This window comes from Dipteris shenzhenensis, chromosome 13 (genome assembly GCF_047967505.1).
Source record: "Dipteris shenzhenensis isolate YYH24624 ecotype China chromosome 13, Dip_SZ_1.0, whole genome shotgun sequence".
Classification (NCBI taxonomy): Eukaryota; Viridiplantae; Streptophyta; class Polypodiopsida; order Gleicheniales; family Dipteridaceae; genus Dipteris; species Dipteris shenzhenensis.
In genome coordinates, this window is record NC_141608.1 from 24122577 (window position 1) to 24194665 (window position 72089).

General features: G+C 42.8%; 1 protein-coding gene across 1 annotated transcript; it reads right to left on the bottom strand.

Annotated features, from left to right (window-relative positions):
* Positions 1 to 19641: 19641 nt before the first annotated feature.
* LOC147895194 (regulatory protein RecX family protein) lies at positions 19642 to 56742 on the bottom strand. The gene is made up of 5 exons (XM_087383795.1): positions 56583 to 56742; positions 55445 to 56215; positions 55272 to 55364; positions 36713 to 36800; positions 19642 to 20404 (listed from the first exon to the last, which is right to left on the bottom strand). Exons 1-5 carry the CDS (start codon positions 56690 to 56692, stop codon positions 20105 to 20107), a joined length of 1362 nt encoding a protein of 453 aa, XP_087239921.1. The 5' UTR covers positions 56693 to 56742; the 3' UTR covers positions 19642 to 20104.
* Positions 56743 to 72089: the final 15347 nt, after the last annotated feature.

Below are 72089 nucleotides of genomic sequence, written 5' to 3' on the forward strand. Positions count from 1 at the left end.
ATGAAATATAGTAGACAAATACTAGCAAAATTTAGGAAAATGGTATAGTATAAGACATTAGTGCATGAAATGATTTACTTTTGAAATAGTTTATGTTTGTGTGTATGATTTTCTTACTTTTAGCATATGTATTTATTTATAAGCATGTAACTATAGCTTCTAACTATACCTAAAGAAAGAGTCAATGGGCCAGTTGGAGGTTCGATTAGGCCAACCTGGAACATCTCATATGCGGTTAAAATTCATACTTTATATTACTAAAACTCTACAAACTAATATTTAAGAGTGATGAGGGAATATTTGGCATTTGCATCTCACTTGAAGTCTAGCCAATTATGGAGCTCGCAATTTTTGGCTCATAGCAAATCGCAAAATTATGTTGCATATGTGTGGAAAGATAGTGGTATACATAGGTTCATTATCCTTATGTTTTATAGACTATTTGGTGAAACAAATTAGATATTAATATATTACATACGTTTTAATTTGTAGATTTTATTAGAACTCAAACACCATAGTACATATATATATAGAAAAAAAAATATTGAGGATTGAGGATATTAGGTTAACAAATTCTCCTAGCTTAGAAAGTAGTAGTAAAACAATTTCTCATAGCTTAGAAAGTAGTAGTAAAACTATTTATAAGTACTTGTGTAAGTGATGCTAGCTACTACACCAGTGTGTGTAAAATACTGACATCTACCAATAGAGCATGATGTTGTGAATGATCGTGGTGCAGATAGATGCTTACTCGAGAGAGATAGAAGAACGTGGAAAAAGGCAATTTGCCGTCCCACGCCTATTTCAAGAGGTAGATTTCCACATTCACAATCATCCAATTACATCAAGAGGGGAAAAGACAATTGGATGATTTCTCTCTCTATCTCTATCTAGCAACCTTGCCTGGAGTATTCTAAGTCAGTGTTCCAAATAGCCACATCGATTTTGGACATAGAACTACAAATGACTCAAGATAATGTGATGTGTCCTAGATCCTAAATGATATGGTAGTATCCAGCACATGATTACTAATGTGAATATACATAGAACTTATATAAGTTTTTGTATGTTTCTCTTACAGCCTTTATTGGAAGCATGGCTCTAGCAAAACGAGGAAGAAATCCAACAAAGGCTCGCAATTACGTTACGATGTCACCTAACAAGAATTGGAAATGCAAATTTATCATGAAGAGTACTCAGGCTCTGGCACAAGCATGCAAAAGCACTTCTTGGCTGATAGCAAACAACAAACAAACTGGAAAATGCAAGGGGCTAGGAGTTGAGAGAGTTATAGCCACTCTAGGTGGCCAAATGCCTAAAAGTACGGAGAACCAGGTAGATGATATAGTCACACGTCACCAATCCCAGCCTCAAGAATGTATGCCTCATGATTTACTGACACCTCTAGCTAGTCAATCTATAGATGTGCCACCTCAAAGTAGTGGTGTGGCCTCATTCACACAGATGGCAAGCCGCTCTATATGAAGTATATGGATAGTGGACAATGTAGTGACATTTCTCATTCGCAATCGCATGCGCGTCCGCATCAAAGATCTTTGGAAGAGTCATTTAGACAACAACATATAGAGAAAGTGCAACAAGATGTTTTTGAGGCCATTTGTTGCACCGGTTGCCCAATAAGCATGGTTCAAAACCTGCATTGGAAGAGAGCTATGGCATTTATAGCAAAGGAGGGTCCAAGCTTTACGTTGCCCAGTTACAATGCTATCTACAACAACTACCTAGATGCATACTATTAGAGGATCAAACTAGAGATGGAGCAAGTAGTATATATACGATGGTATTGAGAGAATAGGATGTACCATTGTTAGTGAAGAATGGAAAAATGTCACCAAGAGGCCTCTTATGAATATCATGGTAGTGACATTTAAGGGGGAGGCTTTTCCTCAATCCATCGACACAAGTGGTAATGCCAAGACAGGTGAATACATTGCTGAACAATTGGAGGCTGAAATCTTAGTGTTGGGTAGCATAACATTGTTCAGATAATCATCAACAATGTGAAGAACTATAGGAAAGCTGGAAAAATTATAAATAAAAAATATCCTACCATTTTGGGCATCGCCGTGCTCTTGCCATTGCCTTGACCTTGTGCTTGAGGATTGGTATAAATCAGCAGAGACTGTGTTTCAAAGCCACTAAAGATGAAGGAAAAAGTTGGTGTTATACTTCCTCAACCACGAGAAATTGTGGGGCACATTGAGAAACCACCAACCTGCAAAACATCCAACTAGAGTTTTTGAAACTTGACGAAACACGTTTTAGAACAAGCTATATAATGTTGGACCATTTGCTCAAGCTATAGGGAGTTGTAACGGGGACATTATTTAGTGTAGAAGTTAGCAAGTGGATAGTTGAGTCAACCACACAAAACGCTCGCATTGAATTCACATAGATGAAGAAAATGGCTCACACTACGAGCTTTTGGAAGAGAATAGCTGATTCGGCTGAAGCAATGAGCCCGGTATGGTTTGCCATTCGAAAATTAGACGTAAAAGGTCCAAGTTTGGGCAATTCTTACATGGCATGGTGGACTACTAAGCAAGACCTCTTAAAGGAAAATAGAAGATCCATAGGTGACAACATTGGCTATAGCACCGTTTGTCATGCCACTTTGCAAAAGATGCTTCAAAAGCGATGGAATCATGCTCACAATGACCTCCACTATGCTAGCCGTATTCTAGATCCCCAATGGTGGGAGTATCATTCGAAAACATTGGAACACGTAATACAACCTTCGCATAATCTCTTGGGATGATTTTTTGAGGATGGATCTGAATATGCTACTGCTCTCAAGGAATTATCCACTTTTTGAAATAGGGGAGGGTTGTTTGCATACACAAGAATATGAGACCTTGGGAAGGAGATGCTTGCATGGAGATGGTGGGAAGAGTCTGGAGCTTTGACACCTCATTTGCAAATGTTGGCATTGAAAGTGCTATCCCAACCTTGTAGCAATTCATCAAGTGAACGAAATCGGAGTAATTACAAGTTTGTTCATTCAGTCACAAGAAATCACTTGAAGACAGAAAGAGCAAAGAAATGGGTATATGTTTATACAAATGGTAGAGTTTTGGATGACATTAAGGAAGAGAGCATTGATGGAGATTTAGCCAACTGGGTACATTGTGATCTCCCAAGTGCATTGCATGATCCTCCCATTGTTCAGCCGAAGCAAGCTAAGAGCAAGCTCTAGTGATGAGGAGGATGAGGATGAGGAAACTTTGTGATCACTCATGAGAAATCATTCCTAGGCTTGAAATAATATATACACTATTGATCGTGCTTACATTCTCACTTATCAGACATTGTGCTAATTGATTGACATCATACCAATTTTGTTAATTGATGTCATACCTATTGGAAATTGTGCTAAAGCATTTTTTTGTTTGACATCCACATCAATTCTGTTAATTGACTTCAAATTTATTGGAAATGATGCTAGAGCATTTAGATGGTATTATAATTGTGCTTATGTTCTGTTAAAATAAAATTAACGTACATTGACGTCATCAATTTTATTGATGGCAATCATACCAATTGTAAGTACTACTATAGTATTTAGATGCTATTACAATTGTTTTACTTCAATGTTCAAACTTGGAACAAACTATCCAACTGCTTGCAACCTTAATGTACTTGTGTAAATGATGCTAGCAGTTGCACTAGTGTGTGTAAAATACCGACATCCATCAATAGAGCATGATGTTGCGCAGGATCATAGTGCAGATAGATGCTTACTAAGGAGAGAGAAGGACGTTGGAAAAGGTTATTTGACATCCCACACTTGTTTTAACAGGTAGATTACCACATTTATAATCATTGAACCACGTTGGGAGGGGGCAAGACAGTTGGATGATTTCTCTCTCTCAAGGTCTAGCAAGCTTGCATGGAGTACTCACATGTTGGAAGTTAGGTTAAAAATGCATTTGAAAGGGATAAATTATTTTTGATAATTATGAAAGCAATTCAATTAATTGAACTTCTTAATTTTATAGCTCTCAATGGCTCCAGAGAGGAATGGAGGTTCAATAGTAGCACGCAACTACGTTACAATGATAGCAAAAAATTGTTGGAGATGTGATATTTGCCATCAAGAATTTTGAGGCTCACCAGCAAGGATGTTATGGCACTTCATGGGAGATGTTAATAGGACAATGCCATGGTGCAGAGGCACTGGTGCACAAAGAGTGGCTGCCATCTTATAAGCACCTGCTAGTATTGACATTGACATAACAATGCAGCCTACAAATGCGAGTGAAGTTGTCGCAAACGTGGAGAATAATGTTATGATGCTAGATGGTGGATGGTGGAGATGTAATGTCTCTCATCAGACATACATTGGTTCTCTCTTAAGAAGGAGGTTGCATTTCTTGGGTGACAAGCGTGGAAGAATGTCAAAATGCAAGGGACTAAGAGATTAGGGCCCTGCAAACCCTTGTTGCTACCATTTTGGTATTTATTGTCCAACATTACTGTTTTGAGGCATTTTAAATCACCTTTTTTATTTTGAATTGACGTATCGTGAAATTGATTTTGCAAAGGGTGAATATGGTGAAACTAACATTGAATTTTTATTTCACTTCAAATTATGCTCATAATAATTACTTTAGCAATTGCACTTATTCCTAGTTTTGCAAGTTGACTGGAGGATGTTACAAAATTATCATTTGCAAATTATGATCTCTTATTAAAGTTCCTCCAGTTGACCCTATTTAAGTGGACTAGACGTTGCATTATTTTTAATTCCACTTCAAAGTATGAAAATAATAATTCATCCACATTAATTACTTCAATAATTTTTAACAATCCACATTAATTAATTCAATAGTTTTCTACAAACATTGCATTTTTAACAATTCAACATGGAGCACTTCAGCCTTTTCAAATAATAATTTGACTTGGAAATTGCGTGTTCGCCATTTAGAAATATTATTGTTACAAAAAATAAGCTGGCACTATCCATACAAAATGAGCCTATCAAAAAAATAGGCCGTAACATGGAAATATTCATACAATATCAAGTATATGGCAATATCGATAGAAAATTTGCTTGGAAAAAACTAAACCAATAGATGGCTACATGTATACAAGATGCTATCAAGACTTTTCTCTAGCTGACTCGTGCGCTAGCAGGGCGCTAGCAGGTGGTACGTGGGTGCCCTGAGCCCCCAATAGAATATGCAGCCTGTGGTGATATAGCACCACGAAATAGCCACAAACAATCATCACCCCAAGCACCATGCTAGCGATAAGCATGAGTATAGCGATGATGATCACCATGGAGATGATCGACTCCTAAAACAAAGTATTACATTTATGAGAATAAGATCCATTTCCATTATCATCATAAACAAATTTCTTCAGAATTGAAAATACACCATTGTAATAGGAATATTAATTCAATACACCTTTGAAACAAACCTTCAAAACAATTATTGCAAATACATAACACTTGTCCAAAAATTAATTTTATATTATTAATATGTTTGTATACAAAATTCTTCCTCCTTATCATTTAAATTGTACATAGCCTCGGATCGGGAGAGTATGTTGTGCCGATGCCGAGCATGTCATACAACTCACGTGCCACAAGGGCATTGCATGTTGCACATGCACTTCTCACCTTTAAAGTATTCAAAAGACACACAAGGTGAAAGTGATGATCACAAGGGAGGGCATAGTATCCTATGGCCCTATCAAAATGATCTTGGCAGATTGGGCAACATGGCTCGTCCACGATGTATTGTAATGTTCTAGGTATCATTGATGGTTTGGGCACAACAAGGCCAACAAAATCATGGCTGATTGCCGAGACTATGCCTCCATCTTCGATATGTTGCAATGTGGCTTGTGCATCACGTGCTTGTTGAGAATAATTACTTGCTATTATGCACATCTCCACGTATGCATTGTCGATATCAAGCTGCTGGTCAGTTTGGGATAATAATGCATGCAATCTTTCATTGTTGCTTCTCACCCACTCAAGTTCTTGCAGCACACTTCAATGCTCCATAGTTGCATCTCTTACAGTGGTAGCCATAAATGTGACATCTCGCTCGACACATGCTCCCTATCTAGCTCCCTCTTCGATATTCATATAGAGTTCTTCACTTGTGACACAGGCTACACATTCAATAAAGTCACATACAAACTTATCAATTGATGTTGGGTTAGAATTCTTCAAAAAAACCCAAAAGTAAATAATTGACGTATTTAAATATTATATTCATCTGATACTGGACTGCCGATGCTTTGTGGAGGTTCGACTACCACCGGTCTGGTGCTTGGCGTATGTGGCTCCTCGCGTACTCAAGTGACTGAGGCAAAGTCCACTTTATGACCAAGCACAAACTTTGCATATCTAGCACCTTTGCAAAGTATTTGGGAATTTAAGAGCAAACTTTTCTAGCAAAAATCATCTCGTAGATGCATTGTGCATTCTCTTTCATGATTTCATTATAACATTACGTAAGGGACCATCGCCTGTGTCTTGGGGAATTTTTGCTACAATCCCATATAGCCTCGAAATCATCATCCAAGATGAGGAGATTTATTCAGCCACGTCCATCATGAACTTCATGGCTTGAGTACTACATGTTTGTTCGCCTGTGTGGATGGTCGAGAGGGTGTTCTTTGATGATGATGCCATTGTTTTGATGAAATGCTAAACCCTAAACATAATAGCAAAGATACAAATTTAGGACATGATACATACATACATTCAAACACATCTGCTTCTCATCCTCTTGTAGAAGATTGTTTTCTCAACATTTCAAAACATAAACCCTAAACAACAAATGACGTTATCCAACATCCATTTTAAAACAGTGCAAATTTTAATTTAGGAATATTTAAAAAGTACAGGACTTGCAAATGGAAATATGATGATATGTCAAAACTACAATTTCATAGATAAGTTTTCATATCATCCGTTGGACACATTGCATCATTTTCATCAACACGGTGTGCGTGAAGTTTAGTTAGCAGTGATTCCATTGTCATCCATTCCCGAGGCTCATTCTAGCACAAGTGGAGTTTACAATCCCACAACAGCTTGATTACATGCCCTAAGTATACTTCATCACTTGATAGTGTGGACCTATACCCCACAAGGAAGTTGGCTATTTCGGAAAGTAACCAATCGACAGCATAGCAATCTAACATGTTTGACCATGCACCATTTGGTTGAGGTACAACATCATTTCTTGCGTAAATCTTTGGTGCAAACCAAGGAAATCTTGAACTTTGAGCTCTTGGAAAATGATGACCTGTCAGAATTATCTTTGTCTTTCCAATATTTCTTTCATTGTATGCCTCCAATTTCTCAAAAAAATTTTCCTTGTCCATGGCATCCAATAAATCCTTGGACTGTGTCCCTTTCATATAAAAGATCTTCCCTCAAACCTTCTACAACTTGTGTGTGAGAGAGTCACCGGTCACTTCGAGTGCATATTTATGCAAGCAGAGGAATTTTTCTTTGTATTTATCCATAGAGAGATCATGCTTTGCTCGAAGTTCCACCCAAGTGATAGGTTCACTTGGTTTTCCTCTAATCTGTGATACCACTTGTAATGCTCCGTACTTTGAAATCAAGATCAAATCTATACAGAGAAGTAGAAAAACTAAAATATGGTAGAAAGAGACTTTGTATTGAATCAAAATTGTTTACAATAAATTCTGAAGACACAATACTCCATGTACAGAGCTCGAACCACCACCCCCCAGCTATTCTCACTCACATTAGATTTCTCAATATCACTCACATCAAGGCATTCCAATGAATTTCACTCTCATTCAATATGATACAAAAATTGATGGAAGATGAATCTCACTCACACTCGCACTCTCATGCTCAATCTTAGAGCTTCTTGGATATGCCGTCTTGCTTTTCTCTGCGTATTTTGGGTTTCAACTTAATAGATTGCCAAATTTGATCTCAACTTCTTCAACAAAATTTTAGATCTTGATATGAGCTTTTGAACAAAGAAAAAGAGTGCGTGAATCAAAGTTTTGTATTAGAATTTATGATACAAATAGTGACTATTGTTTTTGTAGTGAGAAGCTATGACCTACTTTTTCCCACTCTTAGCTACTTTCTTCACTTTAACCTGCTTTCCATGCACTTCATGCCTATCCTACCACTTCCTTGGATCATTCTAACCATAGTAATATACTTTATCTCTTTTCAAACAAAACACTCCTTATCAAGGCTCATCTAGACCTCCTTTAGAACCTGCAAAGCTGGATGCTCCTTAAAACCTACAAAGCCTCCTTCCTCTGCTTTGTCGATGGTTGGATTCATCCCACCCATTTGAGCTTTCATCATTGATCCTTTGACAAAATTGAATTTTGTTTTGTTTGGACATTCAAATGTTTGATGCCCTTGTTCTCTATTTTTGAAACACAATCCAAGCCTTCGTGCTCCTTTAATAAAAGTAGGGTCATTCTCTCAAGGAGCATCTTGTTGACCTCTCTGGTTTCCACTAGCTTTATTAGCCTCTTAGGGGGTTCACCTCCAAAAATTTTAGTGTACCATGTGCATTCAAAAAGAGGGGTATTTTAACTCCAATTTTGGGAAAATTTTAACAAGATTACAATAACATGAGGGGTTTTAAAATTCAAGTTCAAAAAAAAATATGTAATTAGTTCGTAAGTAAAGAGGCGTGATTTTATTGGGGAAATTTTTTTAATTGAGGTGTCTTTGATTTCTAAAAATTTTACCATCTTGCTTTTCATTACGCCCTTAAAATTTATTAGTACTAGAAAGATCTGGCCTATTTGGGGAAAATTTGTACTTTGAGCTCTTGGAAAACGATGACCTGTTGGAATTATCTTTTCCTTTGTAGACTTTCTTTCGTTATATGCCTCCAATTTCTTGAAATTTTGTGCCTTGGCCACAACATCGAGGAGATCCTAGGACCTTGTCCCTTTTATCATGTACAAAATGTCTTCCCTTAGACCGCAGAGCAGCTCCACCTTCCAGACCCATGTTGCAAGCCGGAAGAACTTACTGTAGACTGCAGAGTAGCTCTATGCTACAAGTCACAGCTTCTTCAAAGAAGTTTCATCAAAGCCAGGTCCAACAACTCCATCAAAGCCTCGTAGCACAACTAGTAGCTCCGCTGAGCCTAGCCTTCCAAAATTTGATTTTGCTTGCCAAAACTCTACAGCACATGCAGCAGCTCCACCATAGTGCGGTCAAGCAAACGTCGATTGCCAAGATGCAAGAACAAAGGTGAAAGACAATGCATCACAAGCAAATCATCACCAAACGTAAGGCATGGAGACTAGGTAGGGCGAGAGGAAGCTGGTGAAGAGGAGCAATAGGAGGAGTAGAGGGAAGGAAGGGCTTGAGAAAGGAGGCACTGCCATCACCTTTCTCAGGGCAATGAATCCCGACATAATCAAAACCCTATACATAAAGGACTCGCCTCCCCACCCCTCTCCTTTAGGACTCACCTCCCCACGCCTCTCCTTCCTATACTAACTAAGTGAAGCTAACTAATAATTAAGCACACATCCCCTCCCCACACTCCTCTAGTTCAAACTAAGTGCTAATTTAGTTCTCTCCCATGGTCATTTTAGACTAACTAATCAATCACCCCTCCCCTCCCCACACTCTAGTCTCTCCTAGTTATCTCTCTGCCCTCATTAACTTGGTTTAGCCTCTCCCCATGTTTTAATATTCTTTAAACTTGTACATCCATTAATCCCTAACCTTGTGCATTCATTATAAAAGGAAATAAAATGATAATAATAGTATTTCCCGTCTAAGTACTGTCTACAACATAATATTTCATTTAAAAGACCTTTCACAAGCCCCCTAGATAGATATCCCAATACCGAATGCTTAGTCTTGCCTTTGGCCTTTGGCGTACCAAAAAATTCTTTCTCATCCCGGCCAACATTTCTGCTGCTCTTGGTACGCACTCACTCTTGTTGGTTGGGTGTGCTAAGTTCAAACCTCTCTCGGATCGATGCCTCATGACTGACTATCATCTCAAGGCCCTGCCTTGTGGCCTGCTTCCTCCTCCTCCTCCTCCCCCTCCTCCTCTTCTTCTTCTTCTTCCTCCAGTTACGCATCAAGATTCACGTTGTTGGCTGCATGCTAGCTTGAAATTTCATACACCATTTTACCTTGTGCCTTACATGGCGTGTTGAGTTCCATCCCTTGCCTTGTGTGATGACCCCTGCCTTGTGGCCCCACATAACAAAAATGTTTCTCTTCAATGTGTACGAGTAGCCTGACCTGTCTACTACCAGTTGGAGACCCACTCTGTTGGGTCTCAAATCTTTAATTTCAAGAAATAAAAAGTCTACTACTAGTCAGAGATCTGCTCTACTAGGTCTCAAATCTTTAATTTCAAGAAATAAAATTTCAACCCTAGGCAGCACTTGGCTTGGTTCACTCAATCTTGGTTACGGGACAATAAAGGTGAAGTATTGAAATGGTGAAACTCTAATTTAAATATATGGTCTTTCAGTATTTGTATGCCATTCATGTTTCAATTAATGGGAATTTTTTACTACACTAATTTTTGCTTTACCACCTAGGCCAAGAGGAGAAGATGAAGGCCCTCTCTCTCTCTCTCTCTCTCTCTCTCTCTCTCTCTCTCTCTCTCTCTCTCTCTCTCTCTCTCTCTCTCTCTCTCTCTCTCTCTCTCTCTCTCTCTCTCTCTCTCTACACACACACATGCATACGCACATGCACACACATGCACACCCACACGTGCACACGCACACACATACACACACACACACACACACACTTTTTGTGTGAAATACACACACCCACACACACAAAATGACCCTTACACCTAAATTTTAAAAAAAATAAAATCACTGGAAACATACAAAAATCTACCCAAATTTCCAAAACTAGTTATTACAAAACCAAAATATTTGTACTTCAAAATTTTGAAAGTATTCCATTGCTTTAATAAAGTACATGCAGTAGGGAATTGAGGTTGGAAAGATTGCCCAGTTTTGAATGGATGGTTGTGATCCACTTTTTGAACCTGGCTCTACGTCCCAATCTCAGGGGGGGTGGCTCAAGAAAGCAAATTCTCATCAGGGAGAAAGACCTAAAGGGTGGAGAGTTGGGGGGAGGGAGACAGAGAGAAGGTAACAGAAGAGGAGGAGAGAGGAGGAGAAAGAGGGGGGGATAGGCCCAGAGAGGGAGTTAGCAAAGAGGTTGAGGGAGGTGAGGTTTGAGAAGGACGGGGTGAGGGGGTTGGAGAGGTTGAAGTTGGTGAGGAGGAGGGAGGAGATCCAGTGGTGGAGGGGGTGCCAAGGGGTCCCAATCGAGAAATAGACAGATGAGATGTTAAATTATTTGCTAATGAAAGTACAAAATATATTAAAGTTCATTGCATATATCAAAGCATTTTGCATGCGTTTCATTTACTTGTTTCAATCACCTAAAATATATAGGAATCTAGCCAAACTTCCAAAACAAAAACAAATTAATTATACTTTAAGATTCAAATTACTGAAAGTTCAAAGTACATGCATATATCTTAAATAATTTACTAATGAAAGTATAAAAATTACTAAAGTTCATTGCATTTATAAAAGTATATTGCATTTGTTTCATTTAAAATTAACAAATTTTGGGTATCTAATGAAAGACAAAGGGTACAGAACACATGGGCATATAAAAGACAAAACATAAAGCACTAAGCTTAGACATTCTCTTTAAGTATTCATTCCACCTAACAAAGCTATGTCTCAACCAGTTGTGAATAGGTAATGCTACTTGCTACCTTAGTCATAAATACACTACATTATAAAGGTTGTATTACAATAACGAACTTTCATAACATTACATTAGCCTATTTATAAAACACTAAATAATAACTAACACCACATCAATGCATTTGCATGCGACTTCCTTTTTCTTTGACTCTCTCTAGCATGCATGCACAATCATAGGCACTAAAACCTCTCTCTCTCTCTCTCTCTCTCTCTCTCTCTCTCTCTCTCTCTCTCTCTCTCTCTCTCTCTCTCTCTCTCTCTCTCTCTCTCTCATGGATGTTGCAAGTACTGGTAAGTGGACCCTGACCTTGGAGCTTGGACTACCTGATGGATTCGACACTTTGTACCAATTGTATACATATTTTATGTGCACCCATAAAATTGAAAATTTATTATCCACCCTTATTTGAGCATCCCATACTGGATTGATAGGGATAATAATGTCCATAAAGAAGATCGCCGATTGCATGTCCAAGCTCGTGCGATACGACAAGTATGTAGAAGCTCAGCGCCTCTCATGCATTGAGCTTCTTTGGAAGTTTAATCATACAGTCGCACAAGGATTACCACGATCTTCAACTACCTTCAGAAATGCCTAGCGTAGGAAGAGGTTTTAACATTCGTTCGATGGAAAGAGTTGCCTGAGTGCTGTCGAAAAGCACAAGGAGGGCCCCATAAGATAAGAAACATTACAAACTTCTCGGTGCAGTTGGATATGGGATTGTGACTCCACCCGAAAGCCCATATGACCCTAATTGTTTAATCTAGTACCCCCTCACTGCAGTATGGTTGCTCATTTGTTTCCTTTCTCCCATAGTGACGAAGGAACCACAAACAGTCAAGTCATTATAGACTCAGAATAAGCAATAGAATGAGGGCATTAGGCAGGTAGTTTTCATTCTCAAGACATAAAATCCTGACGTCTTATGTGGGCTAACCCTTCATACGAATACCTATAGCTTTTCCTGGTAGATGAATACAATAGCAATAGTAGAGTGGAGTGCCATCTGATGGTGCGGTGAGGCTACGGGCCAACTATTTATGCGAAATGTGTTCCCTAGTCCCACTGTGCTACTCTTTTAGTCCGAGATATGTGTATTGCTCTGATAGTTGACTACTCGCATGTATGATAGCGCACACACTCACTATGTTTCACCACAACCAGTACATAGCTTAGTCCACAGGAAGTATCTGCTGTGTGTGTGCGAAAGTAATGAGGATCATAACCCATATCTGCTCCTAGATCCTCGCCAAACATAGCAGCTCCCTTGGATATGAACTCCAAACCTAGCTGGCCTATGAGCTTTTACTCTGTACTTCCTCATCCGTGCTCCCAAGTCCTAAACTCCTTGCCCCTGTACAACCTCGCCTCTCGGATCTTACTACTAGGGATGTTTTTATCGAAGCTATGCTAATATATTAATATAAAATCTTGGTGAAAGTTTTCAACATTATTTTTTTAGCTTCACAAAATTAGTTGAATGTAGTACATTTTTATATATTTTCCTATAAATTTTGAAGGAAAAAATGTAAATCCTGGCGAAACTTTAAATTTTGTAACATCAAAGTTTCAAATCCTGGCGAATGTTTCAAACATTTATTTTTATTAGGGCATACAAACTTTCAACACCAATATAAAATTTTAGCTTCTTAACGAAACTAACTTAAAAAAATCATCCATGCTTACTACCTCCCTCCCGTACTTTGATCTTCATGGCCCCTCCCTAACACGACCTAGTGAGCCACGGGAGTACTGATGCTCACGATTCCCATACTAATTCAGATGTTGAATTCGACCTGCTAGCTTTATAAGTGGTGTCTATCTGAGCCTACTTGACTGATATGGAGAGTGTAAGGCCAGTAGCACCGAGAGAACCTACACTGTCTCGATGCTGGTACATAGCTTTTTTAGCCCATCATATCTTCTACTCACCCTCCCGTTCGCTGATCTCTTTCTCCACCATGTACGTAAGACCTCTGTTGTGCCACTTTAGAAGCTCTCTGTCATGGCTGTTGCCTGTTGCGGCTTTGCTTTCATCTCAAATTCCTTATCCATTCGCCTTTGTTTAGCTGCTTGCGATGACCTGGCTGAGCACCTGTGTGTTTCTTGGAAAAATAATCGTTCTCTTTCCCTTACGCTAGCTCGCCCTCGGATTGGATTGCACCCTATGGCTACACAAGAGTCCAGGGTCCTCCCTCATCGTGCCCACATAATTATACTTTGTATAGTATATCTATACTTTGTATAGATATGCGTATCTATACTTTGAATAAGTACTTCTTTCCTAAGACTCTCATTGCTTTCCTTCTTAAAATATACCATAATTTTTTTACTTAAGGTCATATTGGCCTCCCGTTTCTTTCTATTGTGCTTTTTTCCCCCCTCCCCATTAATCCATGTTCTAAATATTTTCATCCTTTATATACGCTTATATATTATGCTATACCTCAATTTTCTATTATAATATTATTGTTGAAAGGCTCTCTTCTACATTGCCATTGGCTCTTTAACTAGTATATAATTACTGCAAGTCGCTCTTACATATAGAAAAGTTTATATGTTTAAAAAAAAGAATTATTGGACTCTGATCTTGTTACTTTATTTGATGCATTGATGGGCGTATACAGTTGATAATTTCTTAATTTAAGGTGTAATTATGGTGAATTTATTTAATAGTCAAGAAGTAAATCAGATTAATTTCCTTTGTCATTTTTCAAATTCTTATGTGTGACCCCATTTATCTCTTAGTCATTTCTTGATTTCTAATTTGCGTTTGTCCCCTTGTAATCTTTTTCACTTATAACCCCCCATATGGGTGTGGATTACCTCTCATTATAAAAACATGTTTTATTTATTGAGTGGTGTACCTCCCATATTGGCACTTATTCCTTGTTTGAATTATTGAGTGGTTGTTTCATAGCTTAAGTCCTCAGCTTGTTCCCCTATGATTTCTTTGTTGGTTTTTTTCCCCTTATGGGCAAGGTATTAGTGTAATCATTTATTTCTTTAAATTGTTTTGACCTTTAATTGCCATTCATGTTTGTGGATTACCCCCCATCACCATCACCATCACCATCACCATCTTCATTAAATAAAAATAATGAGACATTTTTCTTTTTCCAAAAGGGGTGGACTACCCCTCTTGTCTTTTTTTCAATAAAGAGGTGGACCATACCTTGGTTCCCTTTAAATTGGTAGTATTGGATCCCTTATCATCTTACACACTTTGGTGGCATGGTAATGATGGATTTGTGACATTGATTGTACATATAACATGGTATTCGCAAAAAATTGATATTGGTGAATCTACACGCTTGTCTTTGTTCCTAGGTAAAGCAATAACACGCTCGGGAATATAGGCATTACCTATCTACCCAATTGAAACTATGATGTTCTGACACCTAGTTTTACTTGGATGGTGGTAGGTAAGTGGCTGGACCCTGACCTCGAAGCTTGGAATACTTGATGGATTCAACACTTTTCAACCAACTATATACATATTTTATGTACACCCATAAGATGGGAATTTTATTATCCACCCTTATTTGAGCATCGTGTGTCGTGTTGTTAAAAGATTTTATTTTTTAAAAACACACACACACACACACACACTCCTTCATACAAAAGATGGATGTCTTGTGGCTTCCCTAATGGTGGCCAAAGTTTATGAGTACAATTGTTTACACTAAAACAATTATGAAGGATAATTTGCAAATAAAGTTTCACTTTTGGATGGTATTCTATTTTCGGAGACGTACTTAAAATTCTTCTATTGTATCGTCATTTCTCAAGAAAATTTGAAAACACAGAATCTTGGCCCGCATTTATGGATGATTGCAACAACACTATAGTGCGCAGGTGTCCCTTTCAAAAAATGGAGCTATTGATGGAAAATTTGATGGGAGGACAATGAAATGAAGGGGGACCGACATTAGATTTGGGACTTCGAAGGTCCGAGTATGAAATTAAAATGTACATACAAAGATTTGTGTGGCTATAAGGGTGTAGTAAACATCTGTGAGGCTGAAACTTTTTTTATGACTAATGGGCTGCACTGACCAAACCAAATCGTAACAAAGTCCCAAGCTTGTATCATGCTTTGGAATATGCATGGCTAAAGATGTTAAGATCTCTCATTATGCACCCCAACTTCCAACACAAACTATATGATTTTGATAAGAGGCTAGATAGATACTATATATGCTCATATATGTGAACATTTGAGTCGCCTCGATCCTCCTCATGTTGATTCATAGAGAAAGCAATGAGGCACAATGAACAAATCTTTATTCACACATGGTTACATATATAGGCAATTGCCTCCATGTTGGTATATCCCAAATCCACAATCATCTCCATGATTATCTCAATCAGTCACCTCCTATGATCACTCACACATCACACCGACCTAACATACCTAACTGCCAAGTCACTAGAACCTTCTAGCACACCTATACTCACACACTCCTTGCATAGGACTCCAAGCCCATAGGCACACACACACACATACATCAATTTTGTCCTTCATTCCCCCCCACAAATTGATGACCTCATCTCTCAGCAGTAGTACATGGGATGCTTCATTGTAGACGATGCCAGTTTGCTAGAACACTCTTTACGAGTAGCCCAAACACATCACCATCGGAAACGTTGCAAGAAAGGAAGTAAAAGATGTTGCTATGACTTTCCCAAAGTACCTTCATGCAAAACATACATTCTACTGCCAATAGAAAAAGATCTGAACAACGAAGACACAACACTAGAAGATCTTGCAAAGAGAATTAACGTAGCATTAAATAACTTGGATCTATTTCATGGCTTGCATTGCTACACATCAAAAGAAGCATATATCAATGCTATTCGCAACTCCACCACAAAACCATTACTTTTGTTGAAGAGAAAGCCTAAAGGCATATGCACAAATAATTTCAATGCTAAGCTCATTATTATGGGATGCGAACATCGACATCGAGTTCATCCTAATTGCCTATGCCACAAGGCTTCTTAGCCAGTTGATGCATTGCTCATTGGAATGTAGCGAAGAGCATTCTCGTATATGTACAGGGTACACTTTCCTATAGGCTGCATTATGCTCCAGATGGTGACATTTCTCCGAGTGGCTTCACCGACTCAGATTGATTAGGGGACATTGATGATTGCAGGTCCACTTCCGACTATTGCTTCTCATTGGACTCAGCGTGCATCTCATGGCTCAGTAAGAAGCAAGACCGCGTGTCTCTCTCCTCCAGTGAAGCAAAATACAAAGCTGCAAATTCAACCACCATGGAATGTATGTGGTTAAGGAATCTTCTGAATGACTTGCATCATGCTCAAGATGGTGATGCAACTCCGATCTTCTATGACTGCCAGAGTTGCATTGCTATTGGAAACAATCATGTATTTCATGTTTGCATGAAACACATAGAAAATCACTATCATTATGTGCGGGATTGTATCACAGATGGCTTCATCGATCTCACATATTGTTCCACTGAGGGCAATGTGGCAGATATCTTCACTACTAAAATCGTAACAACGCCTCTCTTCACACGACATCAACATGGCTTGGGGATACGAGACATTCAAACAATGTCAAGGGGTGTTGTAAAATGACATTGTTTTCTTTTGTACTCCCATAGGTTGCTATATTCACATGTGGATGAGTTCGTGCTACCATGGTACTTTAGGTACTGCAGATGCTTCTGAGATCATTCCAAAGCATTTCAACCATATCATTGAGGGGGGATTTGTAGAGATATATACAATGATATGGTTGTGTAGGATAGACTAGGACATATTTTGGAGTTTTTGTGTGTTGTAGTACTTATATGTACCAAGTACTTGTACTTCATTTGGTGGAACATTCCCGTTGGAGTTCACTTCTGTTCACTTCTTATTCCCGTGTTGACAACTCTCTACAGTAATGTCAATATATTTTCGGTTTACTATTGTTGAACTATCCTCCTACTTAGGTCATAGGGTTGCATTTTTATCATGTCAAGTCATTTTCTATTTTTTTTCGTTTACTATTGCTTACAACACCCCATGGTTCCTAGCATTGGTTCACTAGTCCATTGAATAAAGCCTATTTTGCTAGGTCATATTTTCTTGTTTTGAATGGGAAATATGTTACTTTGATTCTTCCCAGTGATTAAGGTGCAAGAAAATATTAGGCATTAGTTGAGAATGCCAAAGTTACAACAAGAACTAATCAACATGCATAAGATCTTACTTTAAAATCCCACCTTAATGAAAATAAAGGGCTCCACATTGCACATTAAGGTGCATATTTGTCTTAGAGCCACACAACTACCAAGCCACAAATTATGCTAGGCCACCACTCTTCCAAAGACTCTTTCCTCTTTTGGGACAAGTATCTACACATGACTACTACTACTTAGTGATGCTAGTAGTTAGAGGTTATACAAGGGCATTGGATCCTAAGCCATGGAACATTAGAGGATTCCTTTAGATTGTATAGAGTGACTCCTCATGGCTATTTCTTTCAAGGCTGAAACAAAATCTATAAGTAAAATTGCCATGCTTTGCTTATATCAACATTGAAAAAAGAAACCTATCATCACATTACTATATTGCACTTCTTAATCTAAGCATTCTCCTTCGTCATTTGTAGTATACATGCTATGTGCCATACACAAAACCAACGAGGGATGGGTTGAGGACCAAAACCACATGCAAGTAGAGCAAAAACATTTGATGGACCTACAAGATTCATGTAGCAAAAAAATTGACACTTAGAGAGAAACGTGGCCAAATCAACTCTTGCTTGTTTTGGCTGCAATTGCAAGCACACATGTTTGTGCATGCTCCAATTCTTACCTATCGTAATTGTGTATCCCAGGGCATGTCCCTTTGTGTATCTTAGTTGTGTATCCTACAGCATGTCCCTTTGAGACTAATTTATGTTAGTTTTCTATGCTATGACAATCCTTATGCTCCAATTTATAGCACATTCAATCTTCAGCTTTTTGCCCATTTGAATTAATGGAGCATATTCCTACGAGGTGCCAACTGCTCGTGTAAGTGCTAAAGTATCAATCCAAGATTGAATTCAATGTCTGTGTACTTACAAAGCCAAACGTCTACCAGCTTGTTTTTCCAAAATTTCTTTCCATATGTTAACCCTCATTTTGTTGTGAGGGATATATTAGCAGAAAACAATGGCCAAATGGGCTAACATACTTGCACTCTTTCATAAAGACAAAGAAGATAACTACACATTGTATCTCTGCCATCATTGGATAAGTACAAATAATGAACAGCAAGGCAAAGCGTTTTAGGGACAAACAATTTTGAAATATAATTCAAAGGACCATCAGATCATAGCTTTGATAAATTGATTCCTCCTGATTGAGGGATCAAAGAATGTGTTTATGCATTTCTATGCAACACACAATTCCCTTAGTCATGCACCAGGACATGAACACCCATAACGACACAATACAGCACCACACCCCCACCCTGCATACCCAAAAGCATAATCCCATGCATACACACATGCACGCATGCGCATGCAAGGTCTGTGTACCAGTGCATTTGCACTTGTACAAATATGTTCAAATCAATGCAGCAGCAGTTAACACCCGGCAACAGCTACCCCACGGAAACCACACAGAACCAATACAAGCAAAAACACTTAACGATCAACTATCAAATGCATTATACTCTTGCTCATGTCACCAAGGTGCTCCCTATGCTGGCATTTCCTAGTTCTTAAAAAACGTTTTGTACTCACCACATGCATCCTCGGAAATATCACACGACTAAAACATTTCAGAGTGATAAACGAAATTTTCAAAAGCAACAATGGGAATTTTTGGTAAAGCGATAAAGGGGATACTTAATAGAGAATATTTACAACATGATTTGAGTTTCTTGATGAAAGCACCTCAGTCAAGACATACCACAATGCCTTTGGAGCAAGCAGAGAAGCCATCTTCCCTTCTTCATAGCCTTCCAACAGGGTACCAAAGATATTTGTCCTCAACTTCCTTTATGATTCTTCAAAAGAACTCCATGAGAGGCTTAATTGAACAAAATATGCATTTAGAGCATATTGTTAGTCCCCCTGCTGAGCCAGGCACATGGTGCTTACACTGCCTCAAAAATGAGCTCTACATTAACACTTTATGATCCGCCTTAAGGTCTTACACCAGCATTATGGATGCCACCAGATTTCATGTAGTGTTTCTTTGGTCAGGTAGATTATTCCTCCAGTGTAAGCTTTCAAATCACTTGGGTCATACAAACTGTTTCAACGAAACCAGGTTTGTCTGTATGCAAGCTGTAACGAGTTTATTGCTACCCTTCAGTTTCAGTATCTAAATGTTTGGAGCGCAAAAACTTTAGCACAGTTCCAATCACTTTGTAGTTAAAACCTCGATATTGCAGCCAACAAATCATTCTGCGGATCCTGGTATCATCAGGTGCATTTCTTCCCCGAAGCCATTGCTTGCTGGCCTGCATCAATAATTGATCCATTGCAGCCTTAGACATCCCAATTGAGTCTGTATCTGAAAGATCCAAGTCATCTTCCTCACAGAATACACGATCAATGGCTATCTTCACAATGTCATCACTTACGCCTCTCTGCTTCAGCCCCTGTCAACATGACATGGATCAGTTGTAGTAGCTGCCATCTATATATGTCCACCCATGGCCACTCATGCACGTGTGTGTGTGTGCGTGTGTTGCATGTGGTGTGTCACAAATGTAAGAAAACCAAACAGCCCATTAAATTCATTATCAAGGTTGATAGAGAAAGCTATGATTTGTCAAGGCCTACGTTAACATGTGCCTACATTAATGTGTGCAGATGCATTCCCTTGGTTCGTGTATACAGGAGTTATTATTCAAGATCACCAAAACATAGATGGGAGTATAAACACTGCACAACAATATGTTTGTTTCTTTATCTTACAAATTTTGATCTTTATTAGTGAAACAAGGTCTACTATGCTTCCTACAGCTTCACTTTAAAGCTTACGGCAGCTTCATCATCGTATGAAAGTTGACGCAAAAAACTATTCACAAAAAATGATGGGATATACACAAACTCCATATTCCATCCAGCTAGCTGAGACAAGTAAGCTACCTTTCAAGTGAGAAGCACTATGGCAATACATTCATTACCTAAAATGCATTGCTAAAATGAATGCAAGAAGACTCCCTAGTATGGCAATGGAAGCAACTAACAATAAAGGATAATATACTGCAAGATGAAACTCTAGGCAATAAATGCATCATTTCTTTCTTTTAAGATATGGCTATCAAAGATCTTTCTGTGCAAAAAATCCTGTAGTGAAATATGGCACAATGAAAGGAACGATGGCTTTTTACAAAAGAGAGACGACCCCGTGCTGATCAAGACCAGGAGGCACTTAATATGGAAGATGAGAACCCTCACATGACCTTGAATATGAGAACCACCCACGTCAAAGGATATCAACAAATTAAGGACTGGCAAAACCTCCATAATGTAAAACCGACCGATCACAAAAGCAACAAACCAAGTCGGCACCTATTGATGGAGTTTGACCATCGAACAAGATAATGGAAGAATAATATATATCTAGATAAATCCAGGAAGATGCCCAATCTCATCTTCTATTAGGGACAATGTCATGACGAAGGAGGAATTGGTTGTCAAAGATCTCGACAACGCTGACGACAGCTGAGATATTGCACTTCTTTCGATCATCCAAGACTATGCTTACCAAGAAGAATATTACTCCGACTGGAATTGGCGTAATGCAAAAGCCTTGATCTTGGAACTCATGTGGGCTAGCGAAGTCTATGATAAGGAAATTCTGTGTCAATTTGACAAAGCATCGCCCAATTTCACTCTATTGTTGCTTCACGAGTGAAGTCTATGATAAGGAAATTCTGTGTCAATTTGACAGCATCGCCCAAATTCACTCTATTGTTGCTTCACAGGAGTAAAACATGGTTCAATCTCATGATAGTCACTCATAAGGTTGAAAACCGTGAACTCCATCACACATAGCAGGGACTAGGACATCCCCACTGACGTCATCAATGCCCAACAGTGGGTGTAGACTCAACTTGTAGGGTAGCATGAAATAATTATGAGCACCTTATCTACAATGGCCAAAACATACGAGGATGCATGATGCTTGGTGAGGATGAAGAAAGGGTCTCACAGGTTTTTCTCAAGCAACATAGGTTCTAGTGAGGCCGACCACTCTCTCCTACTCTGTTTGGGCTATGTATAGATGGTAATGGAACATGCTCGGCAGGAAGGGGGTTTTGAACCCTTGATTGAGCAGGTCACCATCATATTCTTTTTCTTGGCGCAAATTCACGTATGTCAGAATAAGATTCAGAAATTCAGGCATACTTAGGATGGACGTGGATAGTATTGCAGATGGAGCTCCCCTAGAAGGTGTACATGAGAAGGCCTTTAAAAAAATAGGGTCCATCCTGTTAGATTGCAAGTTACATGGAGTTGGGGCACGGACTCACAGTGGTATCTTGATCCTGAACTTGTTCTCTGAGCACTTGGGTCTTGCAGACTCTGGTTGTATGACTCTGGTTGTATGGTGGTTCCCCCATTAGGTTTTGCAGTGGCACCCACGGGAGTGGGAATGGGCTGATGAAGGGCACTGAGAGAAGAGCATCCCCATCTTTCATTACACAGTCAAAAATGCCAGAAGATTTCAGCTTAGCAGTAGAGGTGGCCCTCCAGAGCTCCTCATTGGAATGGTTTTCCGATTTCTGCAGAGGTGCAAAAAAACTTTTGATGGAGGCTCTGAAAATCCCTCAAAAATAGAAAGATCATTCTCTTATTTTGGCTTTCTACTCATGGAGGGATGGCAGTGAACCTGTGGAGATCCAGATTCGGGGCTGACCCTACTTGTCCTCGATGCCACGCAGCAGTTGAGTCAGTTCAGCTTTGCCTCTGCCAACAGGCGAGGACGATCTGGAAGGGTGTTGCTAGGATTCTTTGCATATTTCATAGAGCACCCGTCTTTATGACTTAGGGATCAGTGGCATGGTTATCTCTTACTGGCCCTTAGGTGTTTTTCGAGGGACATGACTCAGACTCATCCTTCATTATACGACGACACTCTGTGGAGTCATGCTCTCTCCAGAATGTTCCCTTCACTCCTTTCAGAGCTGCTCATGCCTTTTTTTTTTTCCCAAAGAAAGGAACCTTCTATTAATGCTTGAAAGATTTCATACAAGACAGCAGCCCCGAAGGTGCTGAGTATGGAAAAAACAGGAAAAGGATGAAAGAAAAAAACCGGCCTATTCCAGAGAAACCCAGCTCACTGCCTAGGGGATCTCTGGAACTGGGGCTAACAACCAAGTGGAGGGACTATACAGCCAATGAATCCCTCGCGGAGTGAAGATGTAGAAAACACATGCACGCCAAGACTTGTAGAAACGAGCACGCCCCTCGATAGTCGCCTTGGAGCCTGGAGTCCCACGCTCCTAGGTGGACCGTAGCGTGTAAATGATATCCTACCAGATGGCAACTAGGGTAGCCGAGGGTGGAACCGAGTGCTCACCCATCACAAGACTGCAGCAAGCCACCCAAATGTTCCAAGCCGTGATGCTGGCTACCACCTCCCAGACACTATCCTCCCTAGGAGAAGGAGAAGCTAGGCTGTTAGGGGGGACTGCCTCGTGGAGTGCAATCCTCTGGATGCTCTGACCCTGTATCCGGTAGGCTGGCAAGATCTCATCAATCTGAAACGCGTGTCCTCCATCTGTCAACCAAGCCACCATCCCCCAGGTGTAGTCTCTATGAAGACTCTGCATACGTGTCATGATCCAGAGGGCTCCCATCCATATCCTCGATGTGCTACGGCAGCTCCACAGGCAATGCGGGATAGTCTCCAGGACACCATCGGAGCAACAATGGCACTGCCCCTCCACTCGCATCTGCTCCAACCACGGGCCGATGGGCAAGCCTCCTTGGGCGGCCAGCCAAAAGAAGTATGAGATCTTCCTTGGCCGCAAGCTGAACCACAACCGCGTCCAAAACCTGGAGCGCACATCCCGGGGCACTCTCTGGGTCACCCAATGTCTCTCCCTCGAGGGGGTCCATCTCGACGAGTCCATCTGAAGCCTCCTGCCAATCCATGTGGTGTAGGAAAAGAAGGGCACCGTCTCAGCTAGGCCGCCCCTGGAGGGCCAGAATCACTCTCCCGGATCCCACTGGACCTCCCTCAGGGGTCTACCCTCCCACAGCCAAAGGTGCCATCTAGAGGTGTCCTGCTCCGAGATACTGGAAGGGTCAATGTGCCACTCCTTCCCCAAACGTCCTACCACTCTGATCATCTGCCAGTGTATCCCATCAAGACTCCCATCCATCTCGGGGTCACTCTCAGTGAGTGGCTGAAGTAGGCCTCCAGGTCCTACACGGAAGAAGCCGGGGTGAGTACTGCCGCGCTGCATCAACATCCTCAAGGGAACACCAGTACGGGAAAACTGCCCCAATCATCTGCTGTCTCTCCAAACGTGAAGTCCTTCCCACATGGACTCAGGAATGGCTAAGCTAATCTCGCCCATCTGCTGCCCTGCCCCTCACAAATGCGCTAGGGCGTCAAGCCTTGCCTCTGTCTCCATAGATAGTCTGCTCCAATGGCCAAAAGACCCTACTAGACCACTGTCCCACTGTGCCCACCCAATGTGAGTCCACTGTCTGAGCATACGTCCCTCCTGATCTCTGACCTCTGGGTGCCACATAAGGGGCTGGCACTCAAACTCCTCTCTGCATCTAGGCGGAGCACGGATGAGACCCCCTGCCAGTCTCTACCAGACCCTGTGAAGACTCCTCATCAGGGGGGAGCCCTTCCCCATAAGGGGGGGACTCTGAGAAGATCCATCTATGTGAAGGCTGCCACTATCCCCCAATGCGTGGGGTGTTCCTCAGAAGCCCTTGCTGTAAAAGGAGCTTCCAAGGCTTTGCACCTGGGGTGAGGCCACGAACCACCAACTTGCCCAGAAGGGCCCTGCTCTGCATCTTCGGATCAATGACACCCAAGCCTTCCAGTGCCTGCAGCATGATCACCATCTGCCAGGCTACTCGGGCCCTAGTGTTCCTCATGCCGTCTGAACCTGCCCAGAGGAAGTTCCGTACCAACCGTCAGAGCTGCCCAATGCATCCTCTGTGAAAGCACCAGCATGAGGCGATATACCAGGCCGTGGCAAGGACCTGGTTTGCCACTAATTCGCAACCTGCCAAGGAGAGTTTGGCCGAGCTCCAATAGAGAAGCTTGTGCCTAACACTCTCAAGGACCGGGGCAATTCGTTGCTCTGCTGTGATGTCAATATCCACCTGGCATCCGAGGTATCTCGCTGTCTAGCCCCGCGATATCCATCTGAAGCCAAAGTCACTCCCCCACTCACGGATCTCTTGTGTCTCCTCAAAGCCCGTGAAGAAGCCTATGGATTTCGTCTAGTTGATTTGTGCCTCCCAGGCCTCATAGTAAATAGTTAGGGCGCCTCTCGCTCTCTCTAGACTCGTTGTGGTGCCCTCAACATACAAGGCCATGTCATCTGCAAACTCCGAGTCAAGTAGCTCCTCCTCTTGTCTGATTGGGAGCCTCAACCCTATGAGACCTGCAACCTGTGATCTCAAATAGTAGCCCAAATCCTCCGCCACAAACAAGAAGAGGAAGGGAGTGAGTGGGCAGCCCTAGCAGGCTGAACGAGAGAGAGGAAAGGCCTCGCCTGTGTGTCCTCCGATAAGCATCTGACTAGAGCTCCCTGCATATAGCGTTGAAACTCCTCTGACCCATCTGTCTGAGAAACCCAATCTCCTCATAGTGCCCTCTAGGAAAGACCACTCCACCCTGTCGTAGGCCTTCTCAAAGTCCAAGAGGACGGCCAACGACTGTGACTCCTCCCTGGACCAATCCACTGCCTCCCAGAACGTAAAGATGTTGTCCAGGATGCTGCACTCCTAGACAAACCTAGTCTATGTGTCATGGATGATGTCGGTAAGATGGGGCTGTAACCCCAAACTCAAGACCTTGGCGAGGATCTTGTATGCAGTATCAAGCAAAGTGATAGGCCTCCACTGTCGGATATCTGACCTATCTCCCATTTTCGGGATCAAACAAATCCACCCCCTGCTCAAGGACTAAGGGAGGCCTGTGTCAAAAATCTCTTGACAAGCTAACCGGAAAGGGGTGGAGATAATCTCCCAGAAGTTCCAAAAGAAGGCCGAAGTCAAGCCATCCTCACTCGGGCACTTCTGGGTCGGGAGAGCCTTGAGGGCTTCCCAAAGCTCCTCATCTATGAAAGGCTCCTCAAGTCTGCTGCATAAGTCTGAGAGGGGAAGGTGAGTGGGAGAAGTACAAGAGGGAGAGAGTGAGAGAGAGAAGACTCCAAAATGTGCGGGTGTGAAGTGATGAGCCACACCACAAACTCTTAAGTTTTATTAGGATTAGGTTTTTCCCCCTATGACTGTCTTAAGACAGTCATAGGTGTCATAACTTTAATAAAAGGGGTGGCAATGTGCCTTTACCCCAACAACCTCCCACCTAAAGGCCAATATGCCTAAAGGGGAGAAAAGAATAAAAATTACAGCAATATACAGTTACTGTATACAAGACCATAAAATAAGAGTGGTCTCATCCTAATCCCATGATGTGGCAGCAATGTGCAAACCGCTCTGTAGGCAAGCTCTTAGTGAGTAAATCTGCACGATTATCATCAGTATGCACCTTCACAAGCTCAAGTCGCTTGTCTTCCAGTACCTCCCTGATGAAATGATATTTCACATCTATGTGCTTGGTCTCCTGATGAAAGACCGGATTCTTTGCCAACATGATAGCACTCTGACTATCACAATGCAAAACTGGCATATCTCCTGTAATGCCCAAATCTCCCACCAGCCGAGTAAGCCATATTGCTTCCTTGCAAGCCTCAGTGGCTGCAACATATTCAGCTTCAGTGGTTGACAGTGCAACGCATTTCTGCAACCGAGATACCCATGATATAGCACCTCCTGCAAATGTGAAAATATAACCGGTAGTAGACTTCCGGTTATCTGCATTCCCTGCATAGTCTGAATCTGTAAAACCATGCACCAATGCATCCTGCCTACCATAGCATATGCACAAGTCTTTGGTACCCTTGAGATACCTCAAGACACCTTTCACTGCTTCCCAGTGCCGCTTGCCTGGATTTGCCATATACCTGCTGATGACTCCCACCGCAAAAGCAATATCCGGACGAGTGGCAACCATGGCATACATCAAAGAACCAACTGCAGATGCATACGGAACCTTGGCCATTTCAGCCTTATCATCATCTGATCTGGGGCTGTCCTTACTGCTGAGTTTTAAATGTGGAGGCAACGGGGTACTAATAGACTTCCCCCCCTCCATTTTAAACCTCTGCGGTACTTTGTCAATGTACTCCTTCTGTGACAGAAACAAAAGTCCCTTGGACCTGTCGCGAGTAATCCGCATGCCAAGAATATGGTTGGCATCACCAAGAATCCATGTCCTCATGAGCAACAAGAGCTAACACTGCTCTCAAAGTAGTCATCTTGACGACAGGGGAAAAGATCTCATCAAAGTCAATGCCCTTCTCCTGCTTAAATCCCTTGGCAACCAATCTGGCCTTATACCTCGGTAAAGCATTTGAATCCACTTTGACTTTGTAAACCCACTTGCATGGCAAAACCTTTCTGCCTGCAGGTAGCTGCACCAAGTCCCATGTATCATTTTGAAGTAGGGAGTCCATTTCTGACTGCATGGCTTTCTCCCACTTCCTTTTCTCTGTTCTTCCCATAGCTTCCTTGAAGCTGGAAGGCTCACCACAATCTGTCAGCATGATAAAATCAGCCACATTATTGGCTCCTGGAACAAACCTGGCAAGAGGCCGTTGTACACGGGTGCTCCTCCTAACAAAATGTTCCGGATTAGGCTGCTGTCCAGCCTGTTCGTCATGCATGACGGGTGGCTATACCACCATATCTGGCTGTTCTACAGCCCCATCTACTGGCATATCCAGTGGTGCATCATTGGCAAAATTATCTGGCTAATTTCCAGCCTGTATACCCTCTTGAACAGGGTTATCTGCAGCAGCCTGCTGCTGCATATAAATGGGCATTCTTTGCTGTCCAACATCATCATAAATAACCCTCCTGTATTCCACAGGTTGCACGGGTTCCTTGTGTACACTATCCTCTTTAAAGATGACATCATTGCTGCGTATAATCTTCCGTTTAACGGGATCCCATAACCTCTACCCCATTTCACCTTCGTCACCATAACCCATAAAGATGCATCTGATAGACTTTGGCTCCAGTTTGGTGCGCAGTTCTTTGCGTACATGAGCAAAGCACTCGCAGCCAAATACACGTAAGTGCTTATATGAGGGTGGCTTGCCAGACCACACCTCCTCTGGCACTTTCAACTCCAAAGCCTTGTTTGGCGACCTGTTAATAATGTGAACTGCTGTTTGCACGACTTCTGCCCAAAAGCCATGGGGCAATGCAGCATAAGACAACATACATCGAACCTTCTCCTGAATAGTTCGATTCATTCGCTCACTTACACCATTTTGAGATGCATTATGAGGGGCTGTGAGTTCCTGTTTGATGCCCTTAGCTTCGCAAAACTGCACAAAAGCATGTGACACATACTCACCCCCATTATCAAATCTGAGGCATTTCAGCCTGTGACCTATCCGATTCTCAACCTGAGCGACAAACTTCTTGAAAGCATTTAAGGCATCGCTTTTATGCTTCAAGAAATAGACCCACACTCTGCGTGTGGCATCATCAATAAAAGTAATGAAATACTTTGCACCCCCTAGTGATAACTGTGGCATCTCACACAAATCAGTGTGCACTAGATCAAGCGGTGCTCTATTCTGGGGAGTTCTCCTCTTATGAGGAGTCACAGAATGCTTGCCAAATATGCAATGATCACAAGTAGGCAAATCTGAAAAAGAAAGAGATGGCAGATAACCCAAACGTGACAGTTCTTGCATTCCTTTAACAGACATGTGTCCCAACCGGCTATGCCACAATGAAACCTTTGGCAGCTCGGTTATGGCAACAACATGATTACCCACACTGGAAACATAAAGAGGGTACAAGGTATCACTCTTAAAACCCTCAGCCACTACAACCTGGCCATCAGTAATCACCCATTTGGAATCCCCAAATGTGGTGTGGTAACCACTGTCATCCAATAAGCCAGTGCTAATCAGATTTTTCTTGATTTGCGGCACATGGCGAACACCATCAAGCATAAATGTGCGTCCATCAGGGAACACTATCTGTATACTGCCAATCCCTGCAATCTGACATGCATAGTTGTTCCCAAGGTGAACAACTCCATGAGTACCTGTGTAGGAAGTAAACCACTCCCTATGAGGAGTAACATGAAAAGAAGCACCTGAATCCAAGAGCCAGGTGTGCATGTCATGGCCATCAATAACCAAGGTATGTGCAATTACAGCAGAAGAACATAATACCTCATGTCTGTCACTGTCACTGTCCTCTGCTGCAACATTCATTGCATCCAAGTCATCTACCTTGGCCTTGCCTTTGCCTTTGCTTCCACTGCCTGCATCCTTTAATTCAGCCTTTTTGGCTTTCTGATCCCGTATGAACTTGAAGCACTTAGACTTCACATGTCCCTTCTTGCCACAATAAAAGCATTCAATATCCTTTTTACCACGGGACTGACTGCGGGATTTGGACTTACTAGCAGATCTGCCCTTCTGCTGAGTCCTGCCTCTATCCTGTACCTGCAAGGCATTTGAAGACTTGCTGCTCGCATTATTCTTCCTGCTCATCTCCTCCATAAGGAGAGAGCTCTCTACATCAGCATACATAAGAGTGACATTCGAATTTGACAGGGTGGTCTTGAAAGTGTCCCAACTCTCAGGGAGGGTACACAACAAGAAAGTAGCCTTGAACTCCTCATCAAGGTTCAATCCCTGTGCAATAAGCTGTGTAAAGATGGCATTGAACTCACTCAAGTGTGAGGTCATAGCTGTACCTTCCTTCATGCGAAGATCAACCAGCTTCTTCAACCAATAAACCTTACTGGCTGAACTCTTTTGGGCATATAACTCTGCTAGCCTCTGCCATAGGCCATAAGAGGTCTTTTCAGCCTGAACATTGAACACAAGAGTATCAGAAATAGTAAGCATGATAGCTGCCCTTGCGGACAAATCAAGCTCTTCCCAGTCATCATTTGTCATGTCAGATGGCTTGACACCCTTCACCCTTATGGGCTTAGAAATCTTCTTTAACAGAAGTACATTCAAACATTGTTCTGCCCATAATGCATAATTGTGTGCCCCTTCCAACTTCTTTATGTTCAGAATTGATGATTCACTTCCCCCTGATGCCATATCAGATAAGGAAAGTACCTGACTTCCTGTAAGTCAAAAAAAGACTGAATAAAATTCTGATTTCTCAGAAAAAACCTGCTCTATCAAGAGCCAGGAGCACTCACAATAGTGCTGTTTTTACTGTCAGAAAATCTGCAGCAAAACAGAAAATTTCTCTCCAATTACTGTACCTTCTGACACACTGTACCGTGCTCAAATAGGCATAAAAACAGTAATTTCAGAATGCTGCATAAAAACAGCAATTGCAGAATGCTGCAGCTGCTCCACAAGTGCTTTAACAGTGCATCATCAGCTGACAAGGCACAAAACACTGCTGCATTGCTGTCCTGATCACTTCTCCCACCTCAGACGAGGTATTGCACTGATTTAATATGCATAAACCACTTGGCATAAACTGTTTTGTTCACTGAAAAAAAAAGGCTCCAGACACTTCAGCCTGTCACAAAACCTGCAACAGAAAATGGGATAAATCCCAAGCAATTATCCTTCTGCCAAGGGAATAAAATGCATCTGAAGATCTTTGACAGTAACCCAAGTGCTCTCAAGCAAAATCTGGGCAAAAGCCCCTTGATCTGACACTTGTACCAAGTGAAAACAACCTCAACAATGAGGGATAAGGCATACAATGTGCAAATCTCTCTGACAAAATCAACTAACAGTGTAATGCAAATACTGCCCTGTGTAGAAATGACATACACAGATCCCAACGTACAAACACTCAATGAGGAACCTTTTGAGCACTGTTAACGATGGACAGTTAGGGACCGAGTAAACTCGATGCACCCTGGCCAAGCGTGGCTCAACTGAGGTTCTCTAAGTGTTGCACAAGAAATGTGACCTGCAAGAAAATGTCACCTCCACACTGCGGAAATCGAGACAAATGTGTGCACTCTGGCACCACACTACCTCAAGGCATACAAAGCATCAACTGCTCGTAAACTGAGATTCAAACCCAGTAAAAGCATATATCCTCTGTCAGATGCATAAATCCCGATATCTGTGCACAAGTCCTCCACGCAGAAAGAAAATAACTGAGAAAGTACTTGCTGTACTTCATGCAATGCAATGCACCTCGGGTAAAACCCAAATCTCCTCGCTGTACCTGAGCAGGGTACAGATCCAAGGAGAGAGTTCGAAATGTACTCCTCTGACGCAGATCCAAACCAGAAAATGCACCTCCCTGTCGGAAAAAAAAAAAATCCGGAAGCAACTCCCTGTCACAGTCCGTATGGCGATCCGTACTGTACGGTAGAAGGCTGTCCGTACGGCTGTACGGCCGACGCCTGTTCGTACAGATGTACGGACGACGTACGTCCGTACTGTTGTACGGCGCGCAAAATGGCGCCTGCGCCTGCGCGATGCGCTGCCCGCTGCAGCCCGCGCTGCCCTGCGCGATGCGCTGCCGCCCTGCTGTCCCGCTGGCCCGCGATGCCTGCTGCGCTGCCCTGCGCTGCTGTTGCGCTGCCTCGCTGCAGCCCTGCTGGCCACTAGGGCAAAGAGGTAGGAAGGGAGTGAGGCTGGCTCTGATACCAGTTGAGAGGGGAAGGTGAGTGGGAGAAGTACAAGAGGGAGAGAGTGAGAGAGAGAAGACTCCAAAATGTGCGGGTGTGAAGTGATGAGCCACACCACAAACTCTTAAGTTTTATTAGGATTAGGTTTTTCCCCCTATGACTGTCTTAAGACAGTCATAGGTGTCATAACTTTAATAAAAGGGGTGGCAATGTGCCTTTACCCCAACAAAGTCCTACGAGACTACTGTCGGAACGTGATCCCAAACTAGCTCTCGGGCCACAAGACCAGCTGGGGTCATCCTCTCCATCTGAAAGAGTTGGCTATAAAAACCGGTGGTCTTGTCCAGAATCTCCTGCGGGTCAGTGTGCATGATACCTTGCAAGTCCCGGAGACGATGTAGCTGTGTGCTTGCCAATCGGGCCCCAGTGGTCTGAAAGAACTGCTTCGTCATCTTGTCCCCCTATTGCACCCATCGGGCCCGAGACGAGTGATAGGAGAACTCAGCCTACCGTAGCTCCGTGTTCTAACGCTCGAGACGAGCACTCTCGAATCTGTCACTAGGCCACTGAGAAATTGAGGCCTGCTCCCTGAGCCTCCTGATGGAGGCGAGGTCTCTCCTCAAAGCCCGCTCACGCTCCTGAAGGGTCCTCCTCCGCCTAAGGGCGTGAGCCTGCTCCTCACTGCTCCTCTGAATCGCATCGGCCACCCATGCAGCCCAGCCCTCACATGGTGCCATCTCTGACTGCTCCCAAATCCCTACCATGACCTGCTGAATCTCCTCGTCCTGCAGGAGGTCCTCTGGAATGCGGACCCCTTCTAGGGAAGACCTCGGCAAGGCTGATCCAAGTGAAGTACCACTGGAGAGTGGTCTGACATCGTGGTACCTGCCAGAATCCCGATAGATCCACCTCTGTGTAATGCCTAGTCCCCAACATAGAAACGGTCTAATCTCTCTAGCAACCCATCGTGTCTCCTCTGTCCAAAGGAGAAGAGAAGGCTACCAGGAGTCCTGCTGAAATCTGGCTCTCTCCACAAGTCTCTGCCACCACTGATCATGAAAATGAACTGCTCCCAGGTGCTACGCTCTGCTGCAAGCATCTCAGAGAACGAGGCGCCGCCCTGCTTGTCTTCCCCAAACTCCAGGTTGTTGAAGTCACCTCCAACAATCTAGGAGTCAACATCCGGAAGACACTCTGACAGCCTCCTCCAAAAGGCCGGGTGGTGTTGTCTACACGTTGGGGCATACACGTTCAGGATCCCAGTCCTGGACTCTCCCGTCCGAACTCCCATCCAAACTGTCCGTCTTGGAATGAGCTCGCCCTAATCGTAGACCTCTAAAGCCAAAGTCTGTGAGACTGAGATGCAGAGCCCTGCGCTCCAATCTACTACGGGAGACCACTCCTCGGGACCTCTCCCTGGGAGAAGTGATGGCGTCGTCTGATGTCTGCGGCTGAAAACATGTGCTCCTAAATCATAAGGATGTCCACTGCCCGCCCTACCACTGCCCTCTGCAACTCCTGCTAGAGTATCAAGTACTACAGCTGGCTACGAACACAGTCGTGGAGCCCGTGTATGTTCCAACTCACTAGGTCCAGCTCATGACGACAGGGGAGTCGGGAACAAGGCTCTCTCGTGAGTGGGTGCATGTCCTAGAAAGACTGCCTTGTGTGATTTTGCCGGGGGTTTAGAGGGCGAGTAGTCAATGTCTGTGCGGCGCCGTACTAGGGTGGATACCGGCTCAATACCGATCTTCCGCGCCCACTTCATCATGAAGGAGGCTTCCACCCTGAACAACTCCGCCCACTTCTGGAGGGGCCAGAAGTGTGCCTGCACCACCTTTGCCTCCAGCGGCAATCCGATAACTCCTGTCGCCAAACCACACACCGGCTCCTCGCGTGTGAAGCTCAACTGAAAGTTCACCTCCGCACCATGGGCGTACCAAAGATCTAGTCCCTGTGGCCCCATCCACTCATCCATCATGAGTGTACTGTGTAATATGATTACCCAAAATAGCATCAAACACCTCCGGGGACCACTTCTCCAACCTTGTGGAGGCAAACTAAGGATGACCTCAGGCCCCCCTTGCTGATTAGGCTCGCCGGGGCTCTGGACCGGCTCCTCTGCGACCCTCATCGGGCTAGCGTCTGCGGCCGCCATCGCCACATCTGGAGCTCCTAGGGCTCGCTGCTGCTGCAAGGGTGGGTGCGGAGGCTGAACCTCCGAAGCTGGAGGATTGGCTGGATGGACGGTGGCCCCTCCCGTTGGAGGAGGTGGCTCCTGCTGTTCCTCCTTCGAGGCCTCTCGGCCAACTCTGTCCGTCTCTTTGCGATTGGCCCTCTACCTGCGGCGTTTGAAGGCCCGCGTGCTTGGTTTCTTTTTCTTTTTAACCTATGTCCAGTCTCCTTCTAGGAGGTAACCCATGGGGTCTGAGACTCCTGCTGCTCCTGCCTGAGAGGACACTGAACTCGGGCTTGCTAACTCTGCCTACTTTGCGGAGGAGGAAGGGGGAGCGCACGAGGGAGGCCACGGGGGCAATCTCTAGTGAGGTGACCCATCTATCTGCACCGAAGACACTGGCCTGGTAACTCGGAGATCTCCACCCTCTGGCAAAGTGTGCCCCCTTCCACGGTCTCGAGAAGGATCAACTCTGGGAGGGACTCTGAGCTCTCAACCACCAATCTAATCCTGGGGACTCCATCATCTTCTAGAACTGAGGCGGCCGACTCTGATGGGGACTCGAGCACTGTGCCAAATGCCCGACCAATGGAAGGGAGAATGGCTCGATACTCCTTGGGGAGCCTTGGGAAGCGGAGTGTGACCGAAAAACATGGAACATGGTGTGTCGTATCCATGTCCTCCACTGTGAACCCATGATACCAAGGAAAGAGGTAGACAAGATATGGGCCGAGGAGGATGAGGCTCTACTCCACAAGTGTCGAGGCAGTGTCAGGGGACCTCAGCTGGATGAGGAAAACGCCTCGTCCATAGATGGTGACCTCCTGGATGTGGTCTCCCTCTAATGTCAAGCTCGCCTAGATCCACTCTCGCACCTGTCTTCGTGTAGGCATGAGGCCCACAATTCTGCCCACAAGCGCCTTGTCCTAAAGGGACTGAACTGCCTGCTGTACCTGTTGCTTGTTAGTTGGGAAAAGAAGAACCTTAACAGCTGTGGGATTCGAGGGTGCTGCCATAGAGCCCCTCTAGCCAGACCAAGGGTCACCACCAAGGTTTTTCTTTCGCCTTAACAAGCACAAGTGCTCCCGCTGCAGGGAGGAAGAAGAAAAAAGGGAGGATGAGGAAGGAGAGCGTCAGAGGGGGAGGCGGAGACAAGGCGGGGTGAAGGAGGGGGCAAGGACAGAAGTGGAAGGAGGGCAAGGAGGACGGAAGGCAGAGGAGGAAGGAGGGCGAGGAGGGAGAGAATGAGGGAAGGAGAGGGCAAGAGGGCGGAGAGGAGGCAGGAGAGGGGAACCAGGGAGAGGACGACGCGGGGCGGAAGAGGCGAAGGTGGCAGGGGGCGGAGGTGGAGGAGATGGAGGCGGAGATGGCGGAGGTGACGGGAGGCAGAGGTGACGGGAGTGGGGGAGGCTGGCCGGGGCGCAGCAGGCGGAGGAGGAGGCAAGCAGAGGCAGGAGCAAAAGGGGTGGACAGGGGGCGAGGAAGCAGGAGCAGAAGGGACGGTGGGAGCAGAAGGGGCGGCGGGGAGGGCGAGGGAGTGCAGAGGGGGAGCAGAAGGGGTGGACAGGGCGAGGCAGCGGGACAGCCAGGGGAGGCGCGGCGGCTCAGCAGGAGCTCACCACTCCCTTGTCTTTGCATCGACGCATGTTCGGAAACAACAATGCCAAAGTGTCTTCCCAAAATGCCATCCAAACTCGGGCACCTTGCAAAACCTTTTGATGCAATTCTTTTCATAGGGTAATGCACTGCTGCTGATGCCTTGGTAGACACATCTTGGGAGATTCTGGCTAGCATTGCAGCTTGGCATATTTGGAGGGCCAGATGTACGGAGGCGATGGAGGGTTCACAGGTTCACCCTTCCCAGTCTATGGCCAGTATTTGGACTGATTCTATACACAGGCTGACGGCCATCTGGGGGTGAGCATGCAGGGATTCTCCAGAGCCAGGAGATAGACTTTTTTCAGAGTTTGGAGAGGATCTCCATTCTTCTCTAAGTCTTCTTCTAGGAGGTGGCATTTTCAGCCTCCCCCTTGGAATTTTGTTAGCTCCTTTTTAGATGTTGAGTTTTCTATAGTCCACTCATATTATGAGTTTTCCATTCTTTTTGGCCACAATGACAATAGGTGATAGCCATGTAACATGGGTGAGAAGATATTTAAAACCAACTCTCAACAACTAATTAATTTCCTCTTTGACTTGTTTTGCATTGTTGGGATTCATTCTGTATCTTCCTTGGATCACTGAGACAACATCTTGCTTTAAGCTATTCGAATTATTGCAAATTATTGAGAAGAAACACTAACAGTGTGCGCGTGTGTGTTTTGCAAAAAAAAAATCTATATCTGGCTGCCTTGGAATGATCACTTTTATCAATTCCTGTCTTTATCTTTCATCCTAAAATTAGTTTCACAGAGTTGCTTCCCCTAGCTGGTTCACACAAGTGCCTGATTCCTTCAAACCACTTATTTCAGCTTGTCAAACTGCTCAATCTTAGGACTTGTCTCTGTAAGCAACCTTGAAAAATAACAACAAAAAACATACAGAGGCTGGCCCAAATTTAAAAAATTTATTCTGGGCTGGGAGACCTCCAAGTAACGCACATCAGCAAGTCAAGTCAGATCAGTCCCTATTTAAATGGTTTTGCTACAATAATGCACTTTATTACTAGAGATTTGGCAAGTTATGCATTCCCTGAGCAGGAGTGCCCTAGTCAGCCCCAATGGCTTTTGTTATTGGTCTCAAAGGGAATCAGTGCTAGAAAGAAACCTTTTATTTATCTTCTCATGCTAATAAATTCTTACCATCATGATTCAACTACAAGGGAACTAGAAAATTTTCATAATAAATTTCAAGATTGGGTACCTGTCTGATTCGTTGTGGTCCCCAACTTCCATTATTCCATCTTGCGCGTGCAAAAGTTTCTGCGTATGCTAAATCACTCTGCATTCCGCTACCAAAACCAATGCTTCAATGCAAATGCACAACACGTGCAAATTGAAATCTATAACACTTCTTTAAGGTCAGAAACATTTTGCAAAAAAGAAAGCTACTGTCTTCAAATCTTGAATTATGGTGATATAGTACCAATTGAGATGCAGACTTAAAACTATAGCTCAGTACAATGATCCCATTCAAAAGAAGCAATTGATGTGTATCCCAACACTTGAAAATCTCCTTCAAGGCTCTGATACCATGTTAGAAAAGATAGAGTGGAGTAGTGGAGGTTGCTTGCTATAGCCAACGCTCCCCGCAATAACGAAAGATAGATGAAACATGATAGTGCCCAGGAATCACATAATATCAATTTCAAATCCAACTTCTTTCTGCAATGTGTATTGTGTGTAGAGAGAGTGGTGACAGTAGATGAACAATGCTGTAGAAAGAGAATAGAAACAGTAACGTATTCTTGTGTCCAAGGATAAACCAAATCATATACAAAAGATGGGCACAATGTGCCAGCTGTGCTGACTAGATGTGGACCCCTGTGACACCCAGAACTTGTTCTCCTACCTCCTCATGGCAACTTCAAAACACTCAACCTATGTTGCTTTCCTAGAGCTTCTGTGGACCTCGTTATGATACCCCACAAACCATAGTTACCAGGGAACGGCGTTCCGACATCCGGAACGTCTCGAATGCCGTTTTGGATAAAGGGCTAACATGGAAACACCTAAAATGTCCCTGGAACATTCTTAGATAGGGAGAGTTACCAAGAAATAACGTTTTGGAACGCGTTGCAAAACTACATTTGGCGTTCCAGGCCTAAATCTGGTGTTCAAAACCTAACTCTGGCGTGTTCAAAACCTAACTCTGGCATTCCTATAGCATCCTGGACTTAAACATGGCATTCAAGACCTAAATCTGGCTGAAATGGAAAGTTTAGAGCTGCTAAAAGTGGTTTTCTTTCTATACTTTGATATATTCCATGTGAGTTGATGACGTGGCGTTCCCGTTCCCGTTTCCCCTAGCATTTCCGTTCCGCCATCCGACATTCCCGGAATGTTCCCGTCTCCTAGTAACTATGCCGCTAACACACCTTCCTGGTTGCAGCTCAGTAAGCAAACAATCTCTACTCAGTTTGCAGCAAGCCATTGCTCCGTTTAATACACCCATTGTTATGTCCACGACTAGACGTAGCTAGCTATGGGGTTCGCTAAACCCTTGGCCAGGCTAAAAAGGGGCTGGGACTAGACCTGGGGGTCAACATAGGGTCTGTCCTGAGGTTAGGACTAGCCTAGGGCTATGACCTAGGCTAGCAGATGAGGTCTAGACCACTAGGAGTGAGTTAGCTTGCTATACTTTGGCAGTGGAGTACTGGCCAAGTCAAGATAAGCCTAATAGGGATGAGAATTGAGCATAAAGCAAGGGATGCTTGCTTTAGAGAAGCTAGCCCAGAATATGGCTAAAGCCATAAAGCAAGATATCTAGCCTATAAGTATAGGCTAGGGGCTCAATTGATGGTGTCCTAAGGATGCGTTCCTCAGTGACCAGGATAGGATGGCAGCTAGAGTGAAGGGCTTGTGGTATGGAACACAAGTCTAGATCCTCAGGCTGGTTGGCTCTCGTATCCAGGTGGTTTAGACCTCTAGCTCGGGGGTGGCTCGGATGAGCCTATGGCTGGGAGATGAGCTACTAGCGCCAACCCTTATGGACTATGTCTATGCCGGATGCCTGACCCAAATGGTTGCTTGCCGGCTTGGCCTGTGTTCTGTTAGGGTTTTCGATTATGGAGCTAAGATGGATACCCCTCCACGGTCTAGGGTTGACCAGACCTAGTTGGGGTTGTTACAGTTGGTATCAAAGAAACTCCATGACTAGAGGAATCTATCTCATGCTATGAGGGAAATTATCTTCATGCCAGGAGGCGCTTGAGATCTACCTCGAACTTCTCCTATGATAGAGATGTCTTGAGAGGGTCCTAGATATGGATCCTAGAGGTTGATTCACGACGACTTAGGAGGCAAGGTTCTGAATAGGACCTTGGAGCCTCTCTTCCAAGTTTGTGCTAAGCTTGTGGAAAGCTTGTGCTTGGAGGATACGACTTTTAGGCAATCTCTACTTGGCACTTGTGACGCCCGATCTAGGCATTGTTGGGGGTAAAGGCACATTGCCAACCCTTAATTAAAGAATTTGATAGGACACCTATGACTATCTTAAGACAGTCATAGGGTAAACCTAATCCTAATAAAACATAAGTGAGTTTGTGGTGTGGCTCACACTATCACTTCACACCCGCACTAGAGTGTCACTCTCTCTCACTCTCACTCTCTTGCTCCCTTCCAACTTCTCTTCCCCCTCACAACTGGTATCAGAGCCTATCAAGCCTTCTCTCCCCCTCTCAACTGCCTACCTCATCCGTACTGTACGGACGTACGGACAGATCCGTACGGCCGTACGTCGTCCGTACGACCGTACGGACCAGGGCGCAGAGCCGTACGGCGGCGCGTTTTCGAGGGGAATACGAGTGAAGGCACGGTCGCGGGCTGCAGGACTTCTGCGCGGCGCATTTCGCGGGTCACCTCCAAGGGCATCGCATTTCGTACGGCAGATCTAAGGCGGCGCATTTTTCGTAGGCCTGCAGGCTTTTGTTGCGGGCGTGGGCGTCGTCAAGCTGCTACAGTACAGCAACATAGCTGCTGTGTTTTTTGCAGCCGTTCATACATCAGCTGTACGGACAGTCCGTACAGCCGTACGGACTGCCGTACAACTTTGTACGGGAGCCTTGGCAACCTGCAGGTACAGTACGGTTGGCGTCGACAGCAGGGTACAGAAGTACAGCAATTTTTTTTTGCTGCAAAAATCTCGTTTTTTTTTTTTTTGGGAAAGTGTGCACCGGACAAAAGTACAGCAGGTACTTTGCAGGTACTGAAAAGTACAGCACATTTTCTGATTGAAAGAGGAATATTCCTGAAGCATTCTAGCAGTATACTGTGCATTTGTTGAGGTACATCAGGTACTCTCGTGTCACTCACGCTTGAGGTGACTTGTGCCACAGTGGTGGTGTTTGTGCAGTTACTTGTCATTCAGGAAGGTTAGATGCTTGTTTTGCAGAAGCTTCTATGCATTTACTGAGTGCAATTCTCAGTTTTGGGTGACCATTTCAAAGGGCTTTTGCCTGGATGTGTTTGCAGTATATGCCTTGAGGCAGTGTGTAGCCAGGGAGCACACATTTGCTTTGTTTCCGCAGTGCATTTGGTGACATTTGTTGCAGGTCACATTCTTTGTACGCACTTTGAAAATCTCAGTTGAGCCACGCTTGGTCAGGGCGCATCGAGTTTACTCGGTCCCTAACTGCCCATCGTTGACAGTGCTCAAAAGATTTTCTTCTTGGTGTCTGTACTTTGTGATTTGTGTTGTTACTGAGTACACAGGGGCAGTCTATGCATTGCACATTGTCAGGTACAAGTGTCAGAGAGTTTTCATATTGCTTGCTACCTCAGTGTTGAGGTGTCCTCCACTTGATTCAGTTGTCAGATCAAGGGGCTTTTGCCCAGACTTTGTTTGATAGCACTTGGGTTACCGACAGAGATCTTCAGATGCATTGTTTCCCCTTGGTCTAAGGGTGATTGCTTGGGATTTATCCCATTTACTGTTGCAGGTTTTGTGACAGGCTGAAGGATCATTTACTGTTTTTTGGGTGTTAGTCAAGTGGTTTTTTTTGCAATTTAACTCAGTGCAAGACCTCATCTGAGGTGTGAGAAGTGATCAGTACAGTCAGTACAGCAGTGTTGGTGTTTTTTGTCAGATGATTGTGCACTGTTAAGCACTTGTTGAGCAGCAGCAGCAGTCTGAAATTACTGTTTTTTATGCCTCTCTGAGCTCAGAACAGTTTGTCAGAAGGTACAGTAGTTGCAGGGACATTTACTGTTTTGCTGCAGATTTTACTGACAGTAAAAAAAAACAGCACCATTGAGAGTGCTTCTGGCTCTAGAATAGAGCAGGCCTTTTCTGAGAAATCAGAACCTTTATTCAGCCTCTTTCACTTCCAGGGAGTCAGGTACTTTCCTCATCTGATATGGCATCAGGAGGAGGTGATTCTTCAATTCTGAACATAAAGAAACTGGAAGGAGCACATAACTATGCATTATGGGCAGAACAGTGCTTGAATGTACTTCTGTTAAAGAAGATTGCTAAGCCCATAAGGGTGAAGGGTGTCAAGCCATCTGATATGGCAGCTGATGATTGGGAAGAGCTTGATTTGTCCGCGAGGGCAGCTATCATGCTCACTATTTCAGACACTCTTGTGTTCAATGTACAGGCTGAAAAGACCTCTTATGGTCTATGGCAAAGACTAGAAGAATTATATGCCCAAAAGAGCTCAGCCAGTAAGGTTTATTGGCTGAAGAAGCTGGTTGATCTTCGCATGAAGGAAGGTACAGCTATGACCTCACACTTGAGTGAGTTCAATGCTATCTTTACACAGCTGATTGCACAAGGGTTGAACCTTGATGAGGAGTTCAAGGCTACTTTCTTGCTGTGTACCCTCCCCGAGAGTTGGGACACTTTCAAGACCACCCTGTCAAACTCGAATGCCACTCTTATTTATGCTGATGTAGAGAGCTCTCTCCTTATGGAGGAGATGAGCAGGAAGAATTATGCGGGCAGCAAGTCTTCAAATGCTTTGGAGGTACAGGATAGAGGCAGGACTCAGCAGAAGGGGAGATCTGCTAGTAAGTCCAAATCCCGCAGTCAGTCCCGTGGCAAAAAGGACATTGAATGCTTTTATTGTGGCAAGAAGGGACATGTGAAGTCAAAGTGCTTCAAGTTCATACGGGATCAGAAAGCCAAGAAGGCTGAAACAAAGGATGCAGGAAATGCAAGCAAAGGCAAAGGCAAGGCCAAGGCAGATGACTTGGATGCAGTGAATGTTGCAGCAGAGGACAGTGACAGTGACATACATGATGTTTTATGCTCTTCTGCTGTAATAGCACATGCTTTGGTTATTGATGGCCATGACATGCACACCTGGCTCTTGGATTCAGGTGCCTCTTTTCATGTTACTCCTCATAGGGAGTGGTTTACTTCCTACACAGGTACTCATGGAGTTGTTCATCTTGGGAACAACTATGCATGTCAGATTGCAGGGATTGGCAGTATACAGATAGTACTTCCTGATGGACAGTCATTTATGCTTGATGGCGTTCGCCATGTGCCGCAAATCAAGAAAAATCTGATTAGCACTGGCTTATTAGATGACAGTGGTTACCACACCACATTTGGGGATTCCAAATGGGTGATTACTAATGGTCAGACTGTAGTGGCTGAGGGTTTTAAGAGTGATACCTTGTATCCTCTTTATGTTTCCAGTGTGGGTAATCATGTTGTTGCCATAACCGAGCTGCCAAAGGTTTCATTGTGGCATAGCCGGTTGGGACACATGTCTGTTAAAGGAATGCAAGAACTGTCACGTTTGGGTTATCTGCCGCCTCTTTCTTTTTCAGATTTGCCTACTTGTGATCATTGTATTTTTGGCAAGCATTCTGTGACTCCTCATAAGAGGAGATCTCCCCAGAATAGAGCACCACTTGATCTAGTGCACACTGATTTGTGTGAGATGCCACAGTTATCACTAGGGGGTGCAAAATATTTTATTACTTTCATTGATGATGCCACACGTAAGGTGTGGGTCTATTTCTTGAAGCATAAGGGAGATGCCCTAGATGCTTTCAAGAGGTTTGTCGCTCAGGTTGAGAATCGGACAGGTCGTAGGCTGAAATGCCTCAGATCCGATAATGGGGGTGAGTATGTGTCACATGCTTTTGTGCAGTTTTGCCAAGCTAAGGGCATCAAACAGGAACTCACAGCCCCTCATAATGCATCTCAAAATGGTGCAAGTGAGCGGATGAATCGAACTATTCAGGAGAAGGTTCGATGTATGTTGTCTTATGCTGCATTACCCCATGGCTTTTGGGCAGAAGCCGTGCAAACAGCAGTTCACATTATTAACAGGTCACCAAATAAGGCTTTGGAGTTGAAAGTGCCAGAGGAGGTGTGGTCTGGCAAGCCTCCCTCATATAAGCACTTACGTGTATTTGGCTGCGAGTGCTTTGCTCATGTACGCAAAGATCTACGCACCAAACTGGATCCAAAGTCTATCAGATGCATCTTTATGGGTTATGGTGACGAAGGTGAAATGGGATACAGGTTATGGGATCCCGTTAAACGGAAGATTATACGCAGCAATGATGTCATCTTTAAAGAAGATAGTGTACACAAGGAACCCGTGCAACCTGTGGAATACAGGAGGGTTATTTATGATGATGTTGGACAGCAAAGAATGCCCATTTATATGCAGCAGCAGCCTGCTGCAGATCACCCTGTTCAAGAGGGTATACAGGCTGAAAATCAGCCAGATAATTTTGCCAATGATGCACCACTGGATGTGCCAACAGATGGGGCTGTAGAACAGCCAGATATGGTGGTACAGCCACCCGTCATGCATGAAGAACAGGCTGAACAGCAGCCTAATCCGGAACATTTTGTGAGGAGGAGCACCCGTGCACAACGGCCTCCTGCCAGGTTTGTTCCAGGAGCCAATAATGTGGCTGATTTTATCATGCTGACTGATTGTGGTGAGCCTTCCAGCTTCAAGGAAGCGGGAGAAAGCCATGCAGTCAGAAATGGACTCCCTACTTCAGAATGATACATGGGACTTGGTGCAGTTACCTGCAGGCAGAAAAGTTTTGCCATGCAAGTGGGTTTACAAAGTCAAAGTGGATTCAAATGCTTTACCGAGGTATAAGGCCAGATTGGTTGCCAAGGGATTTAAGCAGGAGAAAGGCATTGACTTTGATGAGATCTTTTCCCCTGTAGTCAAGATGACTACTTTGAGAGCAGTGTTGGCTCTTGTTGCTCATGATGACATGGATTTATGTCAGATGGATGTGAAGACAGCTTTTCTTCACGGAGATCTCCATGATGAGATCTATATGAGTCAGCCAGAGGAATATGCTGTTAAAGGGAAAGAGCAGCTTGTGTGTAAGCTCCTCTTTTGACATGAAAGACTTGGGTGATGCAAATCATATTCTTGGCATGCGTATTACTCGTGACAGGTCCAAGGGACTTTTATTTCTATCACAGAAAGAGTATATTGACAAAGTACTGCAGAGGTTTAAAATGGAGGGGGGGAAGTCCATTAGTACCCCGTTGCCTCCACATTTAAAACTCAGCAGTAAGGACAGCCCCAGATCAGATGATGATAAGGCTGAAATGGCCAAGGTTCCGTATGCATCTGCAGTTGGATCTTTGATGTATGCCATGGTTGCCACTCGTCCGGATATTGCTTTTGCGGTGGGAGTCATCAGCAGGTATATGGCAAATCCAAGCAAGCGGCATTGGGAAGCAGTGAAAGGTGTCTTGAGGTATCTCAAAGGTACCAAAGACTTGTGCATATGCTATGGTAGGCAGGATGCATTGGTGCATGGTTTTACAGATTCAGACTATGCAGGGAATGCGGATAACCGGAAGTCTACTACCGGTTATATTTTCACATTTGCAGGAGGTGCTATATCATGGGTGTCTCGGTTGCAGAAATGCGTTGCACTGTCAACCACAGAAGCTGAATATGTTGCAGCCACTGAGGCTTGCAAGGAAGCAATATGGCTTACTTGGCTGGTGGGAGATTTGGGCATTACAGGAGATATGCCAGTTTTGCATTGTGATAGTCAGAGTGCTATCATGTTGGCAAAGAATCCGGTCTTTCATCAGAAGACCAAGCACATAGAAGTGAAATATCATTTCATCAGGGAGGTACTGGAAGACAAGCGACTTGAGCTTGTGAAAGTGCACACTGATGATAATCCTGCAGATTTGCTCACTAAGAGCTTGCCTACAGAGCGGTTTGCACATTGCCGCCACATCATGGGATTAGGATGAGACCATTCTTACTCTATGGTCTTGTATACAGTAACTGTATATTGCTGTAATTTTTTATTCTTTTCTCCCCTTTAGGCACATTGGCCTTTAGGTGGGAGGTTGTTGGGGGTAAAGGCACATTGCCAACCCTTAATTAAAGAATTAAAGATAGGACACCTATGACTGTCTTAAGACAGTCATAGGGTAAACCTAATCCTAATAAAACATAAGTGAGTTTGTGGTGTGGCTCACACTATCACTTCACACCCGCATTAGAGTGTCACTCTCTCTCACTCTCACTATCTTGCTCCCTTCCAACTTCTCTTCCCCCTCACAGGCATTTCTCAGCTTTGCAATCTAGACAGAGCCTCGAAGAATCAAGATTCATCTTCTACGTTTGCATAAAGGTATTACGAATTTGCGCATAAGATGGGCTCCAAGACAAGCGTAAGACTTGAGCATCTCCATGAAGCGTAAGCGAGTGGAGGAGAGCAAGACCAAGACCAAGACCACAAGAGTGGTGGGTGTGAATCAAGAAGCGAGGGCACACCACAACCCTCAAGAATATATTAGGATAGACACTTGGGTGGAACCGGTTCGGAGTGAACCGTGTTCACACTGTAACCAGTAACAAAAAAGTATACATGAGGTGGCACAGGGCCTTAACCCCAACAACCTCCCACCTGAAGGCAATGTGCCTCAAAAAATCAGAAATTACAGCAAGTACATTTAGAATGTACAAGGCCAAAACATGAGATATGGCCTATCCAACACCCATCAGTGCCCTGCAATGTGCAAACCGCTCTGCTGGCAAGATCTTGGTGAAAAGATCCGCAGGGTTATCATCAGTATGGATTTTGACAAGTTCTAACAACTTGTCATGCAATACCTCAACAATACCTCACGAATAAAGTGGAACTTAACATCAATGTGCTTGGTCTTCTGATGAAAGACCGGATTCTTTGCCAACATGATAGCACTCTGGCTATCACAATGCAAAGAAGGAATATCCCCTGAAAAACCCAAGTCTCCCACCAGACGTGAAAGCCATATGGCCTCCTTGCAAGCCTCAGTGGCTGCAATATACTCTGCCTCCGTGGTAGACAATGCTGTGCATCTCTATAACCTGGATATCCATGAAATAGCACCACCTGTGAAAGTAAACATGTAGCCCGTGGTGGACTTACGGTTGTCTGAATGCCCTGCATAATCTGAATCTGTGTATCCATGCACTTCTGCATCTTGCTTGCCAAAACATATGCACACATCTTGAGACCCCTTAAGGTATCTCAATATACCCTTAATTGCCTCCCAATGCCTCTTACCGGGATTAGCCATATATCTACTGACCACTCCCACTGCGCAATATCTGCTCTAGTAGCAACCATGGCATACCTCAGACTGCCACATGCAGAAGCATAAGGAACCTTGGCCATCTGAGCCCTGTCATCATTTGACTGAGGGCTGTCCTTTTGGCTGAGTTTCAAATATGGTGGCAAGGTTGTGCTCAAAGCCTTCCCCTTATCCATATTGAACCTCTCCAGGACTTTGCCAATGTACTCTTTTTGAGAAAGATAGAGTAAACCCTTTGACCTGTTCCTCACAATCCACATACCAAGAATGTGATTTGCATCACCAAGATCCTTCATGTCGAAGGTTTTGTGCAGTTTTGCCTTCAAAGCATTCATATCAATAGATGACTTCCCAACAATAAGCATATCATCCACATAAAGAATGAGTATAAGAAGACTACCATCTCTTGCCTTCTTAGTGTAGAGACAATGATCATGATCAGACCATCTCAATCCTTGTGCTTTCATGAAAGCATCAAACTTGTGATACCACTCTCTGGGTGCCTGCTTGAGCCCATAAAGACTCTTCTGCAATTTGCATACAAGCCCTTCTTTTCCCTTGACTTGATATCCCTCTGGTTGCTGCATATACATATCCTCGTGAAGGTCTCCATGAAGGAAGGCCGTCTTCACGTCCATTTGGACAAGATCCATGTCCTGACAAGCAACCAAAGCTAAAACAGTCCTCAATGTAGTCATCTTGACTACAGGAGAAAAGATTTCATCAAAATCAACTCCCTTTTCCTGCTTGAACCCCAGAGCAACTAATCTTGCTTTGTACTTGGGCTTAGCATCCCCTGGAGTGATCTTCAACCTATAAACCCACTTGCATGGTAGGACTTTCTGGCCTGCAGGCAACTGCACTAGATTCCATGTCTGATTCTTCTCAAGAGATTGCATCTCTGAAACCATGGCTTTCTGCCAATTCTTTGTGTCCTCCCTCTTCATGGCTTCTTTAAAGCACGAGGGTTCACCACAATCTGTCACCATGATGTAATCATCAAGTGCATTCACCCCTGGAACAAACCTGTCAGGCATCCGGGACACCCTGGTGCTCCGCCTAACCCAACCATCTTGATTAGGTGGCTGATTTGCTTGCTGTTCCTGCATATTTTGGGGCTGTACAGCCTGCTCTGGAAGCACATCTTGCTGAATCTCAGGCTGCATTTGTGGCTCTTCCTGTGGAGGATAATATGGAGCATTAAAAGCCGGAGGTGGCTGCTGATTTTGACCATTTTGGACAGCATTTTGATTGGCATTTTGTGGTTGTCCTGGAGGTCCTTCCTCCTCAAAAATGTGACTCTTCTCACTCCAATGGTATTGATAGGCTGTTTTTGCATCCTATCTTCTCGAAAAATCACATCATTGCTCCTCACAATCTTGTGAGATTCAGGGTCCCACAACCTGTAACCCATCTCTCCATTGTCACCATACCCAAGAGAGATACACTTGCGTGACTTTGGGTCTAATTTGCTGCGTATTTCCCTTCTGACATGCATAAAGGCCTGGCAGCCAAACACCCTGAGATGTTTGTAAGAGGGTGGCTTTCCTGACCACACCTCCTCAGGTACCTTCAAATCCAAGGCCCTGTTGGGTGACCTATTGATGAGATGTACTGCTGTCTTAACAGCTTCTGCCCAAAAACCATGGGTCAATCCTGCTTGTGAGAGCATGCTAAGAGTCCTCTCTTGAATGGTCCTATTTGCCCTTTCAGCCACGCCATTTTGTGGAGGATTGTAGGGAGCGGGCAACTCCCTCTTTATCCCCTTCTCATCACAAAATGTAGTAAATTCCCTTGAGAGGTATTCCCCTCCATTATCAGACCTGAGGCATTTAAGCTTCTTTCCTGTCTGATTCTCAACAAGTGCCAACCAAGTCTTGAAGACTTTGAACACATCACTCTTATGCTTAATGGGATAGACCCATATCTTCCTGGATGCATCATCAATAAAAGTGACAAAATACTTGGCACCGCCCAAAGAAAGGTTGGGCATTTCACATACATCTGTATGTACCAAAGTTAGGACTTCTTGCTTAACATTTTCAGCCTTTTTATGGGCTGATTGCTTATGTTTGCCATAAATACAATGATCACATGCTGAAAAATCAGAAAAATTAAGTCTCGGCAAGTAACCCAAAGAAGACAATACTTTCATTCCTTTCTGGCTTATATGGCCCAACCGGCTATGCCACAATGAAGTGTGTGGCTGCTCTGTCACATGGATTACATTAGCATCAACACCCTCAACATACAATGGAAGGTGCCTGATTTGCAGCCCTTGGCCACAACCATATTTCCCTTAAGCACCTTCCACATAGAATGACCAAATTGGGTGAGATACCCTGCATCATCAAGCTGCCCAGTGGATATCAAGCTCTTCCTGAGCTGTGGCACATGTCTCACATTGTTCAATACAAATTCAGAACCATTTGGGAATTTTAGATGCACATCTCCAATGCCAACAACGTCACAGGCATAATCATTCCCAAGTTTCACGCATCCTTTCTTCCCTGCATCATACGAAGCAAACCACTGCTCATGAGGAGTAACATGATAGGATGCACCTGAGTCTAATAGCCAATCCTGTGCATACGAGCCATCATTGGCCACAAGAAAAGAACTATCACCAGAGGAGGCAACAAGTATGACATCGTCATTATCTTCATCACTGCTAATCACTGCATTGAGCTCCTCAAGTTTAGCCTTGTCCTTGGTGTCTTTGGCATCTCTTTTCCCATCTTTGTCCTCTTCTTTTCTTTCCTTATCCTTGCCTTTGTTTTTCAGCTGAAAACAGTCCCTTTTAATATGCCCCTTCTTATGGCAGTAGTGGCATTCAAGGTCCTTCCTAGGACGGGACTGACTGCGAGATTTCCCTTTATTTTGGTTTTCCCCTCTATTTTGCTGCCTACCTCTGCCCACAGCCAATGCACTTGCATTCTTATTTTCACTGCTATTCTTACGCCTCACCTCTTCCTGCAGAAGAGCACAATCCTGTGAAGGCAGGGACTGAATTGCTTATGGCTGTAGCAAAAGTACCCCAACTGTCAGGGAGGGTACTCGAGAAAAATGGCCTTCACCTCATCATCAAAATTCATTTTCTCATTTGTGAGTTGGCTGAATATAGAGTGAAACTCATTGAGGTGAAGTGAGAGGGCTGTCCCCTCTTTCATGCTTAGTTTCATGAGCCTCTTTAACCAAAACACTTTACTAGCTGCACTCTGACTCTCGAAAAGGGACTCAAGTTTTTTCCATATGCTGTAAGCGGTGGCTTCATTCTCTACATTGAAGTAGATCTTCTTAGAGATGGTCAAAAGTATGGTACTCTTGGCCTTCTCATTCATGGTTTCCCACTAAAGGTCACTAACTTCATCGGGCTTGATCCCTTTATACTTGATAGGCATATTTTGATCTTTCTGGACCAACACATTGTATATTTTCTTCTTCCAATAAGAGAAATTTGCATTCCCCTCCAACTTCTTGATGTTCCAATAGTTGCCTTCGTTGCTTGAAGACATGATGATAAGCCCAAATAGAAGCCAATAAATACACCTAAGGCACAGAGAGCCTCAAAGTCACGTGCTGTGACTAAATGCAATGTTGTCCACTCTCCAAAACTGTAAAAAAAACAGTAAAAGAAAAAAAAACTCTAAAAGTCCCCAAATCTCTTCCAAAATTGGCCTGCACTTGTACAAAACTGTCACAAAGGTCCCCGAGCCTTGACAAGTGACCAAATGTCACTGTAGAATGAATGATCAAGTGACACAAATATCCTAGATTGTTTAGCAGGTGTTTGGGCAAGCTCTCCCACCTCAAATAGGCATATGAACACTGTCACAAGGCTAAACTCAGAACTGAACTGAGTTTTCACACTCTCCAAGAGTGTACAAATGCGCTGTCCACAACAAGAAGCATTTACCCAAAACGGACCTGATTGCAAAATCTCCTCTTTTGTCAATGCATTTGACACATAGACATGTGAATCCCCTTCCAAAACTGTCTACAACAGCCAATGACACCAATTTGAGCAAAAGCCCCTTGTTTTGGTGTCTATTGAAGAAAAATTTCGTCGAATAGGCATCCACAAGTGCGTACAAGCACTCTAGCGTCAAAAGCCCCAAATTTCTTGCATGCAATTTCTGCAATTTCCGAGAATGCACCACGATGTGCACCAAATCCTCAAATTTCTGCCCAATGTGACCAAATGTCACACAATCCAACTGCCCACTTGACAAATGTCAAGTGTACCTGCGAACCACGTCTTAAATACCTTGAAGAAGGATGTTCCCACGCATGAGATTAGCGAGGTCATGACCCACGAAGGGCGTAGAACAGCAGCCGAATGCGACCCAACGAAAAAAAAAGAACGCATAGGGCAGTCAGAAGAAAACGCGTCCATATCAGAACTTCCTCGTCGTGCACACTGTACGGAACGTACGGACCTTGACGATGTAGCATCCGTATTAGAACTTCCTTGTCGTGCACGTTGTACGGAACGTACGGACCTTGACGCTGTACGGACGAAGCCACCAGTCTGATACGGGAAGCAGACGGGGAACTTCTGGGCTGAGGGTGAGGATGCAGGATAGAGATGATGAGCCAAAGCTCTGATACCAGTTGAAGCGTAAGCGAGTGGAGGAGAGCAAGACCAAGACCACAAGAGTGGTGGGTGTGAATCGAGAAGCGAGGGCACACCACAACCCTCAAGAATATATTAGGATAGACACTTGGGTGGAACCGGTTCGGAGTGAACCGTGTTCACACTGTAACCTGTAACAAAAAAGTGTACATGAGGTGGCACAGGGCCTTAACCCCAACACTCTAGGGATAGTTTTCAGATAAGCCGTGTGAATCCCTGAGACCTTGGGAACATTCCTAGGTCTGGCGCAAAACTTGCACAAGACAAGGAGGATTGATATTGATTCGTCAAAGATCTTCTTCGGCAAGGTAGTACCCTTGCAAATTGATAAGGGTGTGGCTGGATAGTTTTTTCCTCAAAGTCTAATCACCTGGCTTCTTTAATAAACGTTAAGTTTATGGAAGTGAAAGAAGGGATTGCTTTGTGCCTATATGGTATGGGGAGGTTTTCTGCTGAGCAGATCACTCCCGATGCCCTACAAAGAAGAGGATCTCTTGGGATTAGGTTTTCGGCTGATGCAAGGAGGGCAATCTGCCCTAATATTGTGCGTAGGATGCATGGTTTGTTATCCCTAAAGGAGGATGTGTCTATGTTGAGCTTGCGCTTGATGAACTAGGGCTATTGATTTCCTAGAGAATTTGGGATCTAGTCGCAAGTATCAGGGAGCCCTATTTCAGAAGCCCAAGATTGTGAGAGCCCCTCTCTATATCAAGGGAATCTGCTTTTGGTATCCCCTCAACAAAATTAGGACTTGCTTTGTTGGAAAAGCAAGATCTATTATTCACGCTGGACAAAAAGCAAGAGGGCAAGAGCTTTTTTATAAGAGGCCTGCAACTTGGGCAGCGGGGGATCTCTCTCGAGATTAAGGAACTCTTGCTGTCCAGCCTGCTTTGTAAACAGAAGATGTCAATTGGGTCTCTTCTACAAGGTTCCGGCTTGCCAATTCCTGGTCTCTTACTGTCGACTTAATTGAGTCTGGCAATCATCAGCCAATCAGCCGAACATCTCTGTTGAGTGGATGCGCTCCATGCCTAGGAAGTTGTGAGGTCGACTTATCTTTGGGCAGCGCCAAGGAAGGGAAAATCTAGAGATCTGAAGTCCACGGGTGGGTTTTGCAGATCCTAGATTCTTGGCTATGATAACTTCTACATGGAAAGTATGAGCAGTAATCCCACTATACCAGTGGATTATCGACCCTTCGAGGCTAGCAATGAGGCATGGTCAAAGTGGACTCCTCACCGGCCTGATTTGATACTTCATGAATGGGAGAACCTGGAGGAGTTTTGGAAATCCATCCATTACTATGGGGTTCCTCCCTTGGCTGGAAAGATAGCAAAGGAGGCATTGCACTGCAGAGACAGTGAAGAAAACCATTCAAGTATGGCTACCGAATTGGGAACCCAGCCAGAAGCCTATGAAAGGTAAAGAGTTATATGACTGCTCTTAAGTTTCAAGTACGTGGCATCTCTCAGGCTGGATGGTCCAGCACATTAAGGAAAAGCTCTAGAGAGTTTTATTGGATGCTCGGAACACACGCTTATAAAGCATGTACATGAATTGGATTGTAAATTCATGAATCATCCACCATTTTGTTTTGGTACTACGTGAATTGGATTCTGATGTTTTATAAACCATCGCTTTCTATCATTTGAGTGGATTGGAGCATAGATTGGATTGCTCACTGTATGTAATTGTCTATTTTTTATTGCCACATATTTATTTGATGATTACTATTGCTGTCCATGTTTTGTGCTACTTTCAAGCTCTTAAATTTAATGTTTGTGATTCCAAATAAAAGTTGTTAGTGAAATCAACTTGTATCCCTAATGTAAATCACTCGTCCAGACCTGTGTCTCCCTAACGACAGCCAGATTGGTGGGATTGTGTAGTACGGGATGTGCAGTCTTACTTAGGATGGATTAAGGTCAATGGGTACAAACCAAGGCACAATGAATGATTTGATTAGTTATGGATTTGACTAACTAGCCATGGAAATGGAGAGATTATATGAACAGTATAAGCTTGGACAGCCTGCTATTATATAGTTGATATCTTGGCTTTCTATGGATCTTTGATGAAAACCTTTTGTTGCTTGACATCCTAAAGTGAAAATTCACTTGGATAGTGGCAAGCTTGGTCAAAGACTCTATGCACCTGTGAACACAGAGAATTTCCGGGTTCTCAAGGAGTGAAATGGGAATACCCAGTGACTTTGAAACATGGAATCCAAATATGTGGGTACTGAAACTTCTTAGTCAAACGAGGAGCAAATCAAGAAGTGCAATCCTTGGATCGAGGATTCCTTCTGGTAGTTTAAGAGAAACTCTGGACAGCGTTATCCTTATGGACAAGGTTTTGAATGTCGGATGACATGATTCAGCCTTGTGGATACTTGGCTGAGTTTCCACCCGCACCTCTCCCTCATGGCCATGGTACTGAAAGACAGGTCTGGGGTCCTTTACAAGCAGGGAGGGAGGGAGAGAAGCGAAAATTTGGAAGATGATTTTCTAGAGATCTTGAATAAGATCTCAGTAGGCCTTAACTTGAACATTTGGATCCTAGGTCTACACTAAAGACGGCCCAAATACTAACATTCGGGTGGGTGGCCTGCAGTACTATGGGATGCTGTAGATGCTATTGTGGGAGCATCAGAATTCCTAGGTGGCAGGGAATTCAGAACCATTGCCAATGGGCCCTTGACGAGAATAGTTGGCATAAGGTTCATTTTCAGCTAGCATTGGTGAAGCTGACCACTTTGCCAGAGCTAGGGAAGTTCCATGTAGGAACTTCAATTGCTAAATACTAAGGTGTATTTTGCATACAGCCATCAGTTAGTAGGTGTGGTCAAAACTACCCAATGGGCTACTGTTTGTTACCCTAAAGTAGTTGGGTAACGGATGACCGTAGCCTTGCTGACGAGCAAGTGAGAATAGGGACCTTTCGGATAGAAAGTTAAGGTCTGTAAATTAGTTGCAGCTCGATTTTTTTTTCCTACCCTGACTTATACTTGTATCAGTCTTATTTTAAGGGAAGGAGAATGTTATGCCCACGACTAGACGTAACTGGCTATGAGATTCAGTGTTCACTGTTTTAAACCCTAGGCCAGGCTGACAAGGGTCTAGGACTAGACCTGGGGGTCAGCATATGGGTCTGTCCCGAGGGTAGGACTAACCTAGGGCTATGACCTAAGCTAGTAGATGAGGTCTAGATCACTAGGAGTGAGCTAGCCTGCTATACTTGGCAGTGGAGTACTGGCCAAGTCAAGATAAGCCTAATAGGGCTGAGACTTGAGCAGAATATGGCTAGCTAGAGCCATAAAGCACAATACCTAGCCTATAAGTATAGGCTAGGGGCACAGTTGATGGTGTCCTGAGAATGCCGTTCCTCAGTGACCAAGACCTGGACAGCAGCTAGGATGAAGGGCTTGTGGTATGGGATGCAAGCCTGAATCCTGAGGCTGGTTGGCTCTTGTATCCAGGTGGCTTAGACCTCTAGCTCGGGGGTGGCTCGGATGAGCCTACGGCTGGGAGGTGAGCTAATAGTGCCAACCCTTATGGGTTGTGTCCATGGCAGATGCCTGACCCAGATGGGTTGCTTGCGGACTTGGCCCATGTTCTGTTAGGGTTTTCGGTTATGGAGCTGACGTGGATACCCTCCAGGGTCTAGGATTGACCAGACCTGATTGGGGGTTGTTGCACCCATACACCAGCTCAGTATATCGACCAGTTTTGCAGCCAGCTCAAGACTATCTTGGAGCTCTTCAGTCAATTCTAAACAAGATGGGGCTCGTCTTTCATTTGCATACAGCTTCTGGCTATAACTGTACTTTCGGAATCTTTACCAGCTCAGTCTGCAGTCAGTATATTGCCCAGCTTTGCAGCCAGCTCAAGACTAACTCGGAGCTCTTCATTCAGTTCTAAACATGAGGGAGCTAGTCTTTCATTTGGGTACACCTGTGGCTAGGACTGTGCTCTCTGAATCTTTACCAGCTCAGTCTGCAGTCAGTATATTGCCCAGCCTTGAAGCCGGGAGCTGTTGATTCAGTTCTCAACAAGAGGGAGCTAGTCTTTCATTTGGGTACAACATGTGGCTAGGACTGTACTATCTGAATCTTCACAATGTCTTATCAGGCAACGGTGAGTCCTGGATTACCCCAGACGTATGATATATAGAGACATAGTACGTCCTAGATGAACCCTAGAGGTGCAGGTTATACATTATCAGATCCACCATTGTTATTGAGACAGGTTGGCTGATGATGTGGCAGCAAGACATGCTGTCAACGTGGATGTTCTCAGGTCGGCTGCTGGCATGGCAGCCAAATCTGGTGATGTGGCAGTTGGCACCTGACATGGCAGTCAGTGATGTGGCATACAATGCTACTCGTGTTCCTCCAATTGCTCCTCACAATTTCACTTAAAATTCAGTTTGAAAGGATTGAAATCAAGAAAGCTACCCAGTTTAATTGCACCAGTAGTTCTGCAGCCGAACAAAATACTAATCATAGACTTCAGCTACAAGCCATCCTCTTAAACAAACCAAACCAGTGAAGGATAAGCAATTAGAGAAAATGCATACCAATTTTGAACAACAGTCAGTGCATAATCCACCAGCTCAGGAGAGATCTTTCTGCCTAGTAGCTTCTTCCTCAACTGGAAAGCTGTGTATGGCCTAGATTGTCATAGGGAGAAAGTCAACGATTTGCTTGATTTCCTCTGCATCAAAGCCACACACATTAGGATGTGAAATACCTCATTGCAAGATATCGAACAGCCTGATTTTTAGCATCATCTCGTGCTACCGAACTTGCTGCCTCTGCTTCGTTTAACATAGTCGATTGAAAGCTACTGGCAAGTTGCAACTCGGGAGAAAATTCGGCCATGTCGTTAACCTCTTCGTCCAAAGGGTCAGTCACAGTAGACGACTGATCAAGAGCTTTGATTACATCCTGTATAGGGCTATCAACATCGGTAAGAAAGCCGTCTTCGATGGGAGGTGTAATCGACGTCATACTCGAGTCATCGCAGACAGCAGTAACCGAAGACCAATCACCAGTGTACTTTGGTCGTTCAAATCTCCTCGACTCGGGCTTTTTAAGGGAGGCTGCTTCCTGAGACTTCAGAACAAACGAGGAGGACTCCGCCTCTGACAGGCGCAGACGAGAGCGAAACTCCTCAGCTTGCAAAGCACGCTCCCTTTTCAAATACAGTTGCTCCACTTTGGGAATGTAAGGGTTCAATTCAGGGCCCATTTCCTGATCCTCCTCGAGGTTATGGTATCTTCCTGTCGAACCCAAAAAACCGCTCTCTGAATTTTCTACATCCTTAGCGACTTGCTCGCGACGGTGCTGCATCCTTTCGGGGTCAGTCTCTGTGCTGCCATAGTCCGCAATTTCGGTGTGTGGTTCGAGAGATGACTGCTTGCTACGATCTTGTAACCTGACGTTTTTAGGAATGTAGCGAACTGGACCAGACGACTTTGAAAATTTGCAAGTGGGCGACTGATAATAAACGGTTCCATTCCTGAAAACAAATGAAAATCACAAAGGTCGGAACTACATGCTTTCCCAGAATCCTCATCGCAAAAACTGCCCAGAATGCAACAAATTCCTGGCCAACGATTGCGTTTCCGCGAGGATAATCGATGCCCAATTTCGAAATCCGAAGACTAGTTGGAAATGTAAAGCCTAAAGTGAGACAACAAGGAATGCTCTGTGTGATGGGATATTCAGAAGAAAACGAAGGAAGGGTAGAAAGGTGGAAAGGAATCCGGGAAGAAAAATGCAAATCTACAGATGAACAAAGAGATGGAAGCAAGCGTTGCAAGAATCTAAGGTAGACTGGATGAGAAATCTAAGAATCGATCAAGACGAGAGAAGAATGAATGAACCTGTGCAGGTGCTGCGCTTGCCACAGCGATGCGAACTGCAGGGAAGCCATAGCCCGAGCTTTGAGGCCTGTGGGCTGCATAGTATTATAGATTGAAATTTCATACACCATTTTACTTTCATATAAGCTAAACTTGTGGGCAGCCAAGAAAATGGGCACGATGGTTAACCACACCCCCCCAAAGCAAGAATCTTTATAAAAAGGAGCATTTAATGGGAAATGATCTTGTACTTGAATCTGATTGGTTGAAGAATGGGTGCCCAAGTTGCCTGCCCAAGAAATCTCTTATCATGGGCACGAGGTAGCAGCTCTGACTAGGCTTTTGGACTCCCCTAAATTTTTGCTTTGTGAAAAGGGGGGCTCGCCCATCCACACCAATGGAGTGTCTTGATTGGCTCCCCCCATTTATGATGGGCAAGCACTCTTTGGTGTGTAAAGGGCCTGAGTTCCCTTCTCCCCCCCCCCTCTCATGATCACCCCTCCCTTGTCGCCTCACCTTTAAACAAGGTGAAGTAACTTCAGCGGGCCTCCCAGAGATGGTGCGTACGAATTGGAAGCTAGGCGAGTGGGCCTGCCAGAGATGGTGCGCACAAATTGAAAGCTAGGCAAGAGAAGAAGAGGAGAGAGAGAGAGAGAGAGAGAGTGCACGAATTGGAAGCTAGGCGAGAGACCAAGAAGAGGAGAGAGAGAGAGAGAGAGAGAGAGAGAGAGAGAAAGTCGTAGAAAAAGAAGGGGTGCATATAACAAGAGTGGAACAAGAGGACTCGTCGAAGGAGAATTTTTTTAAAAGCTTGGAATATCAGAATTTTGCTTCTCCCAACAGGGCCATCGTTACTTAGGCTTCCACGTAACACGTGCTAGGCCAAAAAAGGTGAAAATTTCACTGGGCATGCTAAATTGAAATAAAAATGAAGGCATGAGTGGGTGAGTTGTTACTTGACGGGGTTTTTTGTGGCAGTCTTTGGGAGGAGGATCTAGGTGGTAAAGTGATCGGGCCAATCGCAATGGTTTGTGTCTAATAGTCTCAATTTGCTTTCAACATTAGTCAAAGTGTGGTCTAGAATGGATTGGTAAATCGTTGTTGGTTTGTTGATTATTTGTGTGCATGAAGCCTTTTCAAGAGTGTTTTTTGGGATATTCAATGTGCTTTCTATTTTTGTCCAGTCGATGTTCATGTCTCCAAGTATTACAATTGGATTGCTTGTGTTAATGCCAGGCAGAAGTTGCTCTAGGTTTCGTGTGAAGTGTTCGATTGGTGCTTTGGGCGGTTTGTATGCAGTTATTATTTGCAGTTGGCTACATGTGGCATTCTGGAAAGTTGCGCTTATTAATTCGGCCCCGTTTTGTGCGATTATGGTTTGTGCAATCAAGGTTTGCATTGAGTTGTAAAGTAGTGAAAGCCCGAGCCCGCCGTAGCATGATATTTCGCTAAAGTTGAGGAATGGAGAATTGCTTGATGGTTGTTTCCTTGTCTTTTAAAGGCACAAGATGTCAACAGCCATTATGCTTCTCTTTTGGTGTGCCGTTAGTGATACTGTATTGAGCGACTCAATGATTATGTGTGTTTGTGTGTTTCTAGGTCAATCTATACGCATTCCCAGTGTGCGCTTGTTTGTAGGCATTTCGATCTCTTCTTGTAGCACGTCGTTGTCAACTTTGATGTGTTGCTTTTCTAGCTTGCTAAGGAGGAATATGTTATCTGGTGAGGAGACTCGTGAGAGTGCAATATATGCCAGGCCATGAGTTCGTATTTTCTATGGGTCAAATGCTACACTTGCCATTGTTAATCATTGAGACCTATGTATTGTTCTAGCATTGGCTGGTTGGATTGGGAATTGCTTTCTCGTTATTAGATTCAAGGAATTCTTACCAACTTGGAATTCTTTTGTGATTTGGAATATTGGTGTCCATGTCGAGCAAATTATATTCGTATCGTGTTTTTGTGCCAAATTTGTTGTTGTGGAATTTAATCCATGCTATTGGTTGTTGATTTGTGAAGCTAAGGTACTCGAATGTGCCGTCGGCTCCATTAACTAGGCCATCAGTAATGTTTATATTTCTTGCACAGAGTTCAATTATCATTGCTTTCTTCAAAGCTAGGGTTGTGTGTAAGCCTATCGTTGCTTGTGGGTTGGTGGGCACTTTGATTAGTTTGTTGCATGTCTTGTGTTTTTGGCCCTGCAAGGGTCCTAAGGGATGATGGTTAGTGAGTTGCTAATCAAGGGCCATAGTTTTGAAGTTAGTTCATTTGGTCAATTTGACCTTGCAAATTATGGTTAGTATGAGGCTTAAAGGTGGGTTAGTAGAAGTTTAAGGGCTTCTAATGTGTTTAGGGTTTAAGCTTTTTGTTTGCTTGTGAGGTCCTAAATGTTTTTACCTTTTACCCCAATGTGGGACTCTCTTTGTCTCTTGTGTGACACCACATTTATATTACTCTTGCTAAAATAGGCATGTCCCCACTTTTATTTAATGGCCCATCCATCACACACACACACACACATACAGCTTTTCACCTCTTTTCTCTCCTCTCTTTCACTCATCTACCTTTCTGATATTCCATGACACTCCAAGAGGCAGGGCCATAGTGGGATCCCCACCTTGTTTGTCATTGGCATGAAGGAGGTAAGCGTCCCTTGGCAGCTCCTCCATGCCAATGACAAACAATAAATCATTGGCATGGAGGAGGTAAGCATTCAGTGGAGGTAAGGTCATTGTGTAGGAGGAGTTGTTCTGCATTTAGCTTTTTGATTGTGTCATGGTAGTCTTTGTTTGGCATCATTTTGTATGCTTTGTATGATGGGAGACCATGAGTTTGCTGTTCTTTGGGTTGTGGCATGTCTACTCATATGTCAGAGCTGAAGCAGCTAGAAGAGTTTGTTTTGGTTGTTGCTGATGAGTTGCTACTAGTAGTTGTTAGGTTTGAAGAATTGTTTTTGTGTACTTGTCTTTGTTTTCATTGATTATTTGTATCCTGTTTGTATGTGCTCATGGTATGTATCAGTCCATGTTCTATTTGGAGCAGCTTGTTAGTGGCAAAGATAGCGCTATGTAAGCTGCTTGTTGGGAGCTTAATTCTCGAGTGTTTATCAATATGTTGCCAGTATGTGCCAAGAAAATATTTTCTAAGGAACTTGATGGTTTGCAATACTTCTGAATAATGTCATCGAAAAATATCTCTGCGCTGTTGTCAGGAAGATTTTGTAGTGTTGCTTTCCTCTTTAGTAGAAGTGTTCGATCATCTTGGAAATTTGTATTTGACGAATTGTCTAAGGAACTTGATGGTTTGCAATACTTCTGAATAATGTCATCGAAAAATATCTCTGCGCTGTTGTCAAGAAGATTTTGTAGTGTTGCTTTCCTCTTTAGTAGAAGTGTTCGATCATCTTGGAAATTTGTATTTGACGAATTGTCTGCATCAACTTGTTAGTGGCAAAGATAGCGCTATGTAAGCTACTTGTTGGGAGCTTAATTCTTGAGTGTTTTTCAATGTGTTGCCAAGCTTTCGCAAGCGTTCGTATGTGCCAAGATTCTTTTTACTAATTTTTCTTTTAATGTTTTATACTTGCTTGCATATTCGTCCAAGCAAATATTTTCTAAGGAACTTGGTCGTTTGCAATACTTCTGAATAATGTTGTTGAAGAATATCTATGTCTTGTTGTCAGGAAGATTTTGAAGTGTTGCTTTCCTCTTTAGTAGAAGTGTTCAGTCGTCTTGGAAATTTGTATTTATGAAGACAAATTGTCTAGAGCAGCTTGTTAGTGGCAAAGATAGCGCTATGTAAGCTGCTTGTTGGGAGCTTAATTCTTGAGTGTTTATCAATGTGTTGCCAAGCTTTCACAAGCGTTCATATGTGCCAAGATTGTTTTGCATGTAGTTATCGAACACTACCTTGAGCACTCTCGCTGTCATTGTGTCATTCTTTGTCATGTGCAATGCGCAATACACTGTTGCACCATGTGGGTTTCCATTCTTTTAACAAAAGTGTGGGCAGTACCTCACATGTGTATGGCCAGTGTTTTGTAGGAAGATCATGCATATGTGCCATCAAACTTTTCAGATGTATCATGCTTACTCAGCTTGATTTTCTTTTCCAATGGAGTGGCCACAGGCTTACAGTTCTGCATCTTAAATTTTTGCAACAACCCCTTCGAATATTTTGTCTGTGACATAGAAATCCCCCCTTGGGTTTGCCAAAATTCAATGCCAAGACAGTAGTGTAAGAGGCCCAAATCTGTCATGTCAAAGGTTTGACACAAGATAGGCTGGACTACTGCAAATTACTGCCAGTGAGAGTATGATGTCATTGACATAAAGCACAAGCATGAACAAGATTTTTGTTGTAGAACATATAAATTTGGCTCAGCATGAGTGTTGACAAAGCTCTGGGACAGCAAGACCTGATGTATCTTATGATACCATGCACGAAGCGCTTGCTTCATCCCATACAAGGCTTTCTTGAGCTTGCATACCTTGTGCTCTTGTCCCTGAACAATGAAACCCTGGGGCTGATGCACATAGACCTCCTCCTTGAGATCCCCATTAAGGAAGGCAGTCTTGACATAGAGACCGACCATAAAACTCACCAAGAGAGATGACACAGCGAATGGTAGTCATCTTGGCCATCGGAGAAAAAGTCTCCTCTTAATCTATCCCCTCTTCTTGTGCATACCCCATGGCAACTAAATGGGCTTTGTACTTCTCAATTGTACCATCTGCATGATACTTTATTTTGTAGATCCATTTGGTGCCAACCACATTCGTGCCCATGGGTGCATCAACCAAGTCCCATGTAGCATTCTTTTGAATGTATTCAATCTCAGCTTCCATGGCTTTCTTCCATGCGGGATTGCCCTAAGCATCCTCAAAGCGTTGAGGCTCAGTTTCAGCTTCCATCACTTGGGTGATGAGAGCAAAATTCACTTGCTTCTTAGCATTCTGAGTAATGGCCCTTGTTCTCCCCAATATAGGCTGATCTTTAGCATCTATAAGTGTCAACCTAGCCCATCTAGGAACTGAATTCTTAGCTGTTCCACTGGAAATAGCATCTTGAAGTGCATCTCGAATAACATCCTTTGCATGGTGCTGATAATGCTTCCAGATATTGGGTTATCCCTCCCCATGAAGTTGCTGCAAATCTGAAACATTTAAGGGAAAAGAACCCTCAACATGTAGCAACCCTACTGGAGTCTAAGAGGTAGAGGGAAAATTAGCTAGAGAACCCAGATTAGTATCAGCATCATCCTCAAACTGAATGATGTCCAGAGGTGTATCCCACTCCTGTGATGTCCTGAGTGGCAGCATTGGCACAAATAACATGTCTGCCATGAACAGGTTTGATTTCTTCAAACCACTCTTTCCTGTGAGTCATGTGATTAGATGCACCACTATCTAGATACCAAGTATCTATGGTAGCAAATGAAGAATCCCTAGATGAAGCAAGAGAAACATCATGTGCAACTAAAGCCCCCCTGGCACCAAAGTTGTCCTGAAATGCAATAAACACATAATCCTTTCCCTCTTGTGCAAAGTTTGCATGAGATGGTGAAGCATTGGCATCTTTTATTGGTGCCACATAATTACTACTTGTGCCTTGTCTCTTTTTCTCATTGGCAATCCTTTTTTGGCACTCTGCAATGTAATGAACATGCTTCTTACAATAATTGCATTTGCCTTTCTTCACCTTTGCACCGTTATCTACATTCCCTACATTTGTGTTTGCATTCCCCTCCTTCTTCGGATGATAAGCATGGCTGGTCTTTTTTTGAAATTTACCCTTTCCATGAGTGGCAAGTGCTTGCTCACTCAAACGGGCTCAATTGGAAGTCTGCATTTTTTTCTATAAGAGCAAGTCAATTAACTCCTCAAAATTGAGTGGAGCAACCCTGAGCATAATAGTCAAGGAAGTAAAAAACGTATCATATGAGGGTGCTAGACTATTGAGGGTTACAGAGACCAATTTCTTGTCTTGTATATCCTCATTAATAGCTGCGAGCTCACCCCAAATGTCAATAATCTTTGCAATATGAGCTCAAATAGTTTGACCTTCCTACATGGACAAGTCATTGAGCCTATTATTCAAAGTAAAGCTTCTTGCTTCATTCTTCACATCCCACATAGTTTTCACTCTATCCCAAGCTACCTTTGAAGTCTTGCAAGACTTGATAGTGGACTTAATGTGTCTCTTCATAGACAATGCAATCAAAGACAACGCTTGGGCATTCCTGTGATCTAATCTCTTCTAATCCTTCATGGGAGCGATAGTAGAATACTGAGTGGTAGTGCCAAAAGTGGAAGATGCACTCATGCTAGATCCAGCAAGTCTAGCCTCATCACCATTCATGATGTCCCATAATCCCTTTCCAACCAAAATATTCTTGAGTGTAAATGACAACAAAGCATAGTTGGGTGCATCCAACTTATCCGCCTTAGTCATAGTACCAAAATTCTCATTGAAAGACATGATTACAAGCTCAAGAATAACTGCAAGTGTACCTGCAAAGGAGAAGCAACAAATGGACAATTGAAAGACTACTGACTGCTATGCAATCACTGTAATGGCATTCATTGACAGTGGTGGCTGCTCTGAAATAGTAATAAATCTACCCCAAAAATTATGCTCAAACCTCAATCCCTTGTGGGATACAAAATCCAATAAAGCACAAAATTTTTTCCCCAAAAAATTGTCATCAAACACTAGCTCAAATGCAATACTTCTGCCCCCAAAAATTAGCTTGAATCTTAGCCAAACAATGGATCACAATGCAATAGCAAACTCTTGCTCACAATAGGCATCCAAAAGTGCATCAGCTTATAGCCAAAACTTAGCTTCAAAAATGCACAACACCTAAGCAATGATTTGCACCCAATGTGTAGCCAAAAACTATCCCAAATGCACTGATAGGAAGAGGGAGAGATTGAGGTAGATGATAAGATGATTTTTGACATTTTTTTCTTCACTGGTATAGGAGGGATAGATAGAGGAAGGGAAAGAGAGAGCGAGAGAGAGAGAGAGAGAGAGAGAGAGAGAGAGAGAGAGAGAGAGAGAGAGAGAGAGAGAGAGAGAGAGAGAGAGAGAGAGATTATTTTGAACTGCCATGTTGTTTTCTATTTGAGGGGATGAGTGAGGGAGAGAAAGACATAAAATAGTCATTTTTTTCTTCATTAGTATAGGAGGGATAGATATAGGAAGAGAGAGAGAGAGAGAGAGAGAGAGAGAGAGAGAGAGAGAGAGAGAGAGAGATTATATTTGCAACTGCTATGTTTTTTTATCTATTTGAGGGCATGAGTGAGGGAGAGAGATAGAAAATAGTCGTTTTTTTATTTGCTAGTATAGGAGGGGTAGACAGAGGAAGGGAAAAGAGAGAGAGAGAGATTATATTTCGAACTACTATGTTTTCTTCTGTTGAGGGGATGATTGAGGGAGAGAGATAGAGATTGTATTTCAAACTGCTAGGTTTTAGAAGTATTTGAGAAAGAAGGAAGAAAAAGAGATCCTACTCAAAGAGTTTTAGGAGGGAGAGAGAGAGTGATATGATATTGATAATGTTTTCATTGTTTGTGGAGAAACAGAGCAGGAAGAGAGCATATCGTAAACTAAGTATTTCAAAAAATTTTGATGTTTGTTTGTGTGAGGGGTACCTTAGAAGACAGACTGAGAAAGAGAGAAGTATTCTATGTTTTTGGTAATAATATTTTGTTTGTTTTTGAGAGAGGTTTAGTTAAAGGAGAGAGGGAAGGGGAGAGAGAGAGAGAGAGAGAGAGAGAGAGAGAGAGAGAGAGAGAGAGAGAGAGAGAGAGTTGCAAAGAAAGAGAAAGAGAGGGATAGAGAAACAAAGAATAGAAGACATAAATTTGGAGGGTCTTTGGAAGTAGAAAGAGCTAATTTTAATCATATGGTACAGGGGTAGAAACTATGGAAGTAGAAAATAATAGATATAGAAGTAGTTTACAGTCTGTTGTATTGAAGAATGTTAAGGATGAGCATGGGGAATGGATTCCTTAGCTCTACAGGAAATATTCTTGGATCACAATGCAACCCACTAATTGTGGGTGCTACAAAGTGGGTTAGAACGATGCAATGGACATCTCCAAACATTGGAAGGGAAGGATCTTAGATTTACAAATTTCTCTTGGCAGTAACACAGTGACACAGGTATATATTCAGTATGTCTTTACCCATGCAAACATATATGTCCATCCGAATGCAGGGTATTTCATTTGCTTTTTAGAGTATTTGCATTTATTTGGGGACTTTGACACAACTGTCTTACACCTTGTATTTGTTTTACAGACTTATATCCATTGTGTTGCATTGTTCCAAAGATTATCTCACTTGAACCTCCATACAAGCTGTCTGGATGGACCCCAAACCTTCACAAATGGTTTGAAATCATGCACCCTTAGAGATTGCAGTAGGGAAAGTAACTAGTATTGATAGATGGGCAAAAGAAAGATTGATTCTCATGCATCAGCAACTGCAATGCCTGAAAGTCAATCTTCTTTGATCCTTTCTCAAAGAATCTCGTCCAGTAGCTCCTTCTAAGTTCCAAACACCTTGCATCATTCATGGCTCGCTTAGAACATTGATTTCCTTGTCATCCTAAATAAAATGATTTCAGATCGTGGGAGAATTTCATATGAGAGAGGAAGTGGCAAGATTTGAAGGAGAAGCGCCCAAAATAGAGAAAGAAGAAGGTAGGTTGAATCTCATTCAAAAATCTTGAATGTTTTGAAAGAATGAGAGTGAAATGGGAGGGAAATGTAGGTAGAGAAGAGAAGTGACGAGATTTTGGCATGAGAGTCCATTCCATGAGAGGGAGAATAGAGAAAGAAGCTTCCCGCTCAAGAGCCAGTAGGAAATTTGAAAAGAGGGTTGGAGCAAAGAAAAATTCGAAATGGTGCTCAGAAATGAGGGGGAAGCAAGAGGAATGAGAGAGAAGGAAAGGAGTGTGGTAGTTGGATGGGAGGATTTGGTTTCAGGTCAAATGGTACAAGTTTGGTTGAGAAACTAGGTTTCTCAGTTTGGTTACAGTTAAAAAACGTGATGGGAGAGTTGAGGTAGCAAGTGGGTGCTCCACCTCATTGTTTATGCCATTGAATAAAGAAATAGAGAAGTCTGGCCACTTGCAATATTGTATTGCCCTCCACCAGCCAATATACTATTGGGTTTTATTCACCTTATTCTTCCATGTCACCAGCCAAAGGGATCCTTATAGGGCCCTTTTTGAGTCCAAATGTTTTGTAATGGAGACACGTCAGACCCTGCAGGGCTCCCAAATGGAGAAATTATCCTATTACTTCAGCTGGTTTCAACCCTGAACCCTGCAAGACCAAGGGAAGCCCCCTATCGAAGTCTATTTGGGGTGCCTTTGAAGATATAAAAGCCTTTCTATAATTCTCTAGTAAAGGGGCCTTCATGGCCATTGACTCAGTTTGGGTGTTAACAATATTTAGAAGCTGCACATTGACAAATGAACAATTTACTATGGTAGTTGGTCTTTTTAAGAAGGGGATTCAATCTTAGGAAAAGTTGTGGAATAAAGAACTCTTTAGATGGAAGACATGGCAGGAAATCAAAATGGAATAACCCTCACTAATCAAAATCAGGGATTGGTCATGGGGAGGTTGGACTTATGGAAGGGAGAAATTAGATGGAATGGAGGCTCTGTCGTGTGCTTGCATAAGGAATTCAATTGGGTAGGATGCTCCTCCTTACTTCCAATACTAACTCCTATTGCTGACATGGATGATCTCTTTAGAACCCCCAATGTCAGATGGAATTTGAAAGATGATAGAGCTATGTGGTATGCCAGGTTCCACAGAATATGGGTTAAAAGTGTTCCTAAGAAAATATCATGCCTTACTTGGCTTATTCTTCATTAAGCAGTTTGGACTAATGCTAGAGGACTTAGAATAGGAAAGGGAGATGGCAAGTGTGTGAGATGTCCGGACTCTATGGAGGATGGTTTTCACTTATTTGTTGATTGCCCTCATGCCAGAAGAGTTTGGAAATTTATTCAGATTGAGTGTGGATAACCTGTGAATTGGAAAGCTATTCTACTAGGTGATGCATGCAAATTAAGGCATGAGCCTTGGTTCCAAATAAGAGCTCATGCTCTTTGGTTCATTTGGATCTCTAGAAATAATTTTCAATTTAATCATAAAGAATGTTGTACTGATGCTCTGTTTGCTTCATGGTGGGACATGAGAAAAGATGTCTGGTATAGGTCGCATACCTTACTAGGGCATAGGCATCGGCTATATTTGAGAGTCAAGGTACCCTTGGTGGATAGATTGGAAATAACAAACATTGACCCAATTCAACACATTATGTAGCAAATTGAGAGAGAGAAAAATTGAAACAACTCTAGGTGTATTTGGACTACAATGAAAGATGTTAGATTATGTGTTTTAATTTCCAAAAGAGCTTATAGTGATGTAAAAGATGCTAGGAGATATTGAAATGCCATTTTAGGTTAAGTACCGTGATTTGTTAATGTTTTAATGTGTCCATCATTTTTAATGCGTGTTTTGATGTTAGGTTTGATAAACCAAGAAATTGTGTATGAAACCTTTACCCCTTCTCTCCCAATTTTTCCATTGCCACCCCACAAGGGGATCCTTTTATGGGGGCAAGTACATTAAAGTCATAAGGAGGAGGAGGATGTTGTTGCTAAGCCTCACATTTGAATTCTAACACCTTGATAGTTACCAATATGCTATGTAGACATAGAAGTAATCAATTTAATGCACAATTTTAGTTTCTAGCAATAATTTTTTATAGAGCATTTACCAAAATGTGGTGAAGTTATGCATCCATAATTTGTTATGAAGCTTGAGTTTGTTTTGTGCATGTGGTATTACTCCATGGGCTTGCATAGTTTTGTTTTCTTTGAGAGAGTTTTATATAGAATATGTTGTTGCTAATGACCAAAGTTTAGTGCAGGTTTTGAGAGAGTTTTATATATTATATGTTGTCGCTAATGACCAAAGTTAGTGCAGGTTTTTCCCTAATGTTTGTCAGAGGTGTTGCATCCTTGAACACAAATTGTTGCATGTCTAGTTGAAAGTGAGTTGTGATTAATGTGAATCCCATATCCACTATTATATGTTGTGGAGACACATACATATATCTTTAAAAAAGAATAATGTTTCAAGTTCAGTTTTAGCCATGAATGTGCCCTACAGGCTACTTGAAATTAATGTTTCAAGTTCAGTTTTAGCCATGAATGTGCCCTACAGGCTACTTGAAATTATGGTTGCTGTTGACATGTATATGATTTTAAATGTTCCTTGTGTATCTGTTGATAAATAGAATAAGACTAACCAAGTTTTGAAATTGTGATTTGTCCACAGTAAAATGTTGTGCTTACATGTTGCAAAATTGCTTTTACAATGAGATTTGTTCAAATGTGATTACTTTGCATATGTGTTCATATATTGTAATATTTATTTTCATGGAAATAAACATTGTCATAATTCCATGTGGTTGTCATGGGAGAGTTGCATGTATGCTTTCCAACTTTGTCACTACATTTATAATGTTGCCTTTTAGTAGGTGTTTTTGTTAATATAGGTGTTCAAATAACTGGGGGCTATTTTTTTGTGAGCTTTTTCTTTTTTTTGCGATCTTTTTTTGAGTTGTGAATGGAAAAGACATGGAAAGGAACATTAGAAACATACATCTTTGTGAGCTTAAGGGTTTCTTGCTATCTTCATTTGAGCCTCAAAGTAAGAATTTTGTGTAGTGAGAATAAAAAAGAAACGAAATTGGGGGATACACAAAGCTCCTTCTACCAAATTCCATCTGAAATAACTTTTTGTAGCTCACTAAATTTTTGCCATCCATATGATTGATCCAATTTATACACAAAATGATCGAGGAACTACTAATTTATATGATAGTAAGGATAATTAATGCACATGAGTAAAATGTTTAATAATACAACCAATTCATCATTGATCACCTTATAACCATTATGCACACCAATTATGGATCACCTCCATTGTATTTCACAAGAATATGTTCCGAGAAGTTGTATAACTTGACAGACAGGTATTATTACAAGCTCTTACTACTCAAAGAATTTTCAACAATTATTTTTAATATGTAGAATTTTGACACCATAACATAATAAATACTTTTATGTTGACAAAGTATATGCTTTTAACCTAAATTTTACAAAAACCTTTATATTAAAAAAAAGTAAGGGTAGGCTAGTGAAGTAAGCTATTATTTGCAATGGCTACTCATCATTGATGAACACCTCCACTTAATATAATAATTCATATTCCTTTTATTGGAGGGGCTCGAAAAAACCTAAATATGAAAGTCATACTATCATTTCATATATCTCTATGTATGCATTTGTGGTGGTGGGGGGTAGGTTTCTAAGCCAAACCCCCACCCCCAACACACACACACACATATGCATGCGTGCACGCATGCACACACATGCATGCATGCACATGCACATGCACACGCATGCACGCATGCATGCACATACACAATGTATAGTAGAGTTTGTGGGTGTAAAAAATGACAATGGTAGGTAATGCTTAGCAATGGCTACTCTAATGGGAGAATCAATAGACAAGGTGTGATGGTGATTATCAAGACTAGGGGTGGAAAGTGATGGTGAATGCAAGTTTAATAATTTTTAGTGTGGGTGAACTTCCCCCATGGGCTAAAACATGCGCTATGAGCATAGGATTTAGGCAAGAAAATTATCATAGGGATTAAAAAATAATTGAACTAAATCTACCAAAATTTGCTTGATTTTGTTTTTCTCTAAGAAAATTTTTCTCAAAGAGAAAGGAATTTTGCATTATATATTTAAAAATATTATGATTGGCTTGAAAATGTCATTCAAGAGGAAAAAACATACACATTTTCATAAACATTTAACTAAATTGAATTCATAAAAGGAAGAATGTAAGCTATTATAATGAAAAATTTATTCTTTAATTTTCATATTGAGTATAGCTATGGATACAAGTAATCAAAAGAATATATTAAGTATAGCTATGGATAACAAGCATGGATAACAAGTGATCAAAAGAATCTTCCTCCTTTGGAGAAAGTGTGATCTCACACTACAAGGTGAGAATTTTTACATGAATAATATCTACGCATCACAAAAGTTATCCCTTTTTTTATATTAAAATTAAAACTTAATGAATTAAAAAAAACCTTATAGATTGTACATGGATACAAGCAATGAAAATTTGTGTTCTCCTTTGATAACAAATGGAAAAGATATGACATCTTGAGTTGACAAAAAGACACCATGAGATCTAGCTACACAACATATAAGTTGATATGAAGAGCACAAATAAAATACAAGCAACCTATAAATTTATCCTTTTTGAGAGTGATTGGAAATGATAGGGTGACAAAAAACTAACAAAAAAAATCAATTTGACAACCATAATCCTATTATCATTTCCAAAATAATGCTACAACATGTGATGCTTTTCGCTATGACAAATAGATGCGCAAATAGACGCACCCGTAAGTTTTTTTTAAAGTTCAATAAACACGTCTGTGTGCACGTCTGTAGGTGCTTTGTCTTGTTCTGAGAGGGTGATGGTATGATCTTTTATGACATCACTCAAAGAGGAGGCATCTTGATGGATGCATGAGGGAAGGACGTCATGGCCTTCACGTGCTTTGTAGTTGCTAACAACTACAGAGATTGATTTATTCTATACAAAGAGCATCCAAAAAGGTTGGCTGATGAGACCATCAATGTTTTACGCTCTAGGTATCCCAATCCCCCCAATGTTGAGTTCACAGAGAAATGGGCAAAGTTAAAGATTGTTGTTATACTTGCCAATAAGACATCTTTGCTTAAGAGGCAGGCACTAGCCGAGATTTCTAGGAGAGAGGGAGGTCAACTACCAAGGGGCTAGCCCCACTCTACTCATAAGTGTGAGTGGAAGATTAAAGCAATGAAGGCAACAAAGTGGACCCCAGTCTGTAGCACGTGGAAGCACAGCAGATCCAAATGGAGCAATCTGGAAACATGCATTTTGGAGCAAGGGGTGTTGACTCATGGAAGGCCCAATTAGTAAGTACAGATCTCAAATTATATCTTGTTTATGTGGTTAATTAGGAGGTTGTTTCTTTGTACTAACCCCGTCACAAATTGCGTCATCTTGCAACTTGATATCATGGGTAGGCATGGTGGACATCACAGAGGACATACATGGAGGCACTTCTATGATGAGGGGTTGATTACTGAGGAGCAATATATCTGGGCTATTGGAGCAACCCCCCAGGTATTTAAAAGTACTTAAATAATGTTAATATTGTAAATAAAGATTTGATTTTTCATACATTGATACATGTTGTCCCTTGCTTACAAGCCCCTGGGGATATTTAGGAGGAATAAGGCAATGGAGAAGATGTTGAAGAAGGCAATGAAGAAGGGAGCGAGGACACGAATGACTTAGATTAGACATAGAATTAGTACTAGAATTAGTGCTAGCTACTCTTTTTGGTACTTGAAGCCATTGGCTTGGCTTCATGCCTCTCTTGTATATCCACTCCTCTTATTTTTTTAGCTTGAAGCCACAAGTGTCTTGGCTTCATGCTATATGTATATACAAGCACTTTTTGGGCTATGAATTAATATACAATCCTTTTATTTATTTGGCATTCAATTTCTTTGTGCAATGTTCTATCAATGAATGCCTTGTGAAAACATTTTGGAGTTGTAATGTTTTATTCGGATTTGTAATCCTTGGCTATAGACGTGTGACATGGAATCAAGCTAATTAAAATGTGGTCTCGGTGGGGTCACTATGTATAAACCCTCTATATCACATGCGTTCAAGGCCTATTTCTAAAATCCCTTATCTATAAAATTTTCATTAATAAAATGTACCCCTTTTCTATACAAATTTGTAAATTTTTTCCAAAACTATTTTAAATAGTCCCTTATGTATATTTATTTCTATAAATTTTAGAAATGAAAGATATCCTTGTGTTGAACTCATGTGATAGGGTTACATATGATGAGTAACCCCCCTGAGAATGCGCTTGGCTATAAGAATTGAATTGCACACTGTGGAAATGGGATTCATGCAACCACACAGCATACATATCAATCTATTCAACCACACAAATTTTTGTTTAAAATAAAAATAAAAATCTACAGAGCATCTATAAGCATGTCTATGAGCACATCTTTTTATTTTTTTAAAATTTCTATAGAGCATCTAATAGTGCATCTATATGCACGGATATCTATTATATAGAAGCCCGTATGGACATGGGTCTATAAACGTGCAAATAGATGTGCCCGTAAGTTTTTTTTTAGTTAAGGAAACACGTCTATGTGTGCATTTATGGATGCATTATGTTGTTGTGTTTGAAGTTCCTCCATGATTCATAAATATTGAACACACAAGTGTTGGATAATAGAAGATATGATGAAGATCGTGCATTTGTTGAGTTGTAGAGACAAGTTTGTTGCTTGGGGCCAAGATTCCTATATAAGTT

Bases quoted from the DNA above. Each gene is read 5' to 3' on its own strand.
- LOC147895194 (XM_087383795.1), bottom strand. From the start codon at position 56,692: ATGGTGTATGAAATTTCAATCTATAATACTATGCAGCCCACAGGCCTC. The intron at 36,801-55,271 runs GTATGCATTTTC...TGGTTTTGGTAG, and splicing joins CTGACTGTTGTTCAAAATTG to CGGAATGCAGAGTGATTTAG. The intron at 20,405-36,712 runs GTACCCAATCTT...TCATGTTGACAG, and splicing joins GACCACAACGAATCAGACAG to GGGCTGAAGCAGAGAGGCGT.